This window comes from Malania oleifera, chromosome 6 (assembly GCF_029873635.1).
Source record: "Malania oleifera isolate guangnan ecotype guangnan chromosome 6, ASM2987363v1, whole genome shotgun sequence".
NCBI classification, from domain to species: Eukaryota; Viridiplantae; Streptophyta; class Magnoliopsida; order Santalales; family Ximeniaceae; genus Malania; species Malania oleifera.
Window position 1 is genome coordinate 50271415 of NC_080422.1, and position 72089 is coordinate 50343503.

At 36.1% G+C, this 72089-nt stretch overlaps 2 protein-coding genes across 2 annotated transcripts; both read right to left on the reverse strand.

The window, feature by feature from the left end:
- Positions 1–8553: 8553 nt before the first annotated feature.
- On the reverse strand, positions 8554–10130 carry LOC131158592 (ABC transporter G family member 11-like). The gene is made up of 4 exons (XM_058113459.1): positions 10033–10130; positions 9457–9556; positions 9050–9339; positions 8554–8707 (listed from the first exon to the last, which is right to left on the reverse strand). The coding sequence occupies exons 1-4, from the start codon at positions 10128–10130 to the stop codon at positions 8554–8556; spliced, it is 642 nt and encodes a 213-aa protein (XP_057969442.1).
- A 3335-nt stretch (positions 10131–13465) lies between these two features.
- LOC131158212 (ABC transporter G family member 11-like) lies at positions 13466–22227 on the reverse strand. The gene is made up of 10 exons (XM_058112916.1): positions 21324–22227; positions 20921–21210; positions 20414–20585; positions 20193–20315; positions 18529–18657; positions 18166–18360; positions 17928–18014; positions 17369–17641; positions 14707–14814; positions 13466–13994 (listed from the first exon to the last, which is right to left on the reverse strand). The coding sequence occupies exons 1-10, from the start codon at positions 21708–21710 to the stop codon at positions 13635–13637; spliced, it is 2124 nt and encodes a 707-aa protein (XP_057968899.1). The 5' UTR covers positions 21711–22227; the 3' UTR covers positions 13466–13634.
- Positions 22228–72089: the final 49862 nt, after the last annotated feature.

The window sequence follows — 72089 nt, forward strand, 5'->3', positions numbered from 1 at the left end:
TTAAGGAAGCTAACGAAGAAGACAAATGGAGAAAAGCGATGGATAAGGAGATTCAATCCATTGAGAATAACTAGACTTGGGAGTTAACAAATCTTTCGAAGGGCCGCAAAACTATTGGTGTGAAATGGGTCTACAAGACCAAGAAGAACACTCAAGGAGAAGTTCGGAGATACAAAGCAAGACTTGTCACCAAAGGCTATAAGCAAAAAGAAGGGATTGATTATGGAGAAATCTTTGTCCCGGTTGCTAGGCTTGAAACCATCAGAATACTAATTTCACTATCAGCACAAAATGGATGGAAGATTTACTACCTGGATGTGAAATCAGCATTTCTAAATGGTTTTCTGGAAGAAAAGATCTATATCGATCAACCACCTGGATATGTGAAGAAGGGCAAAGAAGATAGTTGTACAAGCTGAAGAAAGCACTTTATGACTTAAAGTAGAAACCTTGTGCGTGGAACATGAGGATTGATGACTACTTCCAGAAGAATAGATTTGAGAAGTGTCCCTATGAGCATGCACTATACATGAAGATGGACACAGATGGAAGCATGCTGATTGTCTGCCTATATGTTGATGATCTTATCTTCACCGGCAACAATCAAGGGATGTTTGCCGCTTTCAAAAGGAACATGGTCAAAGAATTTGAAATGATGGATATTGGCCAAATGGCTCATTTCCTTAGCATAGAATTCATGTAAAGCGAGAAAGGAATCTTCATCTCCCATAACAACTATGCAAAAGAAGTACTGAAGAAGTTTGGGATCAACAAATGCAACCCTGTGACGACTCTGGTTGAAATGGGATTGGAATTGAGAAAGAATTAGAAAGGAGATGTAGACCCCACATATTTCAAGAGTCTGGTTTGAAGCTTGAGATATTTGACGTGCACCAGACCAAACATAATTTATGGAGTTGGACTTGTCAGCAGGTACATGGAGACTCTTAACCAATCCCACACGAATGCAGAAAAACAGATACTCTGATATGCTAAGGGTACCATCACTGATGGTATGTTCTATTCATCAAGAGGTGATTGCAAACTTATCGGCTATTCAGATAGAAATTGGGGAAGAGATCTTGATGAAAGAAAAAGCACGATGAAATTCACATTTTTCATGGGAGATATAACACTTACATGGTCTTCGAAGAAGCAACCCATCGTAACATTGTCATCATGTGAAGTTGAGTATGTTGCTTCCAACTCAGTTGTTTGTCATGGTATATGGATTAGGAATGTACTGAAGTATCTGAGATTTCTTCAAAATGACCCCATAGAAGTCTACATTGACAATCGATCAGATACTTGGAAGAAGCAAACATATTGATAATCGGTATCATTTTTTCAAGGAGCATGTCAAGAAGAAAGAAGTGGAGTTGATATCTTGCAGAACATATGATCAAATTGCTAACATTTTCACGAAGTCACTCAGGCATGATATTTTTGCAAGACTGAAGACCATGCTCAGAATGACAAAGCCAGGAGAGTCAAGTTTAAAGGGGGATATTGAAAATTAAATTTAAATAGTGGGACGGTGGCAGAAAAATTTGACAGCCGGCAGCCCACCTCTTGCCCAATCTCATTAACCAGCCCACCATTATTGATTATTTTGTTCTAGAATTTTCTATAAATAGATGTGTGTATGTGTAATGTAAAGTGGGGTGAAGTGAGGGTGAATAACTAGTGGGTGAGATTTTTGAGATTTTTCCTTTGTAATATTTTTTTTCACATTGAAATCAATTGTTTTGTATTCGTGTGCAATTCTCATTGAGTTTCAATCACAACCAGTGATTAAGTGAGTTCCCTCCACCCATCATATCAGCTACTTACAAAAAATAATATTAAAAAATATGCATGTAGGATGTTGATTATATATATAGCAGCCTCATATGTGAATGGATAATAAGAATTCCAATCATCTCCTTCTTTACTATCCATGAGTTTAGCCAATCTAGTTTTCATCTCACATCTAGAAAAAATTGAGGTTTCTCGAAATGGTGGGACTTCCTGATTAATATAGAAATCTTTAAATGGAGTTTTGTGGATAAGCAAAAATTTTTGAAGAAAAAAAATATTTTTTCCTAGAAAATTTGGAAATGGAGAAATGAAATTATATTCAATAATGAGAAATGCAATCCTATTCAGATAATTAGTGAAGCTTTTATCTAACTCTCTTAGGAAGATTTTCAAGATGAAGAATCACAAACATTTAGTCTTTATCTAACCTTACGTAATCAAAGTCTTAGATCCATCCTATATTTATCCTTATTTGTTGTTGTCATTTGCTGTGATACAACTTAGACTTTGTAGCAACTGGTATTAATTTTTTCAAGAAAAATTATCGCAGTACTTTCTTTGTTATGGGATCAAAGTTTTTACTATCATCCACTTACCAAGTATAGGCAAGGGGGGGATCACATCTAGAATTTGCTCTTCCTGATACTTATGGGACTTTTAGGAATTGTTAAATGAGGAGCTACAAGGCATTCAATTCTCTATAAAGCACCAATTTAGAGAAGGTAATCAGGTGGCAGATTACTTAACTCGTCAAGGCAAGGGAGGCAACACAAGAAGATATTTTGGAAGTGATATGATGCCGAGTAAAATGAGAGGTCTAATTCGGATGGATAAGATGAGTATTCTAAGTCTTCGCTTTTAAATGTCATCATTTGATTGTCCTATATTTTCCTCAGGTTTTGTTTTGCAGGTATTTTTCTTCAGTTTGTAGGTATTTTGTTTATTGTTTGTATTCATTTTGTTTTGATTCATATGATCTTGTTATAGTTTGTTTTAGTGGATTAATGGTATGGGTTTTGTTAGACTTGTTTTGGTTTTTTTGCTTGGAATGGTTTTGCTTGTTGTTTTTTAAATCCCTTGTGGAATGTTTGTAACCACGATTTTCCTCTACCATAAGTGAGAGTTATTAATAAAGTTTGGATTTTTTGGGGGGGAAAAAAAAAAGTAGAGGCAATGGCAATTAGAGATGCCATATTTGATGTCAGTTTTAGTAAAAGGTGATGGGTGGAGGGGAAACTCAGTCATTGGTTGTGACCGAAATTCAGTGAGAATCAATTGAAAAAACAATGTAATTCAATCTGAAAATAAATACAAAGGACTCCAAAAAACAATTTTGTCTCTCACTCACTGGTTATTCACTCTCTCAACACCACATACTACATTGCATGCACACACACACACACACACACACACACACACATCTATTTATAGCAAATTCTAAATCAAAATAATCAACGATTGTGGCTGGTTGGTGAGGTTGGTGGCTAAATCTTGCCCAGTTTCAATAGAGGTGGGTTGTCGGTTGATGAAGCTACTGCTGTTAAATTTTGCTGCCACCCTCCCACTGTTCAAGTTTAATCTTCAACATTCCCCCTTAAACTTGACTCTCCTAGTTTTGTCATTCCGAGCATTGTCTTCGACCTTGCAAAGATATCATGCCCGAGTGGCTTTGTGAAAATGTCAGCAATCCGATCATACGTTCTGCAAGATATCAACTCCAGTTCTTTATTCTTGACATGTTCCCTAATAAAATGATACCGAGTATCAATATATTTGCTTCTTTCATGGTAAACTGGATTTTTCACAAGTACAATCGCTGATCGATTGTCGATGTAGACTTTTGTGGGGTTATCTTGAAGAAATCTCAGATACTTCAGTACATTTCTAATCCATATACCATGACAAATAGCTGAGCTGGTAGCAACATACTCAACTTCACATGATGACAACGTTACGATGGGTTGCTTCTTTGAAGAGCATGTAAACGTTGTATCTCCCATGAAAAATGTGAATCTCGTCATGCTTTAGCTTTCATCAAGATCTCTTCCCCAATCACTATCTGAATAGCGAATAAGTTTGCAATCACCTCTTAATGAATAGAACATACCATCGGTGATGGTACCCTTGACATATGGGAGTATCCTTTTCGCTGCATTCATGTGGGAATGGTCAAAAGTCCCCATGTACCTGCTAACAAGTCCAGCTCCATAGAGTATATCTGGTCGAGCGCACGTCAAATACCTCAAGCTTCCAACCAAACTCTTGAAATATGTGGGGTCAACATCTCCTTCCTCATTCTTTATCAATTCCAATCCCATTTCAACCAGAGTTGTCACAAGGTTGCATTTGTCCATCCCAAACTTCTTCAGTACTTCTTTTTCATAGTGGCTCTAGGAGATGAAGATTCCCTTCTCACTTTGCATGAATTCTATGCCAAAGAAATGAGTCATCTGGCTAATATCCATCATGTCGAATTCCTTGACCGTGCTCTTTTTGAAAACGACAAACATCTTTGGATTATTTCCGGTGAAGATCAGATTATCAACATATAGGCAAGCAATTGGCATGCTTCCATCTATCTTTATCTTCATGTATAGCACATGCTCATAGGGACACTTCTCAAATCCATTCTTCTGTAAGTAGTCATCAATCCTTATGTTCCACGCATGAGGTGCCTGCTTCAAGCTAAAGAGTTCTTTCTTCAACTTGTACACATTATCTTCTTAGCCCTTCTTCACATATCCAAGTGGTTGATCGATATAAATATTTTCTTCCATAAAATCTTTCAGAAATGCTTATTTCAGGTCCATCTGGTAAATCTTCCATCCATTTTGTGCCAATAGTGAAATTAGTAATCTAATGGTTTCAAGCCTGGCAACTAGGGCAAAAATTTCTCCATAATCAATCCCTTCTTTCTGCTTGTAGCCTTTAGCAACAACTCTTGCTTTGTGTCGCGACGTCCCGGGAGCGCGTGTGCCCCGAGCGGCGAAATAAAAATCAATTAATATTTTTAGGAAAAATATGGTGTAGGAGTCGCCACTAACCTTTAGTGCGGTTAGAACACATGACTACTACCCCGTTAGGGGTAGAATCGGTCTACATTACCAGAGTTGGGGTCGGGAGTTCGGTTACGCGAGGGGAAGGTACAAGCACCCCCTACGCGCCCGTTCTTACGAATGGTACCTAATTAATTTGAAATTATCCCTAAGTTAATCTGATAATTCTTGAAATTACTCCTTTTTATGAATTTATAAATACATGTAAAAAAAATAAATAAGTAAAATAATAAATAAATAAAGTTAATATATACATATATGTTCCCTCAGAGCTTAGGGTACGTGATGCCCGAGGGCTCATACCCCCGCAATAAAATCATAGGGATAAAATCAAAAATAATTTACAAAATACACTTCCAAATTTTGAAAATTTTCTAGGGTTTTTCTAAGTATTAAAATACTAGTTGAAAGGTTTTTGGAACTAAAAAATATTTTTAAGTTTCAAAGTATTTTCCTTACCTTCTTCTATTTTCTGATTTTTTATTTTTTTTTTCATATTTTTACTGTATTTTGAAATAATAAATCAAAAATATTTTTTAGAATTTTCTCCTAATTTTCTACTTTTTATTATTTTCTGTATTTTACAAAAATTTCAAATAGCTAATAACAAAAAATAATATACTACTTAAAATATAAATCATAACACGTAAATATTATATATCATAATAGTCAAATTTTTAGTGATAAAACCCCAAGTATTAATAATCAAACTCTAATGATATACTCTAGAATGGAAATAATCAAACCCTAAAAATTATGTACTTTTTATAAACATGTGAGGAGATAGAATGAGATTATGGACAATAATTCACATCATGGACCTATTATAAAATATACTCAAGCTCTAAAATATTAATGTACCTTAATATGGAAATGCTATACATAAATATGGAAAATAAATCAAATTCTTCCAAGCCATATAAAAGCCAAAGAGGTAATATACATTTTATGGAAACCCTTAAGATCAATATTCAATGGTATGGAATCCCTAAAATTAGTACACAATAACAATATAGAGACAGATTAAATAAAACACTATTCAAAACCCTAATAACGTAAAATAGTCAAAACCCTAAACTAAAACAATAACCAAAACCTTAAAAGATAATATCATGAAAATAATGTAAATAATCAAGAATCATGAACATGCGTAAATGCTACCATCCTAAACAATAATACACAAAATCCCTAAATATCATATAAACAATAAATATGATAAATATCCTAAATACATCAAAAAGCCTAAATAATGTCTTCATAATCAAACAAACACTCTAAATAATATGTGACAATAAAAATAAGTATATTACAATGATTACAAAAAAAAAAATACAACGATAATATAAGCACTTTAAACAAATATACAACAATAGCTATGAAAAATAAAAAAATAAAAATTAAATGATATAATCCAAAACCTACGACAATAATATTAAGTAATATACACAATAAAGGCAATGAAACTTTAAACCTAAATTTTAAATATTAAAACACTACCAATAACAACCAAAATAATAACATTAGATATGTGTATGTAAAACCTGAATAAAAATTCTTACACAAGGGAAGAAAATCCTGAAAAAATTGATGTCAGATATACCTATATAAATATTACCATAAAAAGAAGGAAAGCCCCACAATAAAAAGAATAGACTCAATTAGCATTTTCCATGCATAAACAAAAATAATTAAAATTTGGATATGAACAAAAATCCTGCAATAAGAAGAAAAAGATTAATTAGTATTTTCCATGCATAAACAAAAATAATTAAATTTTGAATGTGAACAAAAATCCTGCCATAAGAAAAATAAAATTAATTAGTATTTACCATTTAAAAATTAAAAAAATATTACTATATTAATTATCTAACAAGTATAGTTTTAACAAATAAAACAAAATAAACACATAATAAGAAAACTTAAATAAATAAAAGTTTACACAGCATGTAAAAAAAAATAAAAGAAACAAAAAAAAAACTAAAAGACTTAAACTTTATGTCATAAATTGCAAAACAGAATCCATATATATATATATATATATTCACGAGTGTGTGTGTGCAGTTACAGCAGCGGGGGCAGGAAACTGGGTAGGGGATTTGCAGAGATGCTCACCAGAGGGTTGCTGTGGGTTCTGCCAGACTGACAGTCAGAGACGGTGACTGGAGTTGGGCACGGTGACGGCGAACGGCGGCGAAAGAGAGAGCTTGCGGCAGCGATGGAAACGACGATGACAGCGATGGTGATGACGATTGTGAGTCTCTGCTTGGTTTTGAATCTGCAAGTTCATTGCGGCGGTGATGGATGGCCGGGCGTGGTGCCGCCGGACAAGGGTACCCGTGTGGTGTCATGGCTGTGCAGAGGGTCTTCGGGCTAGAGATTCCAGCGGTATGGTGGTGGCCGGAGTTGTGTTGCAACTGGTTGGAGGATGGGAACCGTGGAGTTGGGACGGTGGCAGCAGGGTCTGTTCGGCGAGAAGGATGCCGAGAGGTCTGCTGGTTGTTCAGAGGGTTGCTCGGATGGAGGTTTGGGGGCTGCTGTATGGAGGTCCGGTGGAGGGAGGCTATGTACTGCTAAGGCTGTGAGGGTGAAGATGGAGGCAGGGGAAGATGGAGGATGGTGAGGATGATGCGTGAGGCTGTGCGTGTGAACCAGAGAGAAGCAGAGTGAGAAGGATTTTAGAGAGAAAGAGAGTTTATTTATTATTTTTTTTATTTTTTTTTTTTTTTTTTTTTTCTGCTGCGCTACCCCGGCTGTGTTGTGTAGTGCAGCGCCCCTTTTCTTTTTGTCTCGGGCTTGTGTCCCTTTGCTTTATAATAAAAAAAAAAAATGAAAACCCTAATACAACCTTCCTTCTTTGATTTTCTTTTTCTTTTTTCTTTTTTTATTCTTATGGTAATAATGAAAATGGAAATAATAATAATAATAATAATAATAATAATACTAAATAGTAAATAGTAATAAATAATTATAGTAAAAATAAAAATAATAAAGATAAAATAATTATAATGATAATAATAAATAAATAATAGTGATAATAATAAATTACTTATAATAATGTAGGAAAATAAATAATAATAATAATACTAATAAATAATAAACAAATAACAGTAATAATAATAATAATAATAATAATAAACAAATAATAGTAATAATAATAATAATAATAATAATAATAATAATAATAATAATAATAATAATAATAATAATAATAATAATAATAATAATATATCACAAACAATAAAATAAATAAAAAAAATAATTATAGTAAAGCAAAAAGAAAACAAAGATAGTAAAAGTACTAGTGATAATAATAAAAATGAAAAATAATAATAATAATGATAATAAAAATACAAGCAAAATAATAGTAAAGTACTAATAATATGGGAAAATAATAATAATATAATAATAATAATAATAATAATAATAATAGTAATAAAAATAATAAGAGAGGACCCCTTGTTCTATTTGGCTAGGGCAAAAATAGGGTGTCTACACTTTGTATCTCTGAACTTCTCTTTGAGCGTTCTTCTTGGTCTTGTAGACCCATTTCACACCTATAATTTTGCGGCCCTTTGGGAGATTTGCATACAAGTATCCACCAGCAATTACTGTCACATCTACCAATTAAATAGTCAAATGCAATATCAGAGATCAGCAGTTGAATATGTAGCTAGCTTGCCTCGTATGCTTCAGAAACCTAGCCAAAGTAGACGGTCTTGCCTCCCAAAAGCAAGTATAAGCGATCAAACAGCTCGAAAACCTCGCTTCTAGGTTGGTGAATTGAGGCTATCACACTCCTCCCACTTCTAGATAGCCCACGTAATGTCTGAGTCACAAAGAAAGCCAAAGCACTACACAAAATGCCAAAAAAAAAAAAACACACACACACACACACACAAATCTAAGCATCATCTGTTATGCAAAATATACAATTAAAAAAAGGAACAGAGATGATGAGATGATGACTTTGAATTAATCTTGCAGCTGTAGAAAGAACAATATACGGGACAAAAAATATGATCCAAATATACCTTAGCAGTTTATTCATCATATTTCGACACCCAGATCAGACAAAAACAAGAGCAGAACAAAAAGAAACATCTCTCTCTCTCTCTCTCTTCCCCTGTTTCAGAAATTATTTAAGAAAGAGGGAAGAGATAGAAGGGAGAAGATGGATCTGATGAGAGCCTAACCTATCAAGGCCACTGGTAGGCTCATCAAGGAAGAGGAGTTTAGGCCTCATAAGCATTTCGAGAGCGATGCTGACCGTCCTCTTCTCCCCTCCATTGATCCCCCGCAAGTGCCAGTTCTCGATCACCATATCCGTACAATGCCGAAGATCCATTTCAACGATTATGCTCTTAACCAGCGCGCGCTTCTCCTCCCACGGCATCTTATCCAGAAGGCGCAGACTCGCGGAATATGATATGGTCTCCCTCATCGTCAGTGTGCCGATCAAGTTGTCGTCTTGAGTCACGTATGCCTGAGTCCAGAAACAAAGCAAGCAGGGGCAAGAAAAAAGAAAGAGAGAGAGTTAACCGGCCTGATTTAATGTGAAAGAGAATAAAGAAATGAGCTGAAAGGAAGGCGGATGACTCACCGCAGTACCAAAGGAGAGTTTGGTTTTGCGACCATTGAGGAGGATGGAACCGGAAAGGAAGGCGTTGGAGGCGAGGCGGCTGGAGAGGGCGTTAGAGTGACTTAATGCGATAAGTCAGTGTAGGTCAGTGTGAACTATTTTTGAATCCCTTGTTGCCTAAGGAATTCCCAGAAAGCTTCATGCTTGTACTCTCCTCCTTGGTCTAATCGGAGTGACTTGATGCGATTGCCACTCTGTTTTTCCATAAGAGCTTTGAACTCTTTGAACTTGTCAAACACCTCTGACTTCCTTTTCAGGAAGTAGACCCAAGTCTTCCTGCTGTAGTCGTCGATGAAAGTGAGAAAGTATTGATTCTGTCCATTTGAAAATGGTCTCAATGGACCATACACATCTGTGTGTACTAGCTAAAGCGGCATGGTAGATCTCCAGTCGGCTTGCTTTCCAAAACTGTTTCTGTGCTGCTTCCACAGAACACAACTTTCACATATCATATTTGGGCGGTGGATGTTAGGTAAGCCTTTCACCATCTTCTTGCTTCCTAAGTGTTTCAAACTTTCAAAATTCAGATGTCCATACCTTAAATGCCATAGCCAATCTTTGTCTTTGATGATAGCGCTCAAACACCTTGGCATATTATGTTGAATAGCGAGCAGAAACATTCGATTCTTTGCCATTTCTACTCGAGTAACCATCTTTCCTCAAGCGTCTGTTATCACCATCTGCTTATCACTAAGGCCAATTCGGTAGCCTATCTCGACAAGCTGTCCGAGACTCAAGATGTTAGTTTTCATATCTGGCACGTAATAGACGTTGGAGATGTAAGCATGATCTTCAGAATTCTGTTTGATCAAAACATCTCCTCTCCCTTGGACTGGGATTTTAGAATTATTGCCAAAAGAGATCTCCCCCTGAACTTTGTCATCAAGTTCAAGGAATAGGTTCTTTCTGCCAGTAATATGGTTGCTGGCTCTAAAATCAAGGTACCAAACACTCTGGTCCTGGGGAGTTGAATTGTGTGCCATCAGCATCAACGACTCTCCATCTGTATGTTCATTTTCAGCAAGGTTAGCCTCCTTGCTGACCTTTTCTTGTTGTTGGCCCCAACACTCATTGCTATACTGTCCGTACTTATGACAGTTGTAGTACTGAACGTTTCTTTTGTCGTTTGGGTGGTTATTGTATCCCCCTCTTCTTCCTTGTCCTCTGCCTCGAGGGACATAGTTCTGTTGATTGCGTCATTCTCTAGTGGAACCTCTTCCGCCTCTGCCACCTCTTTTGGAGTCAAAATTTCCATAATTTCTTCCAAGAGATCCTCGGTCTCATCCTCTTCCTTGCTATGACGTCCCCCCTTTTTCGTATCTATCTGTAATGAGGGACAACTTCATTTGGAGGACTTGCTCTAGTACTTTATTATCACTCCTTCTATTGACTTTCTACTCATGGGCTTGCAGTGAGCCCACAAGTTCTTCTACAAACATGGTTTCCAAATCTTTTGTTTCTTCCATGGTCACAACTATATAATCAAATTTTGGATCCAAAGATCGCAAAATTTTCACACAAATTCTCTCATCATTGAGATTCTTTCCATTTCTTTTTAATTGATTTGATACTACCATAACTCGTGTATAATAGTTAGCAATAAATTCAGTAGATTTAATTTTTAAAGATTCAAAATCACCTCACAATGTTTGAGGATGAATCTTCTTTACTTTTTCTGCACCTTTGTGTGTTCGCTAGAGAGAGTCCCAAACTTCTTTGAATGTCTTGGTGGAGGCAATGATTTCAAACGTGGTCTCATCAAGGCCTTGGTAGATTATCGACTTCGCCTTTCAATCCTTCTTTCGATCGGCTCACAAGGACGTTCTTTGAGCATCGGACATAGCAGCTTCAGCGTCTTTTGATAGGCTTTATCTATACCCATCTTCAACGATGTCCATGACATCCTAAGCACCTAGAAGGGCTCTTATTTGAATAGACCGGTTGTCATAATTCTCTCAGGTCAACTTTGGAATGACTGTTTGGGCAGCACCGTTCACCATTAAATTTAATATATAAAAACCGAGAGATGGGGATTGATTTTTGCAAATATGATCCAACCAATGTGTTTAAAAGGTCGAAAAACCTTAGGAACTGGTTTTGGGTTGCAAAGAACCGGTCAAAAAATCACTGAACTGGCCAAAAAATTCTAGACTGGTTTGTTTTTTAAAAAAAATGGTTTGACTTAACAGCCAAAAGATGATGTTAGTTGTTACCATTTGAGCCATGTGGCGGCTTCTCGGCATGCCACGTGTTGGTGACTAGACGCATGTCGGAAGGCCAGTCGGATCGTGCTCGCGGGACTGGAGCCGGGTCTCGGATCGGGTGGCTAGATAGGATATCACCACCCGGGCGAGGAAGATGCGTTCGGAGTGCGTGAAGCCGGCGATCAGAATCCTTGTCGGCATGTGCGGCGCGTGGGAAGGACGCTGACTTCGTTGGAGGCGTATGTGAGTGTGTGTGGATTCTCCCGGAGTTCGTTTGAGATGTGGTTTTCACCGTTTGAATCGTCTCGACGCAAATTTCACAATGGTAAGCTCAATTTTGAATTTTGAGCAATTTCAAATCTGGGAAAAATTTGAATTTCTCCTCTGTTTGACTCTGTTTGGCGGATTCCAACATACCTGGATACTCTAATACCACTAAAGGATGGAGTGGACACTCAGTCACTGGTTGTGACTGAAACTTAGTGAGAATCAACTGTAAAAACAATGTAATTCAATTTGAAAATAAATACAGAGGACTTCAAAAAACAACTCTGTCTCTAGCTCACTGGTTATTCACTTTCTCAACACCACATACTACATTACACACACACACATCTATTTATAGAAAATTCTAAATCAAAATAATCAACGATTGTGGCTGGTTGGTGAGGTTGGTGGCCGAATCTTGCCCAATTTCAATAGAGGTGGGCTGCCGATTGATGAAGCTGCTACCGTCAAATTTTGCTGCCACCGTCCCACTGTTCAATTTTAATCTTCAACAAAAGGATCTCTCTTCTTGTCTGTATAGAGTCCTAATGCAATGGTGGAAGACATCATTAGAGGAATGTGCTCTGACTGGGATTCTCTTTCCATTTTCAAAGATATCCTTTCAATTATGAAGAATTTCAATTTATGAGTTATTACCCACATTTTAGGGAAGTTAATGAGTTTATATAATGCTAAATGGGCTCTAGTAGCATCAAAGAATTTGATTAGCTTTGCTTCATTTTCTCTTTAGATATAATGACAATTTCAGCCTAATCTATTGGTCAAGGCTTAATCTTGCGTACTATAATTGTTTAGGGTCTGTTTGGTATTATTGTCGTTTCCCGTTTTCTGTTTTTTCCACAGTGAAATAATAGATTATAAAAACATGTTTGTTTCTATTGTCAGTTTTTTGTTTCCGCTGCCGATTTTTAGCTATTTGCCAAAAAACTAAAAATCAGATTTTATGATTTTCAGTTGTTTTGGCAATCTATCAACACAAATTTTAATATCCATAAATAATTTTTTCGATTAAATTATTTATTTTATATGCATTTAAATTAAAATAAAATTTAAATGATCATATGATTTTAAATATAATTAAGATTCTTTTGAATTTCAAAGGTCAAACATCATATGTTTCTTTCTTGTAAGAGAACCCTCATAACTTTTTATTATTATTATTTTTTGTAACCAAGAATGGAATTGAACAAGAAAGGAATTTATCTTCATAATTTTACATATTCACCACGCAATTGTCATTCCATTCTGTCATCAATTCATTTAATTATAGTGTACCAAACATTAACTTGGCCTCACTTCATGAAGACCAAAATTGGCTCAGCAGTTAGCCTAGCATGTTCTTTTTGTTCATGCAACATTCTCATGTTCCCAAGTCCCAACCCAGGTTCGGGCTGTGACAAGTTCTCTACTTACCACAATACAATTCTAAATAATGAGCAGTACAACCATTATACAGTAATTAATGATGATATTTAAACTGGAGTAAAAACATTGATAGATTGATGTATGCATCATATATTGTTGCCTAGTTGGTCAGTGCATCAATTGTCGACTAGCGAGGAGCATTTGCTTACAAAACATTGAGATCAAACTAAAATCAACCCAGTTCGTGAAACTAACTGAATGACAGTGTACTTCTTTTGTCTATCACCTCTTGCTAGTCCCGGGTGCAGGATTGGCGACATATGCCCTGAGGGAAGGGGAGTGGGTGAGGGTGACACCATCGGGAGCCACCATGGTGTTTTGACTGCCGCTGCTGTGTTGCATTCTCCGCCGGGCGACATAGCCTCTGACCCAGGGGGTGACGTCCTCGTTCACCTTGATCATGATGAAGAAGATGATACGGTAGATGACGATCATGCTGAAGATGACACTGAGATCCACCCATTTGGACCGGTTGACGTCAATTTGGAAGACGTTCTGCAGGATGTACTCCCCCGGAATCTTGGGAAGGTCCGGCGTTTGGTTGTCGAACATCAAGCCCCTCAGATCGTTTTGGTATTGTCCCTGCACCACCCAATATGTTATGCATTTCCAAACGCACTCAACTCTTTATGGTCATTCAGCTATACCTCATTACGTCGATCTCTCTTAATTCGGAAATGACATGCACTGAAATCTTATGTTAGGAAATAGAATGTACATTTTTTACGAGAATTCTAATTGTCAAATAAAAAGTTGGAAATATTATATAAGTTGGCTCGAATATTGGGTTCTCTATCTCCTCAAGATATATATATATATATATATATATATTGTAACCTACAGGCTCCACCATCACATCACTTTGAACACAATGTTGCGGCACTAAAGTCGAGGGGGTGAAAATTGTCCCCCCATTAACGCACTCTTGGTAATTCACCAACGTAATGCTTTAAGGGGAAATCGAATCTGTAACCTTAAGATCACCAAAGTTATAAGTTGCTCTTATCACTTGAACTATCCCAAATGGGTCAAGGAGAATTTTGGAATAGGATAACCTCTCCCATGACTGAAATGGGAATCGGGATACCCTTAATCAGTATTTTATTTTTAAAATTTATTTTTATAGTCAGGTCACTATTTTAATGCATGTACGTACTAATCGTCTCCAAAGAGACTTTAAACCGGCTAAAGTATATTAGTTTTATGCTATAGGTCTCCACATGTAATAGGAGATTAACGATGTGAGTTAAAAAAATATATCCAAATTACACTAATTAAGATAAAAATAAATAACCTGCAGAGCCCAAAAGTGAAAACTGATGTAAGACATTGGGTAACGCCACACAGGCTTTGGGATGTCGTTAGGGAGCCTGAAGTATCCTGAAACCAGCATGAATATTCCCTGCCACAAACACAACACAATGTGAGACAATCTAAATCATCTGATAACCAAATCAAGTCAAGTCAAAATTAGATCCTTAATAGATTGATTTAGGATTGGATTTTAATAGATCAACAAGATTGGATTGTTAGAAATTTTGGCGCACCCAATCCTAGCCAACCCACCACCCCTTATTCATCACAGATCATGTAAAGTAAGTAGCTATCTAATCATGTTACATTTTAGATCATCAATCAAATCATTATGTTTTGGTTCTTTTGAATTAATAATTATTTGCATGAGTCTCAAAAAAAACAACAGCAATCACGGTTTTTCTGTACTCTTCCTTTTATTTTATCTTGTAACCAAGATATTCTTTCGTAAAAAATGAAAGTATATTAATAAATAAATGGAGATGCCGCCCTCTTTTAATATATATATATATATATATATATATATATATATATATATAACCATGATATTCTTCTGTAAAAAATGAAGGTATATTAATAAATAAATGGAGGTGCCGCCCTCTTTTAATAAATATATATATATATATTTATATATATATATATATATATATATATTTGCTTAAGTCGATCTTTTCCAAAATTATCTAGAATCCAAGATATCATTTTGACTATTAAAAGTATGATGAGGTTAGATAGCTTAACCTAGTAATTTTTCACATAATTGGTTGAGCCTTGACATGCAATAGGACCCATACCAACCATTGAATATCACATCACCCAACATGGCATACACCCACAAATGAATAGGAAGCACTTGTATTAAACTATCCTAACAACGTAACAATTTAGACAACCAATGGTCAAGGGTTTGCAGTCTTTATTTTTCTGCATATTGGTAACTTAGTATAACACAATTCTTCTTTGCTTGCCTAGATTTTATTTTATGGAATATAATCTTTAATAATATAGGTAACTAAACTTAATATTAATAAATATCTTTAAATACATAGTTTGCCCCCAAGGGCACCTTGGGCATCCACAGGTCACAAAGTGGATGATTGACTTATTCCATACTAAAAATAATCACAAAAAAGTCTTTGACAATATAAATTCTTATTTCTCAATGATATCATGATCAAAACAATTGACTTAATCCCTTACAATCATTTCATAAAAGTTCATTGATGATATTTTCTTTTATATGCCCGTTTACTTAAATTTCAAGAATTTATTATGGTATCTGAGACCCTTTGGACACTCAACTAATCCACCAAAATAATGAGTCTGTCCCTCCACCCTTCTCCACTTAAATATCAGGATATTATTTCAAATGGCGAGTCGTAGCCCTCAAGACTTGAATCCTGGTTATTTAACTAAGAGAGTTTTGAATTTATCATCTAAACCACCCTTGGGGGGCATGAATTTGGCAAATCTCTTGTAGGAAACTACTCCCCATATATATGGGCTTTGATCAAATCAAGCAATGGGCATGTGAACTAACAATATTATTAATAATTAACATTGTGAGTCATAATATTAAATTTAAATTTAAATTTATTTATTTATTTATTTAATTGTACAAACAAGTTTTGATTAATGGTTAGAATTTTTTTGATTTTTTAATTAAATTCATAGCATATCATTTTATTTCATATCATATCATACATAAAATTACATCTTTTGTTGGATAAAAAATTATTATTTTTTAAAAGGAAGATAAAATTTTTCCAAAACGGATTAAATTGAACAAAAACTATATAATGTTATATTTAGAAATTCTATTTTGACCAAGTTTAGGTTTGAATCTAAAATATTCATTTAATTAAAAAATAAAATAAATGTAATGGTATAAAAAATGCAAAATAAAGATATATCCAAAAATAAAATAGATGAATCCTTTGAAATCTTCTAAAAGTACAATGAAGTGTCTAGTATAATTTAGATAAACATTAATCTAATGTACTAAAGAATAAATTTTTGACATAAAAATAATTGACCTAGAAATATAGTCTCTAAATAATAAAACTTAAATTTACTTGAAATTAGAAAAATCTGTCGAGTGAACAAAAAAGGAGCAACTATAAAGATTTTAACTAGCAAGTCATCACAATTTAGCAATTGTAATAAAATCATAAGATGTTTAAAGGGAAGAAATCATATACAGAAATTTTTTTACAGAAAAAATAAAAATGTATTTATTAGATTATATATAATGTGGTATAGATGTTAAACTATTTGGCATGATTTTTTATTACAATATTCTTCTCAAATCATATATTACATTTTTAAGATTTAATCCATCTATATATCTATGCGATGTAGTATTTCATGTTTATGGTTGTATTTCATAATTCTAAACAACATAGCTCTGAATATTCATACTATAGTATTATGCTAAAACTTAATTCAAATTTTCTCTAAAGTCTGTTAAAAATTATACAAATATATTATGTCGAATTATTCACATGTTATCATGTCCAATAAACATGTGAAATATTTTCTATATATATATATATATATAATGTGAGTGCAAAGCATAAAACTAATTATACCCCAATAATAATAATAATAGATGGATGATACAAAAAAGAAAGAAAAAGAACCTGGATTCCAGCGCCAATGATGATGCCCATGAGGAAGTTGGGAACGATACTGGCAATGGCCATCATCAGGCTTTCAACCACAGTCACACTTGCATAGAGGCACAGCACGAAGAACACATAATGCTGAAAGCCCGGGTGGAGGTTGACCATGAAATAGCATATGGTTCCAGAGATGAAGGTGATCAATATCAGGAATGGCAATGCAGATACTGTGTTGCTTATCACAAATGCTGTTACCCCGTAGTGTCCATTCAGCCTCTCTCTTTGGAAAACCTGCAGGTAAATTAACTAATTCATTACTCAATGCAAGCAATTTGCATGGTCACACAGACACACATGTATCTTCCAAGTGAAAACCCCAACATACATCCAGTCCTCCACGCGAATCTCCCTAGGGCTATACCTCTACTCTGGACTACCCTATTGAAAATGAAACACAACTCAACATAACCTTTTAAACAGGTGTGCCCAACTGAACAGTACGCGCTGCTGGCTAGTTCTAGCGCTCGGAGTATATCTATAAATACAAAAATAACAAGAGAAACAGGAATTTACAAACCTTCATATCTTCCACAAACGAAGGAAACCCACCAATCGACATGAAAGTAACAAAACCAAAAACAAATGATGCACAAGAGCCCCTTGCCTGTTCATAGCAATAATCAATGACTCATCAGCTATCTTTCATCAGAAAAAATAATAAAAAATAAAAAAATACGGGAGGAGAAACAGAGAAAATACACGCTCGATAGTCTATCGACAGAGTGCAAGGGAAAGTTGGAAGGCAATTTCAGTACCAGAATGGAATTGTAGCCAGTGCCCACGTTCAAATATATAGTTCCAATGCATACTGTTACCACAATGTAGATTAGAAGCCTTAGCCAGTAATACCCAAAGTCCCTTGACATGTTGATGAAGGATCGTTTGGTCAAGGTAAATGCCTGCATCAAGAAACTGGCCTGACTCCCTCCTGAATCCAGCACCGTTCCTTTCTGCAACACGTTATAAGAAATAAATATAGCAGTCTCTCATTCTCAATTTTTTGATCAACAGAAATGGTATGTTGAATATTAATTTCAGCAACAGATGATGTATATATATTGTGTATTTTGAACAAGTTTTGAAGGCAGTAGCCACCATTTATATAGAACAATACTCACAACTTTAGACATGTCCGCAACTTTTTCTTTGGCTGCATAGCGATACTGAGAAGTGCGATAGAATTCGATAAGAGTTCGGATAGCTTCAGCTGTGGTGATCTTGTCCAGTGGATCATCACTTGCGTCAAACTGATCCATGAGAAACCAATTTCACATGAACAAATAATTAGCGGCACTATAATAAGAAAATATAGTTTCCGTGTTGACATCTTATGACAAACAAATAGTTTCTACAAAAAATATATATTTTTAAAGGGATTTTTTACTTTTTGAGGGCAAAGGCTTAGAAAAATATTCCCCACCCATAATTTTGAATACTCGGAAATTTTTTAGTGACAATTTAAATTTTGTTGCCAAAAATGTATACAAACAAATTGATAAAGCTGTTAGGGACTCACATGCAGCTCTTGTGACGTGGATTCCTGGCCAAATTTATATATCTAAAGGGTATCATGAGTATTGACAGAAATAGTTTAGTTAAAGGATGCTGATTTTCGGATTTTACAGAATCTGGAAGTGCAAATTGTGAATAAAAGAATTAAAACTATGCAGAGTGTAAGATGGCTAAAACCGAGATAAGAGAAGTTGAAACTAAATTTGGATGGGAGCAACCTGACGAACCCAGGGCCAGCGGGTGGTGGTGGCATCCTTAGAGACCATACAAGTTCTTTTGTATTTGATTTTTTAAAATATTTTGGTTCTTATTCAAATAATGAAACTGAATTGAGAGTTGTGTTTGAGGAAATAAAGATTTGCAAACAGTTGGGTCATACCTATATCAATATTAAATGTGATTCAAATATTGTAATTAATTGGATTAGAGTCAGGAAGTGCTCATTGTGGTATTTGTGAGATTTTTAGGAGCAACTTATTGGTTTATTGGAGGGAGTGAATTTTTCGATAAATCATTCGTATAGAGAAGGGAACAAAGTAGCAGATGCCTTGGTTCGACAAGGTGTTATGGGGAGGAATAGTTTGTTTACAAATAGTAGTCAACTCCCTAGAGTTAGCAATGGTTTGTATAAATTAGAGAAGATGAGTATGGCTTATATGATTTATGTTTAGCTGATTTCCTTTTGGTTTTTGCTTATATTTTTTACTATTTATCTTTTGTTTTATTTTGTTGTGTGAGGTTTGTTTTGTAGGTCCTGATTTGTTTCGTTTTATTTGGACTTGTAACCCGATTTTAGTTGGATGTTGGTGTTGTTCTTTGGGAGATTTTTAACGTTTATCTTTTGTTATCTCTCATTGATTGTCTTGTAACCACGGTATTCTTCCGTCAAAAGTGAGGGGTTATCAATAAATAAATGGAGGTACCGCCATTAAAAAAAAAAAAAAAGTACTGACCATAACCTTTATTGTAAATTGAACCTTTCCATTGATCCATAAATAAAAGGGCCACTGCCAAGTCAATATGCGAGTATAAAAAAAAAAAAACAGCCGTTTCATAAGACATTTTCCTCATTTATTTTTTTTCAATTTTTGCTCTCTCCCTCTCCCTCTCCCTCTCCCTCTCCCTCTCGTTTTAGTACCTTCAATCTAATATCCCCTGCCCTAAAATAACAAAGCTAATTGCCCATAAAATAGTAATAAGAAATTATACACAAGGAGTAGAGTAGGATGAGAAAAGAAATTTAAATTAAGACAGAAAAGACGCATGATACCCGCAATTTCATGGATCCCTTGAGAGTTGCCTTGACTTTGTCAAAGTCGGAGTTGATGCACCTGAGAAAATGGTCAGATGGATTTCTCAGAGCAGGGCAGGGGAAGCCAGCTTGTGCAAAGAACTGCACACAAGTATCCACCAGCAATTACTGTCACATCTACCAATTAAATCGTCAAAAGCAATATCAGAGATCAGCAGTTGAATATGTAGCTAGCTTGCCTCGTATGCTTCGGAAACCTGGCCAAAATAGACGGTCTTGCCTCCCGAAAGCAGGTATAAGCGATCAAACAGCTCGAAAACCTCGCTGCTAGGTTGGTGAATTGAGGCTATCACAGTCCTCCCACTTCTAGATAGCCCACGTAATGTCTGAGTCACAAAGAAAGCCGAAGCACTACACAAAATGCCAAAACAAAAAACAAAAAAACACACAAATATAAGCATCATCCGTTATGCAAAATATACAATTAAAAAAAGGAACAGAGATGATGAGACGATGACTTTGAGTTAATCTTGCAGCTGTAGAAAGAACAATATACGGACAGAAAATATGATCCAAATATACATTGGCAGTTTATTCATCATATTTCGGCACCCAGATCAGACAAAAACAAGAGCAGAACAGAAAGAAACATCTCACTCTCTCTCTCTCTCTTCCCCTGTTTCACAAATTATTTAAGAAAGGGGGAAGAGACAGAAGGGAGAAGATAGATCTGATGAGAGCCTAACCTATCAAGGCCACTGGTAGGCTCATCAAGGAAGAGGAGTCTGGGCCTCATGAGGATTTCGAGAGCGATGCTGACCCTCCTCTTCTCCCCTCCACTGATCCCCCGCAAGTGCCAGTTCCCGATCATCGTATCCGCACAATCCTGAAGACCCATTTCAACGATTGTGCTCTCAACCAGCGCGCGCTTCTCCTCCCACGGCATCTTATCCGGAAGGCGCAGCCTCGCGGAATACGATATGGTCTCCCTCACCGTCAGTGTGCCGATCAAGTTGTCGTCTTGAGTCACGTATGCCTGAGTCCAGAAACAGAGCAAGCAGGGGCAAGAAAAAAAAAAGAGAGTTAACCGGCCTGATTTAATGTGAAAGAGAATAAAGAAACAAGCTGAAAGGAAGGCGGATGACGCACCGCAGTACCAAAGGAGAGTTTGGTTTTGCGACCATTGAGGAGGATGGAACCGGAAAGGAAGGCGTTGGAGGCGAGGCGGCTGGAGAGGGCGTCAAGGAGGGTGGATTTGCCGGAGCCAGAGGGGCCCATGAGGGCAGTGAGGCTGCCGGGCTCGGCGTAGCCGGTGAGGCCTTCCAGCACCTTCTGGGTGTGCCCATTCGTCAGAGTGACCATCACCGTGAGGTCCTGCCATGTGAGCCTCGCCGACACGTCCCCAAACAACTCTGTGTTGGTCTTCTCCTTCCACAGGGTCTCGCTCAGAGGGCTCAAACCCGCAACCACAAGCTCGTTCCCTTGTGGTTTGCTTGCCTCTATCTCCGTCATAACGTTATTTGCGGAGTTCCTCATCTATCTCTCCCTCTATCTACTTCTCTCTCTCTCGCACAGACACAACTTGAACTAATTAATCAGGGTACCCAAAACAGAACAAACAGGATGTGTGGATCAACTACGAGGAAGAGAGCACGAAAAGAACAAATCGAGAGTAGAAGAATATTGTTTATATATTATACCGGGACACAGTCTGTGTGTGTGTGTGTGTGTGTGTGTGTGTGTGAGTGAGTGAGAGAGAGAGAGAGAGAGCGAGAGGGTTGAAGCAGCTGATGGGGAGGAGAGAAAAATGTGAGAAACTAAAACTTGTGAAATGGGTATTGTATGAGAGGATGCGTGTGAGACCACAGGGCTCGTGATTTTGACTGTGACATGGGAAATAGAAGGAGACTCGTCCCATGCAAAACGAACCCCAGCTACGCTACCACCACTATTTTTTCCCTTCCCTTCATCGTCTTCAAAGCTTAACGACCATCCACCCCTCCACTCTCCATAACTAGAGATCGATGAGTGAAAAGGCCTTTGTCACAGAAGTACATGATTTTCGTGTTAATTTTCTTTTCTACTACAAGTAACTGTAGGTAGTAGGTACCAATTATTATTGAATAAACCATAAGAATGTGGATGTAATATTCCCGTTCTTCGTTTTTCTTTTTAAATATTGATTCGAGTAACGAAAATTCAATAGAAGATATTATTTTCTCTTTCCACTTTTCATTAATGTGCTCTGGTAGCTGTTGGTAGGGGCATTAATTTCCGAACCGACCCCATTAAACGTCGCCTTCCCCTCATTTACGAGTTCTCTAACGTGCATAGTATCGAAATATTGCGGAAACTAAGCAGCCTAACCAGTTCAATTTCCTAGTCGAAGCCTAGCTATGCACCCATGCCATACACGTCCTTTTGGTTAACGATCATTAATGGAGCCAGAGCAAGCAGTGCGGGGGAGTACTTCTGGTTTTGGGGGTTGAGGGTCGCTAATCAGTTGACAATTAAGCAGCGAAGTAGGTTTTTTCCATGTATCACGCTGCGTCCCTGTTCAAGGAATCCGGAGCGATTCAAAATGACAAAATGCACTTGAAAAGCGTACTTACACGTGATCGCCCCCCACAAGTAAATGAATGATAAGTTCTACAAGAAACTCACTTAAAAAGAAATTATAAAGAATCTAAAGAACTTGTTTTGCATTAATGGAAGTTTCCCTAATAGTCGTGTATCTCAATTGCTTTTTAAAGAATAGATTAGTAATTAATCTTGTTAATGCATTTTGTGGGCTAAAAAAATTCAAAAGATGAATGAGTTAGAGTGAAACTAAATTTTCCTACTGTTTTATTCCAAAAAGTTATTAAATTAGGCAGAAAACTTACGTTTTAGTTCAGAAAATTAACTATTTGTTCTTTATTCTTAAGTCTAATTGTCATCAAATTGTTGAGATGGTCATAGATAAATTAGAAATATATATTCGGATGCCTTGATCAAAATTTGGTATAAGGGAATATAATGAATTGAGAGTGGAATAAAATGAAATTTTAATTATATGATGAAGTTATAAAATTATAATGATTTATTCCGTACTCATCTACCAAACAAATCATAAGATCTAATGATTATATATGTTTATATATCATGCATACTTGTTGATGGGATAACCCTGGTGCTAAATATCGGTTAATAATTCTTAACTTGGATTGAAGATTGTTGACTTTGGTACAATCTCAAGAGGGGGGTGAATTTGTATTTTAAAGAATTTCTCCTCCAGGTCAATTATCGAGCACCGTATTTCACAATCTAAGGATCAATCTAGAGCAGATAATAAGGTAAACCAATAAATGCAATTGTAATTTAAATTGTAGATACTCTATTTTTGCCCTACCCGAATAGAACAAAGGAGTCCCTTCTCATTATATTATTATTATTATTACCTTATTTTTATTATTATTATTTTATTATTATTTTCTTATAATTATTTGTATTATTTATTATTGTTCATTACTAGTATTATAATTAGTGTTACTTTACTATTATTTTTCTAGCATTTTTATTATCCTTATTATTATTATTTTTCATTTTTTATTACTAGTACTTTTATTATCTTTTACTTTACTTTTCATTTATTTTGTTGTTTTTGATATATCATTATTATTATTATTATTACTTTTTGTATTATTACTCTATTTTTATTAGTATTATTATTATTATTATTATTATTTTACTGATAATATCTTTATTATTTTTATTCTTACCATAATTATTTATTATTATTTACTATTAATAGTAGTATTATTTTTATTATTATTATCTTATGGATACTTATATTATTATGATAATTATTATTATTATTATTATTTCTTTTTTCATTATTACCATAAGAATAAAAGAATAAAAAAAAAAGAAAAAGAAAAAGAAAATCAAAAAAGGGAAGCTGTTTTAGGGTTTTTGAGATTTTTTTATATAATGGCAAAGAGAGGACAGCCAAGGGGGAGGGCACAAACACAGGCGCAGTGCAGAAGAAAAAAAAAAAGGAAAACTCTATTCCCCACAGCAGCCCCGCTGCCCAGCCATCACCGTTGCACAAACCCATTCCTACTCTCGGCAAGATGCCCCAGTAGTCGAGTATCATCCATCGCAGCAGTCACTATCCGGCACCTTACAAATTCCCAGCGCCAGGCCCTCCTCCAACAGCCGCCAGGTCTTCCTCCACGGACCACGCACAACCACCTCCGGCCAAACCCGACACCGGCCAGACCCGAGGACTTCCACCAACAGCTGCAAACGTCTCCGGCGGTTCTCCCAGTCCAACGACTCCTCAACCTCCCCCACAGACCCGAGACACACCAGAGCCGGCAGCACACCAGCTCCGGCGTGTTCGCTGCTCACAGCCACGGGGAGCACCACTGGTCCGAGAACCCAACATCATCCACATAGCAGCTCTCCATCTGCAACTCCCTTACACACCAGACAGCACTGGAGACCTCTGTCTCCACCTTTCATCCCGAGGCTCCTGCAGTGGCCTCCGCACAGCAGCCCCGTGGCCCCCCTCTGTAAGTACCCACTGCTGACCCTCTTCACTGCACACACACACACATCACGCAAGCCACACACACAGCACGCACACACAGAAACGCACACACACAGCACACACACACTGCACACACACACAGCACACACATACTGCACACACACACACAGCACACACAGAGCACACACAGAAACGCACACACACTGCACACACACACACACACAGCACACACACTGTCACACACATGAATTTTGTTTTATTTTTATTTACTTGTTTATTTATTTATTTTACATCTTTATTTGTTTTGGAATATTTGAGACACTAACATTGTTGCTTACTTTTGCAGGCACATATACATGTCTATATATATATACATATACATGTAAAGTTTAATTTTTTTTTATACATTTAATTGGGTTTATATATATACGTATATTAGTTTTATTTTAAGTCTTAAAGCTCAAGTTTTTATTTTTATTTTTTTTCTCTTTTCTCTTATTTGCATGTGGGTATGTATTAAAATAATATCTATTGTGGTATTTTGTGTGTGTATATTAATATAATACTTGTTGTAGCTTTTAGTTAAATATTTGCATATAGGCTATGTGTATATGTGTATATTAATACATTATTTGCTGTAATATTTAGTTAATGTTTATATCTAGGCTATGTATTTGTGTATGTTGATATAATATTTATGGTAGTATTTAGTTAATATTATTATTATTACTATTATTATTATTATTTTTGCTAGTTTTGGTTTGTCCTAATATCTAATGTCTTGATTTTTGTTTTTTTTTTTCTTTGCGTATGCAGGTACATAGGTTTTTATAATTTTTATAATCATTTTAATTTTTGATACGCAGGGTAAGTTTTGATTGTATTATTCATATAAGTTCATTTTCTTGAGTGCGGAATTTTTATAGTCGGAACTTATCTAGATATTTAAAGTTTAATTTCATTTTATTCGTTGGATTGTTAATATTATTGTTGCATGTTTAATACGTAGCTAGAATAGTTATTGTAATTATTTACTTAATCCATATGTTTAGGGCTATTTAGGGTTTTCATGGTTGATGCATGTTCAATTTTAATTACTTAGGGTTTTCTTTATGTGTTATCTATACTCATATTAACATTTTCTGATATTTAGTATTCGGATTCTAATAATTTATCATGTTTACATATAAAGGTATCAATCATTATGGTAAGTTTAGTGTTTTGGTATATATTTTGCTATTATATTTAGTATGATATTGTATATAATATTATGGTATAATTATTATTTAGTTTCACTTATTAAGGCATTTTTTTATAGATGGTATTACCTTGTATAGTATCTTGAGTGTTTTAATATATACATATGGTATTTTATTGCCTATTTTGAAAGTTGTAATATTTTAACAGATATGCTTATTATCATTACTATTTTTATATGCATTGTGATAATTTAATATTTTAACTTATTATCTTATTAATATATAGTAAAACCTCCCATACTAGTATTTTCCTATAAAAATTTTATATACAATTTCAAAATTTGGGAGCGTATTTTCTTAGATATTTTATTGATTTTTAATCTCTATGATTTTATTGCGGGGGGTATGAGCCTTCGGGCATCACATACCCTAAGCTCTGAGGTAATATATGTATATATTTATTTATTTTTCATAGGTATTTTATAAATTCATAAAAAGGAGTAATTTAAAGACTTATTAGATTAACTTAGGGATAATTTCAAATTAATTAGGTACCGTTCGTAAGAACGGGCGCGTAGGGGGTGCTTGTACCTTCCCCTCATGTAACCGAACTCCCGAGCCTAACTCTGGTAACATAGACACATTCTACCCCTAACGGGGTAGTAATCATGTGTTCTAACCACACTAAAAGGTTAGTGGCGACTCCGACATTCCCTATTTTTCCTTGAAAATTAAAATTGATTTTTATTTTGCCGCCCGGGGCACACGCACTCCGGGACGTCGCGACATAAATTACTTAATTAAATCAACCAAGCATGCATAGAAAAGTGAGTAAAGTAAAAATAACACCGGATATGTTATCAATGTTCGGTAAAAGTGTCTACGTCCCCGCCTCAGCTCGCAAGCCCGAGAACTACCACTATTGCTCACTTAACGGGTGAAGTGACACCATTTACAATCAGGTCAAATTATCAGAATTGACCTCAACCTTTACAACTTTTCCTTACGAGGCGGAGAAGGTCCTAGGTCAAATTCATGGGGCTAACCCCAACCTTTACAACAAATCCTTTTGGGCTAGATTAACGTCCCCTCAGGTCACGCCTGGATTACAACCAATTTACAATATCAAGTATATACAAAATGAGTGCTTCTCCAACAAGCAGATTTGTACCAATATCAATCAATGCACATAAACGAGATAAGAACTATAAGCTCAGTGCAATACGTGTGCAATAACACTCAATCTATTATCAATATGCAATCAAGTCCAAGAGTGTATAATCAATCTATCTTTGAAACTATGTGTCAGAATTAATCAATCACAACTAGGGTTTCAAAGAGTTCCAACAAGTGTATTCAAAATATCTCAAAAATGATTATCTCAAAATATTAGCACAAGAGATATTTGAAGTATAAGCTCGTCAAAAATAATTTTAGCACAATCAAAATACAAGCCTCAGAGTCGTGCAATACAAATGCCAAGACTCACGAGCTTCAAAAACCTTCCCACACAATGAAGTTATTAAATAAAATGGAGGGAAAAAGTTTGGCTAAAACTCTCAATATAAAATCAATCAATCAACCAAATCAATGATAGTTTAAGCTAGTGGGAATCTATGTAGAATCACTCAAGGCACTCTCACAAAGTTAGATTTAACAAAGGAATAACAAAGGGTGAGTGTATAGGCTTTGTTTTTTGAAGAATGAGCTTTGGAAATTTCAGAGAATTTTTACTCAATCAAAATTTTAATCCATCATTAATTTGAGCAAATGACGCCATATATATAGACATGCCACAAATTATGACCATTTGGGACACTAGGGGGATTATTAAATTTGTTTTAAATGTGTTTAATAAAATTAACTCTGTTTTACCCCAATTAACCCTTAGTAAAATGAGGCCAACTCGAGAGTTTTGGTCCACCAAGCCGTAGGTTCGGTCACCTGAACAAACAAATGAGAAAAAGTTAATTTTTCATGTTCAAGTGCCTAAAAAAATATGTTCGATCTGCTGGCCAAGGCGATTTTCCAACCTGCTCATGGTTCAGTCACCTGCTCTCAAGTTCGATCTGCCGAGTTTTGCATGTTCGGTCACTTGAGGGTATTTTGAATGTGAAATTCGGGCACCTGAGTTGTTGGAAAAGTCCTTAATAGGAGTTTGGTCGATCGTTAACGTTAAGTTCATTTCGGTTCGGTTGCCGGAAGTTAGGTCAACATTCTGAATTTTCCTATGTTTGGTCAACCAAGGCGTTTTCAAAGCCAAGGTTCGGTCGCTCGAATCCTTAGTATTTTAACATCTATGTCCTATTTTTGAAAAATTATTTCCCCTAAAAGCGTATATGAAAATGGGAACTTTCCTAAGTGCTAGTGCAAGGACCTAGGGTCTTTTTTAAGGTCTTTTTGAGCTTATGCATCCTATATGCATTATATGCATCAATTATTACCAACCTTTGCATAATTAGATATTATAAACCCAAATCGAATGAAATATAAAATTACAAAGAAGATAAAAAATGTCACGCCCCGAACCCAACAATGGGACCCAAGGGTGAAAAAGTAACCTAACTTGTCCCTGTATCATACAATACCAAGATACAGTACAATGGATAAGGGTCCAACCCCGTGGGATTTCTAAGCACCCTAAACACAACCATACATATCACCAATATACAATGGAAAACAAATCTTTTATACACATTCTATACCATACCAGAGTCTATACAAAGGAGTCAAACTCCACAAAATATATCACAAACCTAGGTGGCAGCCAAAACTCCCAAAACACCACCTAGCACAAGCTTAGGACTTACCCACATACTTCCCGCAGTACACCGACCACGATGCTCCTACACCAGGAAGCTAGCTGTAGTTACTCGAAGGACTTGAAAAATATGTATGTACAGTAGGGGTGAGACACCTATTAGTAAGGCAGATACATGTTATATCGATGTGTGGCATTTGAGTGTTATCATGACAGTAAACATAAACAGCTAAATGCAGTTCCAGTACTAGTTTCAAAACAGTGCATACACGCACGCACACACATGATCAACCCAGTGTCGTTGCACCCTTTGGCCCGTAGCCGGCCCGCATTACATGGCATCCCCGGCATATGGCAAACCCCAGGCTCCCATGGTATCGTACCGGTACTAACTGGTGGATCTACACCTTTCGGTGATCAGCCGGTAAGGCTCACACCCTTGGATATAAAGTCGAATACTCTTGCCAAACATGGCTAGCAAATTCATACGCCCTCAGATATAGAGCCGGACAATCTCAGTACCTGGAACAACTCAGAACCCAGTTCCGATTGCATTCCACCAAAACACAACCATGCACGCTCATATAACCAAACAAACCACACCCATTTGGAAATCCAAAAATCATGATTTTCCAAACATATACTGTTTAAATAAAGTCAAGGCACGACCATCCCTATTACACAATATAAACCACCATATACATACGGTTTTCCAACAAAACCAAGGATGTAACCCAACACCCCTTTTTTCCTAAAACTGTAATATGAAAAACCCATAATTTTACCCGTCAAATCCCCCCAAATGAGTAATCAAAACACACACAGGACCACGAACCACAATTTTACCGAGTCCGATTTTAAAAATAACCGACATAAATTGAATCGTCTTACCTTTTCCCAAATGACAAATCCCAAACTCCAATGCCCCTAAATAGCTAACCGAGTTTCAAAACCTACACACCACAATACAGAATATGCTCAAAACCCTATTCTCTACACAACTACTGAATCAGAATTGAAAATCGAGTCTTTCCTTGATTTTACGTCAATACCCGAAAATGCCCAGAGCAAAGATCTGATCCACAAAATTTGAAGAGAATCCTGCCCTGATCCTCGTGGTAACGTTGGATCGTTGATTCCGGTGACGTACGACAGAGAAATCTAAAGAGATAGAAAGTAGGTTGAGTTTCTAGAGAGATCGAGAAAGAATTTGAGTTTTCTTAATTAAGAAGTAATTTAAATATCTATTTATAGCCCTTTGACTCGGTCACTTCTCATCGACGAATATCGTCCTCGTCGACGAGACCATATAGACAGCTCGTCAACGAGACGATGGCCTCGACAACGAGCCTAGGATTTCTGATTTTCTGAAATCCCTCGGCTTCTCCTCGTCGATGAGCCTCTGAACTTCGTCGACGAGCAGCACAAGGCCTTCGTTGACGAAGCCTGCTCAAAATTCCAATTTTACCCTTCTCTTAATTATTTAAATTCATATATTACGGTTTAGGTTCTTACAAAAAATTTGGAACTTCTTCTTCTTCAAGTCACCATATGCTGCCATATGATTTTACCAAAATGATTCTGCAAACAAACTCGGCAAACATTAAATACTAGTATATTTATCATAATCAAAATAGGATATGACCCATAAGGTCAACAATATCACTCTTTTTGATGATGACAAATACTTTATACAAAAGTAGGTAAAGCCAAGAAAGACTCCCCCTAACACTATGCATAAAGAGAACTTTAAAGTTTTTAGAGTTCAAACATTTGCCCCAAGTACCCAATTTTGCCTAACTTCTCCCCATTTTGGCAACAGCAAAAAAGACCATGATAAAAGAATTAAACCATATAGGCCATCAATGAGTAATACTCATTTAAATACAAGATATAGTTTTGGAAAAAAAAATTTAGAAATTTCGGCAGCATGCCATTTAAAAATGGAGCATTTTCCGAAAAAAAAAATGCATAAAAATGACCTCATTGAGTTCAACAAATGATTTACGGTAATTTTCTCGACACAAACAGTCCCGTATGGATCAATAAGCATTTCTTTCAGAATCCAAAATGACAATATGATCATGCACCGTACAATGAATAATAAAAAATATTCTCACAAAGTATAAAGTATAGCAATGATTACTGTGAGATATGTTTAAATATTCAGAGCCGTAGTATTCTAATTTAAGTTGCTCCCCCTTTCAATTTGAAAGCAAGCTTGGATGCGAACAATTACTTATACCAATTAAGGATGATAAGTGCAAAACAGTATAAGAAAATAGTCTTAAATTCTTAAATGCTTTTAATGGATATAAGATTAAGCCATTTTTATTCATCCAGCAAGTTTATTCCTATAGAACTCATGTGCATAAGAAAACCACAATGTAAGACATGCAAAGTTCACAAATCCCAAGAATAATCCATATCATCTCATATTTCAAACAAAACGAGATATGATGCTCATGGTTTTCACAAAAGCCTTAGGCCAAAAACAAATGATGATCTGATGCACATGAATTCACAAAAGTGTTATATAAAAGCACTTTTTCCTAATGCTGAAGCTCAGCTCCCCTGTATGTGTACTTATGCATGCTTTTTCATATAAGGATGATGACTAAATGTTCAATTGACTTTCACTCATCCTTTCAAAACATTTTATCATGCATTTTATCCTTATCATCGTAGCATATGGTTTAATTTTGGGAAAAACCTAATAAAATTTCAACAGCATGTCGTCTGTAAATTGAATATTTCCCAAATTTACATGTACCAAAACCTGATAGATTCAAGCAATAATTTTCAATTTTAAGCATGCAAGAACCTATAGACCACTACCAACATGCAAATCACAGTGTTGCATCAGTCATGCAATTGGCGTTCCATACAAGCATGCTAGTACAAAAAAAAATTTCTACAACAGCCTTGCAGATGGCATTCCATGTAGTCTGATATTCTTAATCAGTATATTCAATAACAGTTCATAATGCTAGAGAATCACTAATCACTATCCATCAAAGTAATTTAAGAATTTAATAAAACTATTGATAGTATGCAACAGTGTTGTTTTTATATCGGCATATGGCAAGAATAGAGCATTTTAATTGAGTTATAGTCATAAAATATACATGCTCCCCCTAAGTTATGCACTTAACCATCTTATGCCTTTTCTTATTTTTCAAATTCTTTAGCCAAGAGATCTAGATTTTTAATGATATATGCTTGGATTTTATGCGCTTAACCTACTCATGCGCAGGTTTCTTTTGGAATTTAAATTTGAAACCTAGTGCAATTAACTTAGCCATTCAACTTCACTTAAGATATGAAGCTCTAAAATATTTGTATTGAGGTTTAAGAGCTTGTGAAAGAAGTATAGGATGAATACTCTTAGAGATTAAATTTCTATTATGTTCAAAGGAGTGTTCTGGTGAAGCAAGACATTTTTCAAGATAATTTTGTGCTAGTGATCATGTCCAGGCTTGAGCAAAGAGCATCAATGAGTATATGAATTTCTTTGAATACTGCTCTTTGGTGATTTCATATTTTCCACGAATGGAGAGTATCCTCTAGATGTGATCATAAATTAATGCAAGGATACAAACCATTGAGAGGATGAATCTTTACTTAGATATGATCATGGTTTTGTAGAGATTTCCTATGCAAAGGAAGGCATTCGCATGAATCGAAACTAGAAAATTTTATATTTAAAGCACAAGGGATTATTTCGATTGAATAGTAAAGCATGAATTCCTTAGTCAATGACTCTAATTTTGATTACGAGAAGGATGTCTATTAATAAGCACCTAATGAATAAAGAGTTATGATCAACAGTACTTAAGCCTAGAGAGATGATTAAAATTTTTTTAGGCTTTTAAGATTCCAAGATGAGTTAAGGATTAGATGATGCTTAACATATGATTCATTTCCTAAAGCTCAGTCTTGTACGATGGACAGAGTGTATTTAAGGTTAGGTTTTCATAATTAAGTATGAGTTAAGCATTTAAAATAAATACTAGGAAAACATGCCAAGTCCCGTTGGAAGTGGATTTTAATTCAAGCAACCAATAATTTCATATTTCAATCAATGAATATATGTATTAAGTTCAGATTGGTTATATGCTTGGATTTGCGGATTGGCTTGATTCTCAAATGATCTTAGTGCACCAAGGTAGAATGATTATGCTGAGATTTGACATTTTAGGGATGGACCACTTCGTAGGCCAATAAACATCACTCCCCCAAAGCCTAGAACTTAAGAAAAGCATTTATGTAACTCCATTTGGAATTCGTTCCTCCTTAAGTTTTAATGAGTTTCCTTTCTTTATAACTCATACCATTTTTCTATCATTGAGTCTTGATGGGTTAGGACTAGGTGGTACTTTGACTCTCCAAACCTATTTGCATTTTACACCTTTCCTTTTAAATGGGCAATCAAATTTTATGTGCCCCTTCTTTTTACATAAGATGCATGTGGTGTGATTATACGGACTGAAGGAGGTACTAGCATAGTGTTTTGATGCTTTTACAAAGTACCTCATGTATAGGTTCTTTCTTTTATTATTTTCAATCCCATTATAACCTATATCTTCTTTGTCTAAGGTCATTTTTTGTGAGCCTAGAAGTTTGTCTAAGTTTTCTTTGCCCCTAGTAAATGTATGAATGATTTTGACTTGGTCCTCAATTTTTCTTTCTAGGCATTGAGTTTTTGAATTTTTTAAGCCTTTGCAAACAACTTGTAATTTTATGAATTCATTGGTCATTGTGTTTGCTTTACACTCAAGTTTTGAAATGAGAAGATCCATTTTATTATCACTTTAAATTTGAGATTTTAAGACATTCAGTTCTTTTTCCAATTTTTCATTCTTGTTTACTAAATTTTTGATTTTGAAATCATTTTCCCTTTCAACAAGAATTTTTGATTCAATTTCTTTCAACGATGCCTCATTCTTGTTTTTCAAAACAGTATAGCGTTTAAGTACTTTAACAAGAGACTTATGAGTTCTAATATATTCAACTTCAAATTCCTCCTAAGTAGGCATGCTTTCACTATAAGAACTATCACATGATTCAGTATCAGATGCATCACAAGAATTATTGAGTGAATCATTGCATAAATTATTCAATAAAGTAGAAGGAGAAAAATTTACCTCTTCGTCAGTTAAAGCTATAAAGCACATATTTTCTCCTTCATGATCTTTTGAGCTTGAGTCACTCGGAATGATAGTCTTTTCTTGCTTAGTTACTCCATATCTCTTTTCAAGTTCCTCCCATATCTCTTTAGCACTATGACATGCCATAACTTGATGAAGAATGTTAGAATCTAAAGCATGCAGCAAAGTGTTCATGACATCAAAATTTATTTGCGTTAAATACATTTCATTATCATTCAACTCATTTTCTAGTTTGGGAACTTCAATAGAATCATTGTTTTTCATAAGCACAACATTTCCCTGGGTAATAATTTTCCAAAACTTTCAATTTAAATTTTTAACAAATATATTCACTCAAAATTTCCATTCGGTGAAATTTTCACCGTAAAACACTAGAGGGTTCGTAGATAACCTTCCCTCACAAGATGGGGATGCACCAACACGAGCCATCATTATTTCACAATCCTAAGGTCAATCTAGAGTACATAATAAGGTAAACAAATAAATGCAACTGTAATTTAAATTACATAATTAAATCAACCAAGCAATCACAGAAAAGCGAGTAAAGTAAAAATAACACTAGATATGTTATCAAAGTTCGGCAAAAGTGTCTACGTTCCCGCCTCAGCTCGCAAGCTCGAGGATTACTACTATTGCTCACTTAACGGGTGGAGCGGCACCGTTTACAACCAAGTCAAATTACTAGGGCTGACCTAAACTTTTACAAGTTCTCCTTATGGGGTGGAGAAGTCCCTAGGTCAAATTCACAGGGTTGACCCCAACCTTTACAACCAATCCTTCCGAGCTGGATTAACGCCCCCTCAAGCCATGCCTAGAATACAACCAATTTACAATACCAAGTATGTACAAAATGAGTGCTTCTCCAACAAGTAGATTTGTACCAATATCAATCAATGCACATCAATGAGATAAGAACTATAAGCTCAGTGCAATATGTGTGCAATAACACTTAATCTAATATCAATATGCAATCAAGTCCAAGAGTGTATAATCAATCTATCTTTGAAACTATGTATCAGAATTAATCAACCACAACTAGGGTTTTAAAAACTATTTATTTATTTATTTATTTATTTATTGGAATCACTACAGTTAGGGAAAAGGACTATTTATTGAATCAATTGATGAAGGGATGCAATGGTCATATGATACTAACCATGTCTACAAATGGATATAGGGCCACCTGGTATGTTCGTGGTAAATTACGTAATGGTTTCTTGAATGGGAAGCTGAAATCATCACCTAGTAAGATCCTAGTCAATTAAACAAATGCTTCTGAGATGAGAAACTGTAGAAGTTACTTAGTAAGATCCTAGTCAATTACACATGATTTCCTACACTTAAAAGGATGCAATGATTAGATAAACAACCAATCATCTAGATCCACAAAGGGATGAAAATATATAATGGATCACACAATGATGGATGACTACCGACCATGTTATGATCGTAGTGATTAGATAAGAACTAATCATTTTTGTAAAAGGATAAAGAGACACACTAGAGGATGATTACTAACCATACATATATGTTTGAGGGAGTGTGGTGATTGGATGATGTCAACATTGGATTATGGTTTGAGGGTGTGTCGACAAATGGGATGTTGCATGGAGATTTCCCCAAAAAAGAAAGCAAAAAGGATGGATAAGACTAAGAAAATACAAAATATTGAAAAAGTGGGGTTGCCAACTTTATTATTATTTTTTTTATAGAAAACAAAGGAAAAATCCTAAAAGGATTGCAATTCAAATAACAAAGGTTCAAGAGTACTCTTGGGTGTAGAAAAGGAGGTGGACCAACCATTCTAAAGGAGAACAATCAACTAGCGCTATATCGACACCCATTCTAACAATGGTTACTATTGTGTGTGTGTGTGTGTGTGTGTGTGTGTGTGTGTGTGCGCGCGCGCGCGCGCCTTAACTAAAGAAATGAAAAGAAGAAGAAATAAGAATCCAATTTTCGATCATTTAGTGAAATACTACCATCCAAAAGCCCAAACAACAAGGTTGAAAACCTAGATATGCCCTTGTTTGAAAAGGGATTGGCCTCAGGTCTCCTAGATTTTGAAAACAAAGGTAAAAGAGGAGATGATGAAAAAGTTATGATTGATTTCCATGAAGTTCAAAGATGATCCATTTTCCTAAACTTTAGAAGTAGGGCAAGTCAACATTAAATTTTCTCAATTAAATTAGGAATTATATGAGATAGATGGAATCATGGATTAAGCTTGAGATTAATAGAGATTGTGGTCCTAGCTTCATTGTTGAAATTTGAGAGTTTAATGCTGATGTGGTTGAAAATCTTATGATTGACATCAGAGTTTAATGGAGATAAGGATTGTATCCCCGAATGAAATTAAGCACCGAATGGGGAAAGGATTGAAAAATATAATGATTGACAATCAGGATGTAATGGCCGTTGAAGTCAACTATTCAATGGTAAGAGAAAATTCTCATGATGAGCAATCAAGGTTTAATGTAGATTTAAGTCAAACAAATAATGAGGAGATAGTTGAGAAATCTCTTGATTGGCAATCAAGGTTTAATGTTAATTGAAGCCAATCAATTAATGAGGAGGCACTTGAAAATTTTCTAGTTTAACAATCAATATTTAATGCTAATTGAAGTCAATAAATTAATGAGGGATTGAGAAAATCTCCTAATTGATAATCAAGGTTTAATGATGATTTAAGTCAAAAGACCTAAGAAGGTTTGGATACCAAAAGTAACATCATGAATTCCTTTTTGTAGGTATGTTTTAGATCCACCCCATCAAAAGACAAATGGTACTTGGATAGTTGATGCTCAAAGCATATTCCCGGAGACAAGTCCAAGTTCACCTCGTTGACACTAAAGGATGCTGGATATGTCACCTTCGGAGACAATGATAAAGGCAGAGTTATCGACATCAGTAATGTCGGCAAGGAATCCTCCTTGGTAATTGATGATGTTTTATTTGTAGAAGGGATAAAACATAATCTACTTAGCATTAGTCAACTAAGTGACAAAGGTTTTGATGTAACATTCAAACAAAACAAATGCATAGTTGAGCATAGTGAAAAGCATGACACCTTGTTTATTGCTAATCGGGTTGAAAACGTATATTGCATTAACTTTGAAAACCTAATATCTCAAGAAGTTAAATGCTTCACAGCCTTAAATGAACTTAGTTGGTTGTTGCATAGGAAACTAGGACATGCTAGTATGGACTTTTTGTCCAAATTAGCTAAAAAGAACATAGTCAAGGGTCTACCTAGCACTAAGTTTGTAAAGGACAAAGTGTGTGATGTTTGTCAAGTTCGGAAGCAAACCAAGTCAAGTTTTAAGAATAAAAACCATATCTCTACTGGCAGACGACTAGAACTCATTCATGTAGATCTGTTTGGCTCCACCAGAACACAAAGCCTAGGAAGAAAGCAATATGCATTCATTATGGTTGATGACTACTCCAGATTTACCTGGGTACTTTTCCAATCCTCTAAGGATGAAGTGTGTAATATTTTGATCAACTTATGTAAGAAGCCTCAAAATGAAAAAAATGGTAAACATTATAAGTGACAGAGGTAAAGAATTCAAAAATAAAGATGTTGAGAACTTTTGTGATGAACATGGAATATCTCACAACTTCTCAGCACCACGCATACCTCAAAAAAATTGAGTTGATGAATGGAAGAATAATTCACTTTAAGAAATGGCTAGGACTATGATTAATGAGCATCACTTGCCTAAATATTTTTGGGCTGAAGCGGTGAACACCGCTTGTTATGTGATGAATAGAGTTTCCCTTAGGACTAGCCTAGATAAAACCTCATATGAACTTTGGAAGGGTAGAAGACCAAATATCTCTTACTTCCATGTATTTGGATGTAAGTGCTTTGTCCTAAATGATAAAGAGGACCTGGGAAAATTTGATGTTAAATCAGATGAAGGAATTTTCCTAAGATATGATGTGAATAATAAAGCCTTTAGAGTCTATAACAAAAGAACCCTTTCAATTCTAGAATCCATTCATGTAGCATTTAATGAAGCCAATCCATTTTATTCTAAACCTACTGACATTGATGAAGTATAAACTAGAAAAAGTTTAGAAGACCTAGAAATTCAAGAAGTGAAGGATGAGAGTAATGAAACCAGTACACCCTTGAATGATAACTCTCTAGATTAATCAGAATTGCCTAAGGAATGGAGGTTCGTAAGGAATCCCCCTAAGGACCAAATTATAGTTGACCATCATGAGGGGTGTCCACCAGATCATCATTGAAGAATTTGTGTAGACATTGTGCATTCCTATCTCAAGAGGAACCCAAGAACATCAAAGGAGCAATAAATGATGATTCATGAATAGTAGCCATGCACGAGGAACTAAATCAATTCAAAATAAATAAAGTTTGGAAACCAGTTCTTAGACTTGCTGATCATCTGATAATTGGCATTAAATGGGTTTTTAGGAATAAAAAGGATGAGAACGACATTGTACTCCATAACAAGGCTAGATTAGTAGCTCAAGGTTACGATCAAGAAGGTGGCATAGATTATGATGAGACTGATGAGTCCCTAAAATGCACTATTTTAGGCCCTCATTTAACTTTGTTTATCTCTATTTATTTTGTATGTAACCCTTTGTTATCATATTTCGGAGCCATGCAAGGTTTATTCATGTTTCAGGAAAAATCGGTTAAAACTACGGAGTTAGGCATTACAAAAAGCCAAGGGAATATTCAGGATACTTAAAGCTGAAATCAGATTTTTTAGCCAAGCTCCTAGAGCATCAGTGCATCCAAGGAAAAAAGATCTTGTTCAACCATGTGGGGTGACTAACTACCAACAGGGGCGACTAAGGCAATAGATGCAAACTCTAAGGTTCAAGCCTGAAATAGAACAACTGCAAGGTTCAACCAAGTCCTCAACACAGTGACCTTCTCGAGTGACTAGGTCCAGAGACTGAAGCTGACTGAAGAAAAAACTACTGAGAGTCTCGACCAAATGCTCAACTAGAGAGACCATTACAGGAGACAGAGTCTAGTTCCTGAGATTTCTTGAAGCTCGAGATCCTACAAGTCTCGACCATATACTCTCCCAACAAGACTCGATTGTGTGACTAAGTCGTGAAGAGCTGAATTCAAATCCCTACATTTTCGGGAGCTCTGACCAGGGCACAACCGCGGAAGAACATGGATGCGACCTAGTTCAAACTGACGATCTGCATTGCAAGATACTTGCACAAGTTGCCATTTTTTAATTTTAAATCTTGTAAACCCTAATGGGTATAAGTAGTAGCTCCAACAATGAGCTTAGGGTTCCTCTTTGGCCTCTTTTAGTTTAGTGACAGACTTAAGACGTCATTGAGAGCCATTGTAGATTAGTTAGAGTAGATTTCAATACTTGTTTTGGTTTGTACAAGACGTGATCGACGGCCTATGACAACTAGCAAAGCTCTTGTGCTTTCCATGTAGACTAGATGATTATTTAGTTGTACCTACAATCATTAGTGATAAACGATTCGAATACAAAGGATTGATCTTTTTACATGCTTTCTCTTTGCTGCTTTCATTGAATCACTTTCCTTTACTACTTTCCTTTACAACATGATCGTTATGAATACCTAGTTGATAGGATAGCACTTCTACAGTTTCAGTCAGGTACACATAGTAGGCTACAATTTTGCACAGAGGTTATTATGATTGTTATGATAGGGTATACTCTAGTTCCCGACCGTGCTCCAGACGGTTGGTGCACCCTTACTACCCTATGCCACCGAATGGCTCCTTGGACTGTTTAGCCAATTCTCGGTTAGCTTAATACGGTAAACTGATTGAACTTAGATTACGCACTACATGACATCCTAGGTCAAATTCATCATTGAGCATTGCTTTGCAGGAGTAAAGTTAAGTTAGATTTACATGTTTTCATTTATCTGCTTTCCAGTAGTTGTTAGTGAAAAGGAAGGTGTATTCCCAAGAGGGGGGGTGAATTGAGATTTTAAAATTTCTTTATACCTTCTTTAATTAATTTTTTCTTAACTCTTTTTGGTTTCATCAAACACACATGCAAAGTTGATTTACAATCACAAGTTTAGCGGAAAATTAACTTAGTTATAAACCTTTATTATTGAGAATTCCGATTTGAATACTTCTTTCAGCAATTTAATTCAATCAACCAAGATAGCCTAGACAAGATTCACAATATAGAATAATTCCAGCAATGCTTCTAAGATTCAGCAATTTAGTAAGTCAAAGTAGAGTTTAAGTATGTGTTGAAATTGGTGTATTCCCAAGAGGGGGGGGGGGTGAATTGGAATTTTAAACTTCTTCCTAGGTTTAACCAAATATTAGCACTATTTCACAACCTGGGATCTTTCTAAATGTATTCCAATACTCACAGTATTCAAAGCATGTATGTGAGAACAATCAAGACAATAAATAATTAAAAATACATGAACTGAATTCAAAGTGCGGAAAATAAAGTGCGCAAGGAAAAGATCAACACATGATATGATATCAGGGTTTGGCCAATACTGCCTACATCCCCACCTCTAGCTCGCAAGCCCAAGGATTACCACTATTGCTCACTTAACGGGTGGAGCGGTACCGGTTACAACCATGTCAAATTATCAGGGCTGACCTCAACCTTTACACACTCTCCTTATGGGACAGAGAATTCCCACTTCAGGCCACGGTTGGATAACAATCAAATAAACTTTTTCATACAAGTAAAGGTTCTTTTAACACAATCAGATTTGTAAAACAAGATGCTCAATCACAATTACAAATTGCACTTCCATATGATACAAAAGTATAAGCTCAATAAAGTCTAAATGCCAACTCTCAGTTATATGCAACAATAACAGTCTATGTGTGAGAGTGGTATGAATATGTCTTTGAGTTAAAATGTGTATATCAATCACAAGAAATAACCTCAAAGATCTCAAATGCACACTCAAATATCTCTAGAACAAATATCAAGTATAAAGTATAAGAGATATTTGAAATCAAGCTTGTTTGAAAAGGATTGTACAAATGCACACAAAAACAAGCCTTTGAATGCTTGCAACAATAATGCAAAACTCACAAGCTCTAGAGAGTATTCCCACTGAAGACTTATGAATTAAATCACAAGGGAACTCTCAAGATCACTCTCAATAAAATAAATATCAAACGAATACAATGAGAGTGTGAGCTAATATGAACAATCTCAATAATGCTCTTACCTAAAGATTTTAGCAAGTAGGATGAGTAAGACATGAATTTTTGGCTTGTATATGAGAAAATAAGGGTTGCGAAATTCAGAGAGTTTTGGCTAATGATATTTTCTAATCCATCATTAATCATTCCAAATGAACTGGTATATATAGACATACAAAAAAATATAACCGTTGAGGGACATAAGAGTCTTTTTAGAAAAGATTAATGAAAGTTAAATAAAATTAACCTTGTTTTACTGCAGTAAAAAATGTTCAACTCGAGAGTTTTGGTCGACCATATTCAAGGTTCGGTCGACCGTATTGCTGAGTTTGATCGACCATGGTCATTTTGAATTGGAGATATAGTCGATCGTATTAAGGCGATTTTAAGCTGTTCGTGGTTCGATTCGACCAACGAAGAGGATGGTCGGCTACTCATATGGCTCGGTCAACCGCGGCCAAAGATAACTAAAAATTTGGTCGATAGAGTGTACAGGGTGTCAAGCACGTGACGGTTCAGTCGATCGAGGACACTATGTTCAAAACTAGACCATCGAACGTACGAAGACAAAATGTTGACTTTCGTATGGTCTGGTCGACCGTATCATTCATACTACACAAGTTTGGTCGACCAAAGCTTAATCTCCTCAGCCATCAGTGGTTCGGTCGACTCAGTATAGTATAACTAGACTGGTTTGGTCGACCGAGGCCCTTTCAATGGTTATTTTAGGTCCTGATTTTTATTTGAAGTCACCCTTATTCACATAAGTATAACTTTTGAGTTATAGGAGACTTTTCATGTGATGTTCAAGGACCTAAAGCCAATCTAAGGTCTAGGCATTTTAATTTATCCTAAAAAACCTGGTGTTGGTCAACCTAAGGTCGACCGAAGTCTTTTCTATGGTCATTGAGCTTTTAGTCCTATCATGTATGTGATGCAGATATTACAAACCATATTAAATATTACAGACCGAAAAGAATAAATGCAAATACAATAAAGAGAGAGGTTTTCAATCTTTTGCTACTTCAGATGTCATATATGAATATGCTGGGAGTATGTGCCCTTTAAGGTCTTTCTGGCATCCACTTCACTTTCATGTGTGTGTTCTAAAATATTAACCTGTTCAAGTATTTAGACACACATATTAGTAACTTTTAATTTTTCATTATCAAAACCAGGGATCGGACTCAAAAAGTCAACAGTAAGTAGCTGACAAATGCCCTATATTGATAGACTTGATTTCTCAATATGAAGCACTATAGAAATTTACAATCACTAGACTTGATTTCTCAATATGAAGCACTATAGAAATTTACAATCACTCTTCAAACTCAAAATTTAAACAAACTTTCAATTAATTAATGAGTCATGGGTTTTAGTAATTAACGTACTCCCTTACGGTTTCCGCAATTAGTATTGTTCAACCAACGTACTCCCTTTCGATTTTCGCAATCCCAAAGTCAAATTAATTTTCAGTTTATTTAATATCCAATCCACATGCTTTATATGAGCAGAAAATTAAATATCCAACCACAAAGTTTATAAGAGCAAAAAATTAAATGAGAGTAGGGAAGAGAGTGACACCGTGAGTTACAAACGACACATGGATTGGTTACTAAGGACACTCATGAGTTAGATGTGAAATGGAATTGAGAAATAAAAGAGCGTGATCTTAATAACATAAATAATTAAGGAAAATTAAAACTCTCTACCTGAGGGCTTACTAAGTAAGGTGAGTACCCTAAAGTATCAATTGCAGCCTTACCCGAGTTAATTGCGTAAGGTTACAAACAATATCAGAGTAAAGGGGAGCTACATGTATAGGTGTGCAATCCCCTATCCTCAGGAACTTTCGTTGATAAATATGGGTTGCATGTGAATGAGTTTGAAAAATGGAATTAAAGCTTATAAAATCTTATGTTTTATATCTATATGACTATGAGTATAATTGGTATATTTTTCTCAGATGGTATTATCACCGAAATGAGTATATTATGATATAACGAAACTCATACTCGCACACATTGTAAATAATTTATTATGTTTTACTGAGATGTATCTCACCCAAATATCTAAATATTTTAGGGAACCATGACAGGCCAGGAGATAGAGCTCCGAGATAAAGGAGAACTGGTACCCTGATAGACAGGGTGAGTGTTTTGAGGTAGTGATGTATGATTCCCCTAGAGTTTTTGGTTGATTTTGAGAATGTGTTAGATATGTATATACATGGATGGTTATAATTCTAGTTATTTGTATTCTGAATTATTTATAAATATTGACTTCCGTTGTTAGGGCTGTTTGTATGTCTGTTACTTAGAACCCATTTCGGGTCGGGGTATGTTTAAATAGCATTAGTGTTTTTGACGTGGCCGATGTTTGATTAATATTTATTATTTATTGGAGGAAAAAAAATGGTATGAAAATTGGGGCATCACAAAACCTATTCTAAGATAACACCAAGGCCCAAAATGCTTCCAAAAGTCTAAAACTTTACTAGAATTAATATGAAAAATTTTGGTGCTTTATTTAAGTTTTCTGCACTTTAATTTATTTTTAAACAATTATAGTAATTAAAAAATGAAAAAAATTAAAGAAAAAAAATAAATCAAATAACAAAAAAGTGAATAAGACTAATAAGTTAAAGAAAAACATTAGAAATTTTTTATTTTTTTAAAAAATAATTTTCTAGATCTTAAAAAAAAAACATGTTTTAATTAAGAAACCTAAATAAAGAGAAAATAAATAAAACATAAATAAACAACAAAAAATTTTCCTAAAATAAGAATATTTTTTTTCCTAAATTCTTTCATTTTTTTGGGAATTGTTCACAAAAGGACACTATTTAAAACTAATTTTTAAAAATAAAACATAATAAAATAAAATAAAAAGGAAGTTAGAAAGAAAAAAGAAAAATGAAGCGACTACATGTGCTCAACATGTGCGAAAGTGCGAGAAAACCATTGCCCTCTCTGTGTTTATCTTCTCCAACAAGTCCTTGGGTGACTCATTGGAACCCTAGCACGCCATTTTTCCAGCCATTCCAATGCGAAAAGCTGTGTATTTTACCTCTATTCTATCCCTAATTAGGTCATTCTATGGAGATTTTGACCTTCCTAATGTTGCACTTGAACTCCAGATGTTCCAACTACCTTTCCCATGAACCCAAAATCAACCTAGATTTGTTTTTCTCCCTTCTCTATCCCCATCTACACACGACTTTCACCAAATCACATCAAACCACGTTGTTCCATTAAAAAAAAAAAAAAAACACATCAAACTCAGGTTTTTACTGCGCACACATGATTTAAACATCAAAAACTAAATGCTTTAAAGCCTACTCAAGATTAAAAATTGCATTTTTACATGAAAAAAGAGATTAAAAAAAAAACTCACTTTAAACATTCATTACAATCCAAAATTTAGTATTGAAACTATGGCAATCCAAACACATAAAGAAGACTCAAACTTTCCAAGTGACAAATGATTCATTAGGAAAGCCCTCACATAAGTATGTTAATTACATACTTTAATAAAAATCAAACCTTATTTTTCCTTAAAAATCTTGAACATCTAGGTCTAGAGAGCTTGAATCCCTAACCTCCTATTACTAGAGTTCTTCAATGGAGATCTTTTCAAGAGACCCCTTGCAGAAGAAGATTTGGTGGGCAAGGTTTGAGTGCATTCTCCCTTCTTTCTCTCAAACTCTTTTCCCCTCTCCTTACTCTCTCCTCTCTCTCCCTCCCTCTAAATTGCCCCATTTCTTTGAACATATGTGTGTCTTGTGTTGAGGGTATAACTTCCTTTTTATAAAGAAAAAAGAACCTAGCATGTTGCCCTACCCTCTTATTTCCAAAAGTTCCCCTATGAAACAAGGAAACCCCTTACTTGTCCTGTTGAAAATTCCACTTGTGAGTTTGTCCCACATTGAAAAATTTGAGTGGATGATGAGTGCTTATATACATGGTTTGACGCAAGACCTAATAGACTTAAGCTTTTGGGTCAACTTGGTATTCACCCATGTGTATCAAGCCCACCTATGGGTTCCTCTGGTGCTAACAAGTGGTATCAGAACCAACGGTTCGCAAAGTTGGGTGAGCAATAACGTAAAAAGTTAAATTTGAAGTTAATTCTCCTGGCGCACTAATAGTTACATGACCAAGTGTGTGATTGAAGCCAACAAGGATCATCTAGGCCTAGGATGGATCTAAATAGCATCAAGACGTAGGAGGTAGGATTGATTCGGAGGCATGTAGAATGCAATCCGAGGCATGTAAGGCGCCAATGGTAAGGTCCACTTGAGCAACTGTTAGAGAATTGGGCTTACTTTCATAAAGGAGACGATTTTCCTTTAAGGGGGGACAATTGGAACTCACAAGTGAGGGGGAGATTGTTAAGCATTCCACTTGTTTGTCCCACATTGGAAAATTTGAGTGGATGATGGGTGCTTATATACATGGTTAGACCCAAGACCCAATAGGAGCTTTTGGGTCAAGTTGGTATTCACTCATGTGTATCAAGCCCACTCATGGGCTCCTCAGGTGCTAACATGTCCCATTAAGGTGTTTGGATGCAAACTCTTTCTTATTTTGATGTAATATCCTTAATTTGGTTAAGGAAAGCCCCTAATTTTGATGAATAAAGACCCCCAACCCCCAAGATTTAAAACTGAAGCTCATAAATACCTTAGATTGACAATTTGCATAGGAAAATGTCAAAAATGGTGCAAGGGCTCTAATTATGCTCTTGAACGTTTTCTTATTCTTTAATTGCTCAATTAGACACGAATTGATCTAATTATTTGGCTAAATTGAACCAAACATATAGGGTGTCAACTGCCCCTCTATATATATTTTCTACCATGAGTAGTTACGAAGTTTCCTTTCTATTACTCATGAAGTAGGATATATAGAAAGATAAAAACCATTATTTGGTCATAGGGGCAATTTAGTCAATCACATAAAAAAGAACTAGGTGAAAACATGGGATGAGAAGAATTGATGATAATATTCATGGATTGAGTCAACTTAGTTAGGATGGAAGGAAAAAGGATGTAAGATGTAGAAGTGTTAGTGTAAGGCCCCAAAAACACATACATAAAATTCATAAAATCCTATATCATATCCACATCATTCAAAAACAAATGCCCTTAAAACTCATTTTAAAATTATTAAGGACCCAGTAGGGTCCAAAATATCATTGTCCATAATTTAATTAATAAACAACGAAAGCAAAGTATTTTTCTACAACTATAACTACTAGAGAGCTAACCCAACCTTGGCACAAGTCCCAAAATAAACATGTGTCCACCCCCAAAATGTCCAAAAAATATCTAACATAAAGAAAACAATATCCTGCCCACACTCACCCTTGGCGAGATCGTCTAAGCCTTGGAGCTCCTAGGCTCAACTCCTTGAAGGTCCGGAAAAGTTGATATTTTTATGGGGTGAGATACCTCTTAGTAAGACGAAATATATTATTATCAGTGTGTGGCAGATGAGTTTTATTGTACAATCATTTATATACATTTCTTATATTGTCCCTAAGTCAATATGTCATCGGTATAAATAATATGATGCAATTCAGATAAATCTACTAACGTAGATTTTACAACATATCATAGATAATTTAATTCACACTTCTATACCATTTCTATATACACACAAATTTTCTCTACTGAGCATACCTCCCCATCGACATCATTATAGACGCCATACAAGCCTTCTACCTCGATTTATATGCCACACAGGCCTTCTACTCCAATTTATATGCCACACAAGCTTTCTACTATGATTTATATGTCACACAAGCCTTCTACTCCGATTTATACGCCACACAAGCCTTTTGCACAGATTTATATTTAGTCACTTCGTATTTCCCAATTCGATGCAAAGTCTAACTTGCCATAAAACAGAATTAAATTGTTATATTCACATATTCGTATCAAACCTATCATTTCATAATTAACGGAGTTAAACTGTCATATTCACATATCCATGTCAAACTTGTCATTCCAGAATTAATGGAATTAAACTCTCATATTCACATACCCATATCGAACGGGTGGTTTCATAATTTCACAGTAATCCCGATATATATACATACATCCATAAATCAACATAGCAACACATATTCGTAGCATGATACCCTAATAGTTCAACAGATCCACAAAAAAACCTATTATTAATTTATCTCATGCCACATGTTTTACATTAAATCATAATTAAATAATATGGCCAGGAAAAGTACGTTTTCCTAAAAATCTGATATGATCGTCTCCAAATTTTATTTAATTTAAAACATGCAATTTTCAAAAAGTGATGACGCCCAACCTACTCACCTGGTTTTTTTTTCCCAAATACATATATAATAACTAAAAAAAAAAAAACATTGTTTCCACGTATGCCTCAATAATTCAAGAAGCTCAATATAATCAAATTCCCGCAATTTGATTTATTTCCAAAATATTCCCAAAATATGATATCATCAAATCCTGACAATTAATTTAACTCATACATATTTTAATTAACATAAAGCTAATTAAATTCACATACTTAAATTTAATCAAAAGTATTTTAAAATAAACTGATATAATATATTCTCCTTACCTTATCTCAGGAGTGGTGCCTATGACGTTCAAATCATGAAATCTCCCAATTAAAACGTTGGTGGTCGAAATTGGAACCCATGGATATTTTTCGTTCTTCAATCGACGCATATTTCACAGAGAAAATTGGGGAGAGAGAGAGAGAGAGAGAGAGAGAGAGAGAGAGAGAGAGAGAATGAGGAGGGAGAGAGAGACGGAGAGTACAGGGAGAAAGAGAGTGGCGAGAGCACTGGGGGGGTCTCATTATCCCCTTTATTTTAATTTCAATCCTGAAGGATCCTTCAGGTTACCTTTTGTGTGTATATATATATATATATATATAATGTTATATTATTATATTATATTATATTATTTAATTAATAATTATTAATTAATTAATTTAATTTTTTTTTGGAATCACTACATTCTCCTCTCCTTATAAAAATTTCATCCTCAAAAGTTGCTAACTTACACTTATTACAACCTTCTCTGAGAATCATTGAAATATTTACCCGACTCTAGGAAGAGTTGGCGGCCACCAAAATAGCGGCCACGTCCCAAATTTGTTACCAACTCTCACCTATGGCAGAGGAATACCGTGGTTACAATATCAATCTTTGGGAGATTAAAAATAGCCAAATAAAAATTTTCCCCCAAAGTCATTCAAAACACATAAACCATTACACATAATAGTACACACATTCAAACACAACTACACAACATGCACCAAACACATTTACATTTGAGATTAACCATTTACCTGTCCTGTTACACTTACCTGTCTACCATTGGGCCCTGTTGAACAACTCTGGATACTTTCAATGTATTTTCTCTTCCAATTCCCAAGAAGCTTCCTCAACTGCATGATTCCGCCATAGTACTTTCACTAACGGTATTTTCTTAGTATGCAGTTCATGTTCCTTCCATTCTAGGATATTAACTGGCACTTCATCATATGATAAGGTGTCACTCATCTCCAATAACTCATAGCTTATCAAATGCGAAGGATTTGGAATGTATTTTCTTTGCATAGATACGTGAAATACATCATGGATCCTAGATAACGCTAGGGGTAAAGCTACCTTGTAGGCAACTGGACCAATCCTCTCCAGAATCTCAAAAGGCCTAATATACCTAGGGGTCAGTTTACCTTTCTTCCCAAATCTCATAACTCCCTTCATCGGAGCAATCCTCAGGAAAATCATAGCCCCCATATCAAACTCTAGCTCTCGTCGGCAAGTATCAACATAACTTTTCTACTGACTTTGAGCTGCCTTGACTCTATCTCGAATTAGCTTGATTTTCTCAGATGTTTGTTGAATCAATTGTGGCCCTAAAATCTACTGTTCGCTAACCTCGTCCCAATACAGTGGAGATTGGAATCTCTGCCCATACAATGCTTCATATGGTGTCATCCTAATGTTGGCCTAGTAGCTATTATTATAAGCGAACTTGACTAATGCCAAATACTAAATCCAACTACAGCCAAGATCCAGCACACATGCCCACAACATGTCCTCCAATATTTGGATCATTCTTTCTGACTATCCATCAGTATGGGGGTGAAATGTCGTACTAAATGTCAGTCGAGATCCTAAGGCTCTCTGTAAGCTTTTCCAAAACTAGGCGGTGAACCATGGGTCTTGATCTGACATGATGGACACTAGTATGCCCTGGAGTCTAACTATCTCCTACATATACAATTCTGCCAACTTATTCATAGAATAGGTTACTTTAATTGGAAAGAAATGTGTAGTCTTCATCAGACGATCAACAACTACCCAAATGACGTTTTGCCCTTGCAATACTGAGGGTAACCTTGTAACAAAATCCATGGAGATATGCTCCCACTTTCACTCAATAATGTGGAGTGGCTGCAATGGCCCTGCTGGTCTCTAGTGTTCAGCTTTCACCTACTAACACATAAGGCACTGCTCCATGAATCAGGCAATCTCTCTCTTCATATTATTCCACCAAAAAGACTCCCGAAAATCCCTATACATCTTAGTGCTTCTTGGAACTGTATAAAGAGAGCGATGAGCTTATTCCAAAATTGCCCTTTTTATCCCGACATCATTTGGTACACAAAGCCTAGTGTGAAATTTGAGAACTCCATCATCTGAGATATTAAAATTTGTTTCCGATCCTCTATGTACCCTTAATTTTTACTAGTTTCTTATCTACCGTCTATGTTGCTTTAATCTACTCCAGTAAGGTCTATTGGATTACCAAACTAGCAATGATCGCGTGGTGATTTTCTTCCACTGTCTCTACACCAAATCTTTCCAGATCCATTCTGAGTTGATGTTGAGTGACTATCGCTGAGACTAACGCATTCCCTAATTTCTGACTCAAAGCATCAGATACCACATTAGCTTTTCCTGAGTGGTAATTGATGGTGCAATCATAGTCTTTAATTAATTCAAATCATCTTATTTGTCTCATATTCACTTCCTTTTGGGTGAAGAAGTATTTCAAGCTTTTGTGGTCTATGAATATTTCACATCTCTCCCTATATAAATAATGCATCCAAATTTTTAACGCAAAAACCACCGCTGCTAACTCCAGATCGTGCATTGGGTAGTTTTGCTCATACTCCTCGAGTTATCGAGAATCATATGTAATTACTTTCCCTTTTTGCATTAGCACGCACCTAAACCCTTTCTAGGATGCATTATTGTAAATAAAAAAACCCCATTCTCTTAAAGGAATGGTCAATACTAGTGCAGTGATGAGTCACTGCTTTAATTCCTGAAAACTTTGCTCGCATTCATCTGTCCACTCATATCTTATATTCTTCTTGGTCAATTTTGTCAGAGGGACTCACAACTTGGAAAAACCCTCTACGAATCGGCAGTAATATCTTGCCAATCTCAAGAAACTCCTGACCTCGTGGACATTCTTCGATCTTGCCTAATCCATCACTGCCTCTATCTTACTCGGATCTACATAAATACCACTCCTAGATATCACGTGCCCGAGGAATGCAACTTGCTCTAACCAGAACTCACACTTCTTGAATTTAGCATACAACCTCCTTTCACTCAACACTTGGAGTACCATCCTCAAATGATCCTCGTGCTCTTCATGACTCTTTGAATATACTAGAATATCATCAATAAACATCACCACGAATCGATCCAAATATTCATGAAATACTCTGTTCATGAGGTCCATAAATGCAGCAGGGGCAATAGTTAATACAAAGAGCATAACAAAAAATTCATAATGGCTATACCAGGTTCGAAGCACAGTTTTAGGTATATCCTTTGCCTTGACTCTCACATGATAGTACCCAGATTGAAGATCAATCTTAAAGAACACTCGTGTTCCTTGAAGTTGATCAAACAGATCATCTTTATGAGTAAGTGCATACTTGTTCTTAACTGTTACTTTATTTATTTCCTGATAGTCAATGCACATCCTCATCGACCCATCCTTCTTTTTAACAAACAACATTGATGCACCCACGGCGCTACACTCGGCCTGATAAACTCCTTGTTTAATAACTCCTATAACTGTTCTTTTAATTCTTTCAACTTTGCTAGATCCATTCTGTACAAAGCCTTAAAAATCGGTGCCATTCCTAGAGATAGGTTGATAGCTAACTTCACCACATGTTCAGGAGGTAACCCTGACAAATCCTCCGGAAACGCATCAGGAAATTCCCTTACTATTGGGATATCCTTAAATCTTGATTCTCTCTCTAGCGCTTCCTTTACACAAGTTAGGTACCCCTGACATCCATCCAGGAGTAGCATTTTAGCCTATATGGCTGATAGAATTGGTGGTGAAGCATGCATGTACATCCCCACAAATCTATACTCCAACTCGCCGGGAGGTCTAAAAACTACTTTTTTATAACAATCAATACTAGCATAGCTGGATGCTAGCCAGTCCATCACCAAAACTATATAAAAACTGTGCATGTCAAAAACCACTAGATTGGCCGGTAGTTTTCTCCCCTATATACTGATCAGATAACCTTTAAGAATCCTTCTACACACTAGCACGGTCCCCGTCAATGTGGCCACCGATAGATCAACATCCAGAGGTTGAGTTTCCATCCTACATACTCTGATAAACTCCCATTATTTAAAGGAATGTGTCACCCTTGAATCAAACAAAACAACGGCTTTATTCGACAGAAATGAAATATTACCTGTCACCACGTCATTTTGCTTTTCTGCCTCTCTCAGTGTCATAGAATAGACCTATGCAGGGGTGGTGTTCCTCTGTTGTTTGCCTTGGAATGCCTAGCCATATCCCCGAAACTGGCTAATGGGGGTAGCATTGATCAGCGGTGCCCGACATTCCCGTGCAAGGTGGCTGGGTCTGCCGCACCGATAGAAGGTCCTTGTTTCCCTTCGACATCTCCCCTTATGCCTCTTGTTACACCTGAGGCATGGACGGCATGACAGATCACCTGGTCTTACTCGATTCCCCACAGCTGGTCTTTGGCCCACACAGTTATTGTTCTTCCTCCATGGACCGGCTTGAAAATCCTGAGGCATGGGCCTCTTCCTCTGATTTTATCCCCGCACTCCCTTGCAGACTGGTCTCCACAACCGTGGCTTTATCCACCAACTCTGAGAAAACCTGAACTTGGAATGCCACTCTCTGCTCATAGATCCCTTGTCTCAAACCATTCTTGAACCTCCACGCTTTCTTTGGCTCATATGTGACCATGTAGGGGGCAAAGTGAGACAACTCCACGAACTTGGTCGTGTACTGCTGTTCGGTCAAGTGTCCCTAAGTTAGATTCATGAACTCCTCTACCTTTGCATCCCTTGTGGAAGTGGGGAAGTATCTGTTGAATATTTCTTTAAAACGGCCCCAGGTTAGAGCTACAAGTCTTGGCCTTTGTTCCTTGACTAGCTTTACGGCTCGCCACCATTGCTTAGCCTCTCCGACTAACTTAAAAGTGGCGTATTGTACCCTCTGTTCCACTGTGCAGCATAGGAAAATCAATATCTCCTCCATCTCCTGCACCCTTTCCTCCGCAGCAATCGGGTCAGCTCCTTCTACAAACGTCGGGGGATTCATCCGGATAAACTGCTCGATAGAGCAGCGTTAGTTTGTGGGCGGCCCATCCATACCTCTGGAGTCCTACCTCATCTCTACCCTAACCTATCAGGCTAAACCTCGCATCAATGTGGAGGTATCGATGTCATCCTTGCTGGAAGCCCCTAAGTCTTTATCCCCTCCAGTGTCCATATTCTTATCTCGGTGATCCATCCTAAAAATAGGACAATAAATACTTTTCTTAGAACCCTACTGCCGAAACATGGCCTGTACCATCAATTCACTAAAATCATAAAATTCACTATACTCTCATACTAAAATACTTGGACTTTCTCCACACAATAAACTAATAACCCTCCAAATTCCAAATCTCATGTTACAATCTTACTGCTCAGAAACAAAACCGTTAATGATATGCCATAATTTTTTTGAAACCACTGCCTCAAGAAAATCATAGAAAATTGTCACGAAATTTTTGCCTCTAGGCCCCAAAACACATACATAAAATTCATAAAATCTTATATCATACCCACATCATTCATAAACACATGCCCTTAAAACTCTTTTGTAAAATTTTCAAGGACCTAGTGGGGTCCAAAATATCACTATCCATAATTTAATAAATAAACAACTGAAGCAAAGTATTTTTCTACTACCATATTTACCAAAGAGCTAACCCAACCTTGGCATCAACAAATTCCAAAATAAACATGTGTCCACTGCCAAAATGTCAAAAAAAAACATCTAACATAAACAAAACAGTATCCTACCCACACTCACCCTCGACGAGATCGTCTAAGTGCTGCCCTGGAACTCTTAAGCTCGACTCCCTGAAGGCTCTGAAAAGTTGATATTTCGATGGGGTGAGACACCTCTCGGTAAGATGGAATATATTATTATCAGCGTGTGGCAGATGAGTTTTATTGTACAATAACTTAAATACATTTCTTATATTATCCCTAAGTCAATATGTCGTCAGTATAAATAATATAATACAGCTCCGATAAATCTACTAGTGTAGGTTTTACAACATATCGCAGATAATTTAATTCAAACTTCTATAGCACTTTTATATACACAAATTTTTTGTATTGAGCATACCTCTCCATCGGCATCAATACAGATGCCACACAGGCCTTCTACCCTAATTTATATGTCACACAAGCTTTCTACTCGGATTTATATGCCACATAGGCCTTCTACTCCGATTTATAGGCCACATAGGCCTTCTACTCCGATTTATATGCCACATAGGCCTTCTACTTCGATTTATATGCCACACGGGCCTTCTACACAGATTTATATTTAGTCACTTCATATTTCCCAATTCGATGCAAAGTCTAACTTACCATAAAACGGAAATAAACTGTCATATTCACATATTCATATCAAACTTGTCATTTCACAATTAACGGAGTTAAATTGTCATATTCACATATTCATGTCAAACTTGTCATTCCAGAATTAACAGAATTAAATTGTCATATTCACATACCCATATCGAACTGGTCATTTCATAATTTCACAGTAATCCTGATATATCATACTGCGAGTATGTGTTATATATATATATAAAAATCAGCATAGCAACACATACTCGCAATATGATACCGTAAAAGTTCAACAGATCCACAAAAAAACCTATTATTAATTTATCTTATGCCACACGTTTTACATTAAATCATAATTAAATAATATGGCCGGGAAAAGTACGTTTTTCTAAAAATTCGGTCTGATCATCTCTAAAATTGTATTTAATTTAAAACATGCAATTTTCAAGAAGTGAAGACGCCCAACCTACTCGCCTGTTTTTTTTTTTTTTTCAAATACGTATATAATAACTAAAAAAAAAAAATCATTTTTATATGCCTGAATAATTCAAGAAACTCGATATAATCAAATTCCCACAGTTTGATTTATTTCCAAAATATGATATAATCAAATCCCAACAATTTAATTTAACTCAGGTATATTTTAATAAACATAAAGCTAATTAAATTCATGTACTTAAATTTAATCAAGAGTATTTTAAAATAAACTGGCATAATCTATTCTCCTTACCTTATCCCAGAAGTGGTGCCTACGACAGTCAAACCACGAAATCTCCCTGATTAAAATGTTGGTGGCCGAAATTGGAACCCAGGGATATTTTCCGTTCTTCAATCGGCACAGGTTTCGTCGAGAAAATTAAGGAGAGAGAGAGAGAGAGAGAGAGAGTATAGGGAGAGGGAGAGTGGCAAGAGCACAGGGGTCTTTGTATCCACTTCCTTTTAATTTCAATCCTGAAGGATCTTAAAGGAGCCTTCAAGTTACCTTTTGTGTATATATATATATATATATATTATTATAATATTATATTATTATATTATATTATTATATTATATTAATATATTATTCTAATATTATATTATTATATTATATTATTATATTATGTTATTATTTAATTAATAATTATTATTAATTAATTAATTAATTTTTTTTAATCACTATAGTTAGGGAAAAAGACTATTTATTGAATCAATTGATGAAAGGATGCAGTGGTTAAATGATACTAACCATGTCTACAAATGGATATGGGGCCACCTGGTATGTTTCTGGTAAATTACATAATGGTTTCTTGAATGGGAAACTAAAGGAGTTACTTAGTAAGATCCTAGTCAATTACACATGATTTCCTATGCTTAAAAGGATGCAATGATTGGATAAACAACCAATCATCTAGCTCCATTAAGGGATGAAAATATATAATGGATGACACCATGATGGATGACTACTGAACATGTTATGATCGTAGTGATTGGATAAGAACTAATCATTTTTGTAAAAGGATAAAGAGACACACTAGAGGATGATTACTAACCATATATATATGTTCGAGGGAGTGTGGTGATTGGATGATGTCAACATTGGATTATGGTCTGAGGGTGTGTTGACAAAAGGGATGTTGCATGGAGATTTCCCCAAACAAGGAAGTCAAAAGGATGGATAAGACTCTAAGAAAACTCTAAGAAATCATAAAATATTGAAAAAGTGGGGTTTCCACCTTTATTATTATTTGTTTTGTAGAAAACAAAGGAAAAACCCTAAAAGGACTGCAATTCAGATAACAAAGGTTCAAGAGTACTTTTGTGCGTAGGAAAGGAGGTGGACCAACCATTCTAAAGGAGAACAATCAACTAGCACTCTATCGACACCCATTCTAACAATGGTTACTATTGTGTGTGTGCGCCTTAACTAAAGAAATGAAAAGAAGAAGAAATAAGAAACCAATTTTTGGCCTTTCAGTGAAATACCACCATCCAAGAGCCCAAAGAACAAGGTTGAAAACCTTGATATGCCTTTTTTTGAACAAGGGTTGGCCTCAAGTCTCCTAGATTTTGAAAACAAGAGTAAAAGAGGATATTATGAAAAAGTTATGATTGATTTCCATGCAGAAGTTCAAAGATGATCCATTTTCCTAAACTTTAGAACTAGGGCAAGTCAACATTAAATTTTCTCAATTAAATTAGGAATTATATGAGATAGATGGAATCATTGATTAAGCTTGAGGTTAATGGAGGTTGTGGTCCTACCTTCGTGATTGAAATTTGAGAGTTTAATTGTCATGCCCTGAACCTGGTAATGGGACCCAAGGGTGAATTAGTAACCTAACCTATCCCTGTATCATACAAAACACCAATGATACAATAATGAATAAGGGTCCAACCCCGTGGGGTTCCCGTATGCCCTATACACATTCACATACATAACATATACGTAGCGAAAATTGATCTTTCTATACATACATCGTACCATACCAGAGTCTATACAAAAGGAGTTTAAGCTTCATAATAGAAAACATAAACCCGAGTGTCAGCCAAAACCCAAAAGACAACCCGATGTAATCCTCGTACTTACACAAGTACTTCACGCAGTGCACCGACCACTACACTCCCAACACAAGGACACTAGTTCCGGTTACTTGAAGGACCTAAAAACATGTACGTACGATAGGGGTGAGACACCTCTCAGTAAGGAAGAATCAAGTTATATCGGTGCATGACATATGAGTGTTATCATGACATAAAACATATATAGTTCAATATAGTTCCAATATTTTCACAAAACAATTCCAGTGTACCAATGATACAAAGCAGTACGATCTGGTGTTGTCACACCCTTCGGCCTAAGCCAAACTGTCTAGTGGTATTTCACACCCTTCGGAAAAAGTCGATGCCCCCAGTAACTTGGCATAGCATAAGCCCTACAGCGTTGAATGGGTGCAGATCTAGTGTTTTCACACCCTTCGGTAAAAATTAGCCGATCCAGTGGTATTGCACACTCTTTAGCAAAAGCTGGACATCAAAGCCTAGAACAATTCGGAACCTCGTTTCTATCTCATTTCATCAAAACACAACTCATGCATGTTCATACAACAATTCATTCCACTCATTTGGTAATCTAAAAATCATGTTTTTTCAAAATACAGTTTAAGCAAGTCAAGGCACGACCATCTCCATAACACATACATAACACAATATATATCCACAATTTTCCAACGAAACCAGAGATGCAACCTAATGCCCCATTTTTCCTAAAATTGTAACATGAAAATCCTGTAATTTTCACCCATTATATTCCCCCAAATGAGTAGTCAAAACACACACAGGACCATGAACCACAGTTCTACTAAATCCAATTTCGAAAATAACCAATATAAACAGAATCCCCTTACCTTTCCCCAAAAATCCAAAACCTGAACTCTACAGCTCCTAAACAGCGAACTGAATTCCCAAAACCTATAAATCCCAATACAAAACATACTTACAATTCCATTCCCTACAGAACTACCAAAATGGAAATGAAAATCAAGCCTTACCTTGATTTTGGGTTAAAACCCAAAAACGCTCGAAACGAAGATCTGTTCCACAAATCTTGAGAAACCTTCCCTGATACTCGTAGTAATGTTAGATCGTCAATTCTAACAATGTACGGCAAAGAAAACTAGAGAGAGAGAGGGGTTCAAGTTCTTAAAGAGAGAGGTGGAGAAACTTGCTTATTTAGTTAAGAAGCAACCCAAATGGATATTTATAGTACCTTTGAGTTGGCCAACCTCGTCGACAAGGCGGCTTCTTTGTCGATGAGTCAATGAAGGAGTTCATCGACGAAGCGGTGGCCTTGTCGACGAGCCTAAGATTTCCTCATTTCCCGAAACCTCATGGCTTCTCCTCGTCGATGAGCCTCTGCATTTCGTCACCGAACAACAGAAGGGCCTTTGTCGACAAACTCTAGCTTCGTCACGAAGCCTACTCAATTTACTGTTGTGCCCTTTCCTTATTTATTTATTCCAGATGTCATGGATCAGGTTCTTACATTAATGCTAATGTGGTTGAAAATCTTATGATTGAGATTAGAGTTTAATGGAGACAAGGATTGTATCCTTGAATGAAATCAAGCACTGAATAGGGAAAGGATTGAAAAATATACCTATTGACAATCCGGATTTAATGGCCGTGGAAGTCAACTATTTAATGGCAAGAGATTTGAAAATTCTTATAATGAGCAATCAAGGCTTAATGATGATTTAAGTCAAACAAATAATGAGGAGATAGTTGAAAAATCTCTTGGTTGGCAATCAAGGTTTAATGTTAATTGAAGCCAATCAATTAATAAGGAGGTAGTTCAAAATTTTCCTGATTGACAATCAATATTTAATGCTAATTGAAGTCAATAAATTAATGAGGGATCGGGAAAATATCCCAATTGACAATCAAGGTTTAATGATGATTTAAATCAAAAGACCTAAGAAGGTTTGGGTACCAAAAGTAACATCTTGAATCCCTTTTTGTAGGTACGTTTTAGATCCACCCCATCAAAAAAAAAAATGGTACATAGATAGTGGATGCTCAAAGCATATGTCTGGAGACAAGTCCAAGTTCACCTCGTTGACACCAAAGGATGGTGGACATGTCACCTTCGGAGACAATGCTAAAGGCAAAATTATCGGCATCGGTAAAGTCAGTAAGGAACCCTCCTTCGTAATTGATGATGTTTTATTGGTATAAGGGTTAAAACATAATCTACTTAGCATTAGTCAACTAAGTGTCAAAAGTTTTCGCATAACATTCAAACAAGACAAATGCATAGTTGAACATAGTGAAAAGCATGACACCTTAGTTACTGCTAATCGGGTTGAAAACGTATATTGCATTAACTTTGAAAACATTATATCTCAAGAAGTTAAATGCTTCACAACCCTAAATGAAGTTAGTTGGTTGTGGCATAGGAGACTAGGACATACTAGTATGGAGTTTTTGTCAAAATTAGCTAAAAAGAACTTAGTCAAGGGTCTACCTAACACTAAGTTTGTAAAAGACAAAGTGTGTGAAGCTTGTCAACTTGGGAAGCAAACCAAGTCAAGTTTTAAGAAGAAGAACCACATTTGTACTGGTAGGCCACTCAAACTCATTCATATAGATCTGTTTGGCTCCACCAGAATGCAAAGCCTAGGAGGAAAGTAATACGCATTCGTCATAGTTGATGACTACTCCAGGTTTACCTGGGCACTTTTCCAATCCTCTAAGGATAAAGTGTGTGATATTTTGATCAACTTATGTAAGAAGCTTCAAAATGAAAAGAGGGTATGGCATTCTAAACATTATAAGTGATAGAGGTAAAGAATTCAAAAATAAAGATGTCGAGAACTTTTGTGATGAACATGGAATATCCCACAACTTCTCAGCACCACATATACCTCAATAAAATGGAGTTGTTGAAAGGAAGAATAGGTCACTTTAATAAATGGCTAGGACTACGATTAATGAGCATCACTTGCTTAAATATTTTTCGGCTGAAGCGGTGAACACCGCTTGTTATGTGATGAATAGAGTATCCTTTAGGACTAGCCTAGATAAAACCCCATATGAACTTTGGAAAGGTAGAAGACCAAATATCTCTTACTTCCATGTATTTGGATGTAAGTGCTTTGTCCTAAATGATAAAGAGTACCTAGGAAAATTTGATGCTAAATCAGATGAAGGAATTTTCCTAGGATATGCGGTGAATGACAAAGCCTTGAGAGTCTACAACAAAAGAACCCTTTCAGTTCTAGAATCCATTCATGTAGCATTTGATGAAGTTAATCCATTTTCTTCTAAACCTACCGAAGTTGATGAAGTAGAAACTAAAAAAAGTTTAGAAGACCTAGAAATTCAAGAAGTGTAGGACGAGAGTAATGAAACTAGTACACCCTTGAATGATAACTCCCTAGATCAATCAGAATTGCCTAGGGAAGAAGTTCGTAAGGAATCACCCTAAGGACCAAATTATAGTTGACCATCACGAGGGGTGTCCACTAGATCATCATTGAAGAATTTGTGTAGACATTGTGCATTCCTATCTCAAGAGGAACCCAAGAACATCAATGGAATAATAAATGATGATTCATGGATAGTAGCCATGCAAGAGGAACTAAATCAATTCAAAAAAAATAAAGTTTGGAAACCAGTTCTTAGACCTGCTGATCATTTGATAATTGGCAGTAAATGGGTTTTTAGGAATAAAAAGGATGAGAATGACATTGTACTCCATAACAAGGCTAGATTGGTAGCTCAAGGTTACGATCAAGAAGGCGGCATAGATTATGATGAGACTGATGAGTCCCTAAAATGCACTATTTTAGGCCCTCATTTAAATTTGTTTATCTCTATTTATTTTGTATGTAACCCTTTGTTATCATATTTCGGAGCTATGCAAGGATTGTTCGTGTTTCAGGAAAAATTGGTTAAAACTACAGAATTAGGCATTACAAAAAGCCAAGAGTATATTTAGGATACTTAAAGCTCAAATTAGATTTTTAGCCAAGCTCCTAGAGCTTTAGTGCATTCAAGGAAAAAAGATCTTGTTTGACCATGTGGGGCGACTAACTACCAACAAGGGCGACCAAGGCAATAGATGCAAACTCCAAGGTTCAAGCCTGAAATAGAACAACTGCAAGGTTCAACCAAGTCCTCGACACAGTGACCTTCTGGGGTGACTAGGTCCAAAGATTGAAGCTGACTGAAGAAAAAACTACCGAGAGTCTCGACCAAATGCTCGACTAGAGAGACCATTACGGGTGACAGAGTTGAGTTCCTGAGATTTACTGAAGCTCGAGATCCTACAAGTCTCGACCATCTACTTAACCAACAAGACTCGATTGTGTGACTAAGTCGAGAAGAGTTGAATTCAAATCCCTACTTTCCCAAGAGCTCTGACGAGGGCACAACCGAGGAAGAACATGGATGCGACCTGGTAGAAACCGACGATCTACATACCGAGATACTCGTAAATGTTGCCATTTTTGAATTTTAAATCTTGTAAACCCTAATGAGCATAAGTAGTAGCTTCGACAATGAGCTTAGGGTTCCTCTTTGGCCTCTTTTAGGTTAGTGACAAACTTAAGACGTCATTGAGAGCCATTGTAGTTTAGTTAGAGTAGATTTCAATACTTGTTCTGGTTTGTGCAAGACGTGTTCGAGGGCCTGTGATAACCAATGAAGCTCTTGTGCTTTCGGTGTATATTAGATGATCATTCAGTTGTATCTCTAATCATTAGTGACAGACAATTCAAGTACAAAGGATTGATCTTTTTTACATGCTTTCTTTTTACTACTTTCATTTAATCGCTTTCCTTTACTGCTTTCCTTTACAGCTTGATTGTGACGAATACCTAGTCGATAGGATAGCACTTCTACAGCTTCATTTAGGTACACATAGTAGGCTATGATTTCGCACAAAGGTTATCCAGATCATTGTGATAGAGTATACTCTGGTTCCCGACTGTGCTCCAGACGGTTGGTGCACCGTTACTACCCTATGCCACCGAATGGCTCCTTCGACTGTTTAGCCAATTCTCGATTAGCTTAATATAGTAAACTAATTGAACTTAGATTACACACATGACATCCTAGGTCAAATTCATCATTGAGGATTGCTTTGTAGGAGTAGAGTTAAGTTAGATTTACATCCTTTTATTTATCTACTTTCCTATAGTTGTTAGTGAAAAGGAAGGTGTAGTCCCAAGAGGGGGGTGAATTGGGATTTTAAAATTTCTTTATACCCTCTTTAATTTATTCTTTCTAGACTCTTTTTGGTTTCAGAAAACACACATGCAAAGTTGATTTACAATCACAAGTTTAGCAGAAAATTAATTTAGTTATAAACCTTTATGAATGACAATTCTGATTTGAATACTTTTTTTAGTAATTTAATTCAACCAACCAAGTTAACCAAGACAAAATTCAAAATATAGAATAATTCTAGCAATGCTTCCAAGATTCAGTAATTTAGTAAGTCAAAGTAGAGTTAAAGTATGTGCTGACAGTTGTCCTTGTATTGATAGACTTGATTTCTAAATATGAAGCACTATTGAAATTTCCAATCACTCTTCAAACTCAGAATTTAAACAAACTTTCAATTAATTAATGAGTCTCAGGTGTTAATCTATCAACGTACTCCTTTATGATTTCCACAACTAGTATTGATCAACTAATGTACTCTCTTTCGGTTTCCACAATCCCAAAGTCAAATTAATTTTTAGTTTATTTTATATCCAATCCATGTAGTTTATATGAGCAGAAAATTAAATATCCAAGCACGCAGTTTATATGAGCAGAAAATTAAATGAGAGTAGGGAAGAGAGTGACACCGCGAGTTTTACGAGGTTCGACTATACCCGCTTACGTCTTTGCCTTAGGCAACACACCCAAGGATTCCACTATACCACTACTTTATGGGTAGGAGCAACCTTTTACAATCCCTCCTTCAATAGGCTAGAGTTCGCCTTTCTGAATGATACCCCACGCTTGGTCCAACATCGATTCAAAACCTAAACCATCTACTAAAGCAAGAACAAATTTAGTGTACAAAACACTCTCTACAAGAGCTTATTGGTACAGAAATAAAGCACAATTATGTATACTTCAAGTCAAAATAACAATTGAAAGAATTTGAAACTTTGGAAGTATATCACTGTGAGCTTCTTTCTTGATGGAAAGAATTTAGAATATGCTCATAAATTTGAGAGAGTTTCGCAGAAAAACTTAGTAGAGAACTTTAGAAAGTATGTGAGCAAGAGAGTTTTGAAAGTTTTGTAAGCAAGAAAGCTTTGATTGTTGTGTATTGCTTGGTGTATTGAATCCTTTGTCTTTGGGGGTATTTATAGATGTTTAGAAAAGTGTATTTCGTGTTCCCCAAGTGACTTGGAGTGTTTCCCAAGTTTTCATAATGTTTAGAATTCAAAAAAGTCAATTTTGGAAACTTCCCGTTATTTTTAAAATTTAAATTTGTGAAGAGTCAGTTGACTGGATCACGAAGAGTTAGTCGCCTGGATCATTAAAAACACTGAAAACTCAAAGGCAGTAAGGTGTCAGTCGACTGGGTCATTACTATTCAGTTGCCTGGGTTCTTTTCGAGTTTGCCCAAAATCCTTCTATCTACTTGTTAGTTGCCTGGGCCAACCATGTCAGACATCTGGACAGACAAAATTGTCGATTTTCAAGTTTGTTTCCATTTTTTTTTTTGCTCTTTTGTTTTTCCCAAAGTAATTTAACACTTTTGAAAAATATTTTCCGGGGCTTTGCAAAATAAGATCTCTAAGTCAATGAGTTTCCTAATAAGCTTCAAATCCAACCATATCATCATTTGAATAAAGTACTTACATAGAGACTCTCTTAAGACTTAAACATGTTCTAAACTTGGAGTCTTCTTGCTTGTCATTTGCTAAGTCCATCTTGCCTTTAAGCTTCAATTCTCTAAGCTTTCATCATGTCATCTTTGGAATTCGTGCTTTCATGTCCTTTAAGCTTTCATTTCCTTTTCATGTATTCTTGCAATGAACTTCATGATTACTTGAACTCGAGTTTAAAAACCTGATTTGTGAAGTATCATCACTTTCACCAAAACATGTTAAATTACTTTTTATTTTTTATCATCAAAATAAGATTAGTAAGCCATGTTAGGCCAACAATCTCCCCCTTTTTATGATGAAAAATAAGGAGTAAAAGTGAGTGAACCTTGATAAGGCTCCCCCTTACAATAAGCATATTTTTAACAATGTTTTGAAAGTACAATAATCATCCATATGATAGTTTTTCAAATAGTATCAACTTTAGTTTTATGAAAGTTCATATTGCAAGATCTCATTTCAATAATTTATCAGATTCATTTCATATATCAACATATCATATATCGTTTTCAATTTTGCAACTTGCTCAATATTTTATTTGCCACTTTACTCTTGATTTTGCTCAATCTTTCTCCCCCTTTTGACATCAATCAAAAAAAAAAAAATGACGAGGCAAAGTCCAAAATAGACACAAAGTCATACAAAAAAAGATGTTCATATAGAACCATAGGTATACATAGTGTCATAAGCAATCTTGAGATAAAAAATAAAAAATAAACTGAGATACAATCAGAAACATAGCAAACTGATTACATATATATATAGTAATGAGATGCACAAAAAAAAAAAAAAAACTGATATAGCACTGAAATACACATCATAGCAACAAAAACATTAAGCATCAGCATCAGCTGCATCATCATCTTTAGATCCTTCACCATCTCCTTCATCTTTCTCTTCCTCAGATTCCTCATCTAATGCATCATCACTAGGATAATGTGAGGAACTAGCCTAATACTATTCTAAACGACTAAGTCTTTGATCAATTAAGGAGATATTAGACTGAAGTGAGGTATTACTTTCCTTAAGAGATTGAAGTCCTAAGCGTACGACACTACTAAAAGTAGTAAACAGATGATGAAATGGTATGAACCATGAAGGAGCATCAATCTGAGGTTTTGGCTGCTAATCAAGAGGTGGAGCTTGCTTAGGAGCTGGCCTATATATATAGTAATGAGATGCACAAAAAAACACTGATATAGCACTAAAATACACATCATAGCAACAAAAGCAAGCATCAGCATCAACTGCATCATCATCTTCAGATCCTTCACCATATCCTTCATCTTTCTCTTCCTCAGATTCCTCATCTAATGCATCATCACTAGGATAACGTGAGGAACTAGCCTGATACTATTTCAAACGGCTAAGTCTTTAATTAACTGAGGAGATACTAGACTGAAGTGAGGTATTACTTTCCTTAAGAGATTGAAGTCCTAAGTGTACAACACTACTAAAAGTAGTAAAATGATGATGAAATGGTATGAACCATGAAGGAGCATCAATTTGAGGTTTTAGCTGCTGATCAAGAGGTAGAGCTTGCACAGTAGCTGGCTTAGGTGGTCTTCTTCCTCTCAGAAACCAAACCTACTCATGTTTCTCATATCCCATCTTTTTAGAGTTATACAAATGAAAAGATCATATCGAGTTCTTTTTATGAACAACTCATTTGTACTGATGATACTAAGATGAGAAAACAGGATATTAAGGAGGCCTCCACATGGAAGAGTAACCCGTTGTGCTTCCAATCTTGTCCACATCCATTTTAGAATCAAACTAGACAAGTCAAGTTTCTTCCCTTTCAAAAGGAACCACATGATAAAGCAGTCCACATATGACATGTAATCGTGTGATTCGTCCTAGGGTACAATATTGTATGTGATGATTTTTTGAAGTATACATGCTTGAAGGTTCAACTATGTATACTTAGGAGGATTCCTAAATTGATTTGGTGCTTCGACCATAATTAACGGTAAAAATTCCTCGGGGGTGAATCCTTGGTCCATGATCCAAGTACGTGAGAATGCCAGACGCTCAAAATCACCTTGGTCAATATGAAGAATGGGGGCCAAAGTTTGTGGTGTTAATGATATTCTTTGTCCTCTTACTTCGGTAGTGAGAATCAATTGACCTTGAACCATATTTGCATAAAAGAACCTAACGAGATTTTGGCATAGACCCTTTGCTTGATAAACCACAAGATTTTCCCAACCTATCGCCCTAAACATTGGCAGACTATTCAAAAAATCTTCCATAAAGAAAGTTGTGTCGATGATCTTACCAAGTATTGGATTGGTTGCTCGAAGATGAATCCTATATCTTTGTTTAGCTTAAGGAGCAACAAGTCATTGGTCAATGTTGTCTTCTTCTTTTTTGGAGGTAGAACCTTGATTCACTGCGCGTTTGGTTTTTAGGCATTTTTATGAACGAACGCAATTGAAAACCCTAGAAAGCCATATGAGGAAGATGTGGGAAGATGATTTCCACTCTTTTAATGAAAGATTTTAGGTTTAGAAGAAAAGGGAATGGAAGATAATGAGTTCAAGTGAGTTGAGGAACCAAGTCCAATTGACTGGAATGAAAGAAATTATGGTTTTGCACTCACAATATATAAAGCCCCAATGATCCATTCTATTGGGTCTTAGAAGTCAGTCGGCAGACAGATAGAGAAACTGAATTCTTGCAAGTCAGTGGCATGTCGGTCAACTGGGATCACAGAACTCAGTCACCTAACTTCCCAAAAATTTCAAATTTTCTTCTTTTCTCTTCTTGTATTCTTTCTAAACCACTTCCCTATTGTATAATAGGCCAAATTCTCTTTTTATTGATATAAACCTTTCTTTTGAAAGAGGTTTGGTAGAAATATCCACCCATTGATCACTTGTATTTATATATTCTAGTATGATATCTTCTTTTTGCACATGATCTGTAGAGACCCGAAGAATTATAGAAATAAAATAATAAAGGAAAAGAGAGAAAAAGGATTTTTCCAAGGGGGCTCAGCAGGGTCTCATCAACGAGCACAGAGTATTCGTCGACGAGTGACCTTCTTAGGAATGTCAATGAAGATACATGTCTTTCCGATCAAAAAAAACTAAGAGCAGGATTTAGGATATGTGGGCTCGTTGATGAACTCCCTCCTTGGACTCGTCGATGAGGTGGCATGGCTTGTCAACGAGGCCACGTGGACAGCGCACTATAAATACGCTTTAATCTGGATTTCAGTGAGAAAATCACATGCAAACCCTCTTTCTCTCTCTAAAATCTGTCTCTCAGACTTCTCTCTAGAAATTTGGCTTCGATTGTTGCCGGTTTGACCATCGAAAGTCGCCACGCTACTCCTAGGAAGATTCTTTACAATACTGTCTAATCAAAATTTTGATTTGGAGCATTTGGGCACCATCCCAAAAGCTGAGTAAGTTGGTTATTTTAAGTTTTATAAGTTATTGGGTATTTATGGACTGAGGGGAATGTGTAGAAAGGTATTATACTGGTGTTTGTTGATTTGTTGGGGAAATGTAAATTTCAGGGTGTTGAGCTGGGAACACACATGAGTAGGTTTAGTTAAATTTGTGGGCTTCTCAATAAGCCAGGTAAAGGGATAAATTAAGTCAAAATTTTTCAAGAAATTATTTATTAATATAAAGCATTTATTTTTAGAAATTACTTATGTTATAGTATGTGTTTGAGATTACTGTTGTTGAACAAGAAAATATATTTAATACATTTTATCAGAAAATATGATTTCAGATCAGATTTTATGTTTAGAGTCTTACTCACATTTGTGTGGCATATGTTTAAATTTCGATGAAAATTATGTTATATCATAATATTATGATTTTTTTTTTCAGAATAAGCGAGTTGTTATAGTTTTCAGAAAAGCAATAAAAACAGTACATGAATTATAGCTAAGAATATTATGTTAAACAGTGAAAAATTTTCATGTTCAGTATGTTATGATATGGTCAGTGCAGATGTCATGATTTATATGTTATGTTATGGCTAGCGCAAATGTCGTGATTTATATGTTATGATATGACCGGCGCAAATGTCGTGATTATGTATGTTATGTCAGAAATCAGGAAAATATTATCATGTCATACATCACTTTGAAATATGAAACAGCTATGTATCAGTAATATGAAATGTACTATATGTTATCAGAACTTGGATGGCTTAGTCTAGATTTCAGAGCACGGTACCGTAACTATATGATAAAATCAAGTTCAAGTATAAGTTTATGTTAGTGCTATCACATGTCTTAGATAGAGTGTGGGAGATGGCAGGCGATGTGGCTTCAGTGTAGTGCAGGTGTCCCTTTGGCAGTCCGGACCAGGTGGGGCAAGCTTATCGTACTTACAGACATATATTTGACTTAGCATGGTTGGTCAGTCATTGTTAGGTCCCGCCTACGGTCCGCATAACCTTGTCATGTGAGGGGTAAGACATGACATCACCTAATTATCCATCCTAGATATTATTTCAAGTATTTTACAATTATAGAAGATGTTTACATGATTACAGAATTCAGTACATTATTTATTATGATATGATGAATTATGTTTTATTCGGAATTTATACAACTAGTTTTATTAGGTATATATATATTATGTACAGTTGTTGTTCAAGCACGATAATACTCATTCTGCCACACACTGATATTAGTTTATTTCCCTTACTGAGAGGTGTCTCACTCCAGCATTACAAACATTTCAGAAAATCCAGATAGAATGGCGAATAGAGCTCCACAGCAATAGAGATTGACCGAACTACCCTATCAGAAGGGTAAGTAATTAAGTTAGGGTTAGATTGGTTTTGGGTTATGACCCTAGGGTACTTTTTGGTCCTTTTTTGGATTTTTGTATATATGTGACAGATTCAGTAGAATTCTAGTATTGTGCCCGTTGTTATATGGAATGTATGTAATTTATGTTTTTCGTTACTTAGGTATCAGAGATGTATGACAGCTATATCCCCAGTACCCATGGGTCCGAGTTGATTAGGATTTTATCAGTTTAGCAGGATGTCAAAGTTATTATGAATGTTGTTATATAGAAAAAAAAATAGATAATTATAAATATATGGTAAAATAGGCAAGTTGTTACAGTTTGGTATCAGAGCTAGGTTGCTAGGCTTTGTAGACTTTAGAGTGCAGTGAAAACAATACCAGAGTATAGGAAAAAGGATTCAAGGTTTTGTTTTGTAGTGTGGAGGCAGGACTTCCGTGGAGGTTTATGTGTCATTCTTGGGGTGATGATTTCAGGAAAGGCATAGTAAACTATTGTCGGGTTGTGTTTCCATAGTGTAGTACTAAATCTTGATTTAAGATAAGGATGTCAAGATAGTAGTTAGATACGTCAATTTTAAGGATAGGGTCCTTAAGCCATGTTTATTGTCTTTTCAAGATGGATCCTAAGCGGTAATGAGGGTGTAGGGCCCTCAGGTGCAGGCAGAGGTGATTCAGGTACCTCAGCAGGTCATGGCTGAGATTGCACGGAACTCCAGGGAACAGGGAGGCCCGTCTGTAGGCTATAGGTGTACGATAGAGAAATTCATCAAGATGAATCCTCCGGCATTTTTAGGAGGATCTGATCCTACAGTCGCCGAAAATTGGATGCAAGAAATTGAGAAAGTATTGGCGATTCTGAAGTGCATGGAGGAGCAAAGGGTCTTATTTGCCACCTATAAGTTGAAAGGAGAGGCCGAGAGATGGTGGACTACTGTAAAACTATTGGAGGAACATAAGTTAGTACCTATAGTTATGACTTGGTGTTGGTTTAGGGATTTTTTCTTCGACAGATACTTCCCAACCACCACCAGAGAGGTCAAAGTAGAGGAATTCCTGAATTTGAAGTAGGGACAGCAAACAGCCCAGCAGTACGTGGTGAGGTTCATAGAGTTGTCCCGCTTCGTCCCATATATCATTCTTGATAAGGCAAAGAAGTCGAGATAGTTTGAAAGAGGTTTGAGGCATGAAATATATAAACAGGGAACGATGCTGAAAGTGCAAGATTTCGCTGAGTTGGTAAACAGAGTAGCTGTGGCATAGGCCAGTGAGCGAATGAGTGCAGAGGAGCAGGGACAGAAGAAGAGGTCCACACCTTCAGGTTTTCAGTACGGATCTAGTTGGGGCCCATGGAGGAGAGGTAATTATGGCAAGAGATAGAGGCAAGAGATAAGGAGCTATGAGGTTCAAGGTATGCAGATTTACCCTATCTATTTGACATGCGGGAAGAGACACTTGGAGGATTGTCGAGCGGGAAGAGGAGTATGTTATCGTTGCGAAGGACCGGGACATTTGGTACAAGACTGCCCTACACCACCTGGTACCGCTCCTGCTCCTAAACCTTACCAGAGAAGTTATCAAGCACCCCATGGAGGCCAGTAGAGGAATGTCACCCCGTCAAGGGTTTATGCTTTGACACCAGGAGACGCTGAGACCGTAGGCGACGTCATGACAGGTACCCATACTACTTTATCATGTCAAGCTATTGTTTTATTTGATTTGAGTGCCACCCATTCCTTTATGTCTGCGGGATACGTTAAATTGTCTGGAGTCAAGACACAGTTATTAGATGTTGAATTTCCAGTAGCTACACCAACAAGGTTAGTGGTGATGTGTCATAGGGTGCTCAAAGGCTATCCAATAGATATTCAGGGGAGAGTATTACCAACTAACTTAATTGTGCTATACATGTATGAATTTGATGTAATACTGGGTATGGACTAGCTAATAGCTAATTATGCTAGTATCGATTGTCATCTAAAAGAGGTGATATTTAGACCACTGGGAAAGCAAGAATTCAGATTTTTGGGGTCACAAATGCATTCTCCGCCTCAGTTAGTGTCAGCCATACATGCGAGAAGACTACTTTTGGAGGGATGTCAAGGGTTTATGGACTATGTAAAGTAGGTGATAGAAAATGAATTAAAGCTTGTCAATGTATCAGTGGGAAAGGAGTTTCCAGACATTTTTCCAAAGGAATTACCCTAGTTGCCTCCCGATCGTGAAGTAGATTTTTGTATCGATTTGCTTCCAAGGATGGCACCAATCTCTAAAGCTCCTTATTAAATGGCTCTAGCAAAATTTAGAGAATTAAAGGATTAGCTACAGGATTTATTGAATAAAGGGTTTATCAGACCTAGTGTATCACCGTGGGGAGCTCCAGTTTTATTTGTGAAAAAGAAAGACGGGACTGTGAGAATGTGCACAGATTATAAGGAAATATATAAAGTAACAATTAAGAACAGGTATCCTCTACCCCGTATAAATGATTTATTTTATCAGCTTCAAGGTTCACGGATCTATTCAAAGATTGATCTACGCTCTGGGTACCATCAAGTAAAATTTAGGGCAGAGGACATTTCTAAGACAGCATTTCGAACTCGATATGGCCATTATGAATTTTGGTCATGCCATTCAGACTGACGAATGCTCCTGCTGTATTTATGAATTTGATGAATAGAGTTTTGCCTCAATATTTAGATCAGTTTGTTGGGGTTTTCATTGATGACATACTGGTCTACTCAAGGAGTTTTGAGGAGTTTGAGACACACTTAAGGCTAGTATTTTAGATGCTCAGGGAAAAGGAATTGTATGCCAAGTTTAGCGAATGTGAATTCTAGTTAGAGAAAGTTGCATTTTTGGGGCATGTTATATCAAGAGATGGAATCTCATTAGATCCCAGCAAGATTGAGGCAGTGATGAATTAGGTCAGGCCAAGGAATGTTCAGGAAATCAGGATTTTCTTAGGATTGGTGAGATATTACCGTAAGTTTGTATAGGGATTCTCAAGATTGTCAGGGCCTTTGACGTGACTAACCAGGAAGAATGTCAGGTTTGAATGGAATGATGATTGTGAGTAGAGCTTCCAAGAATTGAAACAGAGGCTCGTCACTGCATCGGTATTAACCATTCCATTAGGAGGTGATGGTTATGTGATCTACAATGACATGTCTTTGAAAGAGCTTGGATGTGTGTTGATGCAGTAAGACAAAGTTGTAGCATATGCCTCTAGACAATTGAAAGAATATGAAAAGAATTATCCCACCCATGATCTAGAATTGCCTGTAGTGGTTCATGCATTGAAAATTTGGAGGCATTATCTGTACGGAGAGAGATGTGAAATATTTTTTGACCATAAGAGCTTAAAGTACTTCTTCACACAGAAGGAGTTGAATATGAGATAGAGGATATGGTTGGAACTTATTAAGGACTACAACTACACCATCAGTTACCACCCAAGGAAGGCGAATGTAGTGGCTGATACTCTGAACCGAAAATCAAGGGGAGCAACACAGTTAGCAGTAGTGATTCAGCACCCGATCCAGATGGACTTGGAGAGGCTCACTATGAAGCTAGTAGAGAGTGATCCTCAGACATTTATTGCTAACTTGGTGGTACATCCTACTCTACAAGAAAGGATTAAAGCTGCTCAGAGGGATGATGCAAAATTAGGGGAGTTGATAGCAAAAGTGCAGGATAGACAAGGAGAGGAATTTAGTATTTCAGATGACGAAGCTCTGAGGTTCCATACTAGGCTATGCGTGCCTGTAGATGTGGATATCAGAAGGACGATCCTAGAGGAATAGATCCCTATACACAGTGCATCCTAACAGCACTAAAATGTATTAAGATCTTTGAGAATCATTTTGGTGGAGCGGCATGAAGAGGGAGATAGCCGAATTTGTGGAACATTATTTGACATGTTGGTAGGTGAAGGATGAACACCATAGACCGGTGGGACAATT

Coding starts and splice junctions, on each gene's coding strand:
- LOC131158592 (XM_058113459.1), bottom strand. CDS start 10,130: ATGGCAAAGAATCGAATGTTTCTGCTCGCTATTCAACATAATATGCCA. Junction 9,557..10,032: donor GATTGGCTATGGCATTTAAG/GTATGGACATCT, acceptor TATCGCATTAAG/TCACTCTAACGCCCTCTCCA. Junction 8,708..9,049: donor CCTACCAGTGGCCTTGATAG/GTTAGGCTCTCA, acceptor CATTTTGTGTAG/TGCTTTGGCTTTCTTTGTGA.
- LOC131158212 (XM_058112916.1), bottom strand. CDS start 21,710: ATGAGGAACTCCGCAAATAACGTTATGACGGAGATAGAGGCAAGCAAA. Junction 18,015..18,165: donor CTGGCTACAATTCCATTCTG/GTACTGAAATTG, acceptor TGCTATGAACAG/GCAAGGGGCTCTTGTGCATC. Junction 13,995..14,706: donor TTCACTTTTGGGCTCTGCAG/GTTATTTATTTT, acceptor TGGGTGGTGCAG/GGACAATACCAAAACGATCT.